The sequence below is a fragment of the Petromyzon marinus genome, unplaced genomic scaffold (assembly GCF_048934315.1).
Source record: "Petromyzon marinus isolate PM22_M1 ecotype Great Lakes invasive population unplaced genomic scaffold, UKy_Petmar_22M1.pri1.0 PM_G_Scaffold_49, whole genome shotgun sequence".
Lineage (NCBI taxonomy): Eukaryota > Metazoa > Chordata > Hyperoartia > Petromyzontiformes > Petromyzontidae > Petromyzon > Petromyzon marinus.
In genome coordinates, this window is record NW_027423001.1 from 973828 (window position 1) to 1045516 (window position 71689).

The 71689-nt window shown below is 46.7% G+C and overlaps 4 protein-coding genes and 2 long non-coding RNA genes across 7 annotated transcripts; all 6 read right to left on the reverse strand.

The window, feature by feature from the left end:
* Nucleotides 1-51: 51 nt before the first annotated feature.
* On the reverse strand, nt 52-1181 carry LOC142917398 (uncharacterized). Its single transcript, XR_012936976.1, has 3 exons — nt 1039-1181; nt 614-812; nt 52-224 (listed from the first exon to the last, which is right to left on the reverse strand). It is a non-coding gene; the product is annotated as an uncharacterized LOC142917398 (long non-coding RNA).
* Nucleotides 1182-15084: 13903 nt separating this feature from the next.
* On the reverse strand, nt 15085-23158 carry LOC142917399 (uncharacterized). Of its 2 annotated transcripts, XM_076062050.1 has the most exons (4): nt 23093-23158; nt 22723-22791; nt 20656-20746; nt 15085-16026 (listed from the first exon to the last, which is right to left on the reverse strand). In XM_076062050.1, the coding sequence occupies exons 3-4, from the start codon at nt 20676-20678 to the stop codon at nt 15300-15302; spliced, it is 750 nt and encodes a 249-aa protein (XP_075918165.1). In that variant the 5' UTR covers nt 20679-20746; nt 22723-22791; nt 23093-23158; the 3' UTR covers nt 15085-15299. The 2 variants fall into 2 exon arrangements, 1 of the variants encoding a protein (XP_075918165.1); XR_012936977.1 differs by lacking the exon at nt 20656-20746.
* Nucleotides 23159-24939: 1781 nt separating this feature from the next.
* Nucleotides 24940-28311, reverse strand: LOC142917418 (uncharacterized). The gene has a single exon (XM_076062082.1). It carries the CDS (start codon nt 28287-28289, stop codon nt 26430-26432), a length of 1860 nt encoding a protein of 619 aa, XP_075918197.1. The 5' UTR covers nt 28290-28311; the 3' UTR covers nt 24940-26429.
* A 1928-nt stretch (nt 28312-30239) lies between these two features.
* On the reverse strand, nt 30240-34408 carry LOC142917419 (uncharacterized). Its single transcript, XM_076062083.1, has 2 exons — nt 33261-34408; nt 30240-32039 (listed from the first exon to the last, which is right to left on the reverse strand). Exons 1-2 carry the CDS (start codon nt 34387-34389, stop codon nt 31900-31902), a joined length of 1269 nt encoding a protein of 422 aa, XP_075918198.1. The 5' UTR covers nt 34390-34408; the 3' UTR covers nt 30240-31899.
* Nucleotides 34409-42941: 8533 nt separating this feature from the next.
* On the reverse strand, nt 42942-44202 carry LOC142917400 (uncharacterized). The gene is made up of 2 exons (XR_012936978.1): nt 44101-44202; nt 42942-43088 (listed from the first exon to the last, which is right to left on the reverse strand). It is a non-coding gene; the product is annotated as an uncharacterized LOC142917400 (long non-coding RNA).
* Nucleotides 44203-61735: 17533 nt separating this feature from the next.
* On the reverse strand, nt 61736-65330 carry LOC142917401 (uncharacterized). The gene is made up of 2 exons (XM_076062051.1): nt 64652-65330; nt 61736-64495 (listed from the first exon to the last, which is right to left on the reverse strand). The coding sequence occupies exons 1-2, from the start codon at nt 65087-65089 to the stop codon at nt 63281-63283; spliced, it is 1653 nt and encodes a 550-aa protein (XP_075918166.1). The 5' UTR covers nt 65090-65330; the 3' UTR covers nt 61736-63280.
* Between the last annotated feature and the right edge of the window lie 6359 nt (nt 65331-71689).

Genomic DNA, 71689 nt, shown 5'->3' on the forward strand with positions numbered 1-71689 from the left:
ACACACACAGAGACACAGGCATATGTACAATCTCGTGCCACTCACTTTCCATCAAGGGCAGGACCACAACCGCGACCCAACGTGAGGATCGCGACGGCGAGGATGAGAAGGAGAATCTCACACGGAGGAGGTAGCGGTCACAGGGATCGTCCAGCGCCAAGGAGACGTCGCACCGTGTCTCCGTTGTGGAAGCGCAGACGGTCTGCCAGCGGGCTCGTCTGAAGCTGCGCAGACAGAGACACAGGGAGGAGTGGTGAGGGTGGTGAGGAGCGAGTGGGTGAGAGAGACGTGTGTGTGTGAATGAGTTGGTTGGTGGATGAGTGGGTTGGTGAGTGAGTGGGTGAGTGGGTGAGTGAGTGGGTGAGTGAGTGGGTTGGTGAGTGGGTGAGTGAGTGGGTTGGTGAGTGGGTGTGTGAGTGGGTTGGTGAGTGGGTTGGTGAGTGGGTGTGTGAGTGGGTTGGTGAGTGGGTTGGTGAGTGAGTGGGTGAGTGAGTGGGTGAGTGGGTTGGTGAGTGAGTGGCTAAGTGAGTGGGTGAGTGAGTGGGTGAGTGAGTAGGTTGGTGAGTGAGTGGGTTGGTGAGTGAGTGGCTGAGTGAGTGAGTGAGCATCTCACAGTTTGCTCTGAACTGTGTATGTAACATTCAAGAACGTTGAGTTGGTCGTGGTCGTGGTGGTCGAGTTGATGGTGAAAGGATCAACAAGTGGGGGTCTATCCCCTCCATCCCCACTGGGAGCCGCTTCAACGGGGTCCCAGCAAAGGGTCGCCAGGAGGTCTCGAGACTCCAAACGAACATTCAGTGGGAACAGCGGAGCTGGGCAGATGGGGAAAAAACACTCAAGAGTGCGCTAACCACTGCACCACCACTCCCCCCACACACACACAGTGCGCTAACCACTGCACCACCACTCCCCACTCACACACACACAGTGCGCTAACCCACCACCACTCCCCACAGTGCGCTAACCACTGCACCACCACTCCCCCCACAATCACACAACCTGGCACCCGATTTATCGACCACCTCGGGCTCTGCTCACCGTGGCTGCTGCACGTGACGAGGTGGTGGAGGAGGAGGAGAGGCAGGATGAAGGGGAAGAGTAGGCCAAGTTTGTAGAGTTTCGACATCGCCATTAACTCCACACGCAGCCACGTGGCCGCCTCACCCAAGTCACGTACTGAGGAAATCGATTCAATGTTAAATTAAAAACTCGGATCGATTCCTGTGGGGATAACAAATGCGAATCGATAGTGGTCAAAAATGTTGCCGATGGCATCGATCCACATTGGGACTGCATTGGAATTGACGTTGGTCGTGAGTGTAAAATGGAATCGAATACATTTTCGATAACATGGGAATTGATTATGGCGATTTGTTCTAATAACATAGGAATCGATCTAGCCAGGGATTTAAAGCGCATAGAATCGAATCCCATTGGGATACCTACCATGAGAATCGATTGTGTTAGAAAAAGAGAGCGTTTAGAATCGATTCCTATTGAGAATGAATCAGAATCAGAAAGGGTATTCGCCATGAAAGTTCACACCGACACGGAAGTTACTTTGGCAGGATGGTGCATACATTCAACATATAGGAATCTAAAATCCTAAATAAGTTTTAAACAAGTCTTACTATTATAATAAGGGTTAAAAGTCTAACTAACACCAAGGGGCTGAAGTATATAAAATTGAATAAATATCGAATATAAAATAGCTTTAAGATATAATTTAAAAATAAAAAATACAAATAGGTTAACATAGTTAATATCGGCAAGGTTTCATTATGTAGATAAAATGTTAACAGGCCAGCAGCAGATGGGAAGAAACTGTTTTTATGGCGTGAGGTTTGGGTCCTGATCGACCGAAGCCTTCTGCCGGAGGGGAGTAGCTGAAACAGAGTGTCCAGGGTGGGAGAAATCGGCCATAATCTTCCTCGCTCGCCTCATGGTCCTTGTCGTGTGCAGGTCCTCGAGGGTTGGAAGATTGCAGGCAATTACCTTCTCAGCAGTGTGGATGATACGCTGCAGTCTGCTCTTGTCCTTGGCAGTGGCAGCAGCGTACCAGACGGTTATGGAGGATGTGAGGATGGATTCAATGATCGCTGTATAGAATTGCACCATCAGTCTTTGGCAGGTTGAATTTCTTCAGCTGCCGTAGAAAGTACATCCTCTGTGCAGTCTGCTTAACAGCGGATGTCAAACAAACCACTGTGTCACTCACAACGCACATTGCATGTTGGTGTCACGGTCAAAATTGTGGCAATTCCAGTAACACTATCCAGAAACTCCACAAGGGAGATGACGCGTCAATGATCGCCCCCTACCGACAGACTCATGTCCACGTGCAGGCCGGTGCAGGGCCACCTTGTGCCACACAGGGGCAGCTGCCACTAGGGGGCGCCCTTCCATTGTTTGAGATGAGGTTCGATACGAAACACCGAGTTGCTGAGGCAATTAGGCAAGCGACTTATGAGTGCAAATGTTGTTTATAACGTAGTGAATGCTTGGGAGCTTAATTGTCTCTCGCTCCTGCTCACAGATTTACCCAGCCCACAGCTCCACAGATACCAGCCGCTCCTCCTAGGCAGGTTCGGTTACGTACGGTGCGAAATAAGTTCCAGATACACACAGAGAGACTTACACAGATACACACACAGATACACAGAGATACACACACAGAGACACACAGATACACACACAGAGACTCACACAGAGACTCACACAGATACACACACACAGACTCACACAGATACACACACAGAGGCTCACACAGATACACACACAGAGACTCACACAGATACACACACAGAGACTCACACAGAGACCCATAGATTAACAAGGTTGGATAGTTATGGTGCGAAAGAAGTTATATACACACACAGAGACCCATAGATTATCACGGTTGGCTACGTCCGGTGCGAAAGTTACAGATAAACAAGTTTGAGTCGCGGGCCGTGGAAGTTGACCGGGCACGTGTTGCTACTGACAGTCGTTGAATACGGTTGGATAGACGCTGATAGAGAGACACACATAGACAAGACAGGTGGACACAGACAAGAGGAACACAGAGACGACAGAGATACACAGGCAGAGAGAAACACAGAGGCAAACAGATGAGACAGACGGACAGGGACAGAGAGATGTTGAATCGAATACACTGAACTCGCTCCATTGAAAGAGATTCCTCGATCTTCGCAATGCCCGGAAGTCGTTCTTATTCTTATTGATTTAATTGCGTGTGGTGTGTACGTGCAAGCAATGTGGGATATCGATGTACACAGATATGAACAAGATCAGCAGACAAGACGTCTTTAATTTAATCGGTCTCTCCACGAAACAAAGGAATGTTGAACACGAAATATAAATCCCACGGCCTTCGTGCGAGTCCATAATTACTGCAGCATTGATTCAGTGCAAGCCAACTGTGGACCGGTTTTGGTGGACACTGTGTGTGTACACTATGTGTGTGTGTACACTGTGTGTGTACACTGTGTGTGTGTACTGTGTGTACACTGTGTGTGTGTGTACACTGTGTGTGTGTACACTGTGTGTGCAAGCCAACTGTGGACCGGTTTTGGTGGACAATGTCTCAACAGCAGTGGGGCTTGCTTCAAGCCATGGTTGTGAACATCCAGATGTTAATCAGCAAGGAGCATTTCTAGTCCAAGTTCGACAAAATCTACGTCAACACGTAAGACAAAATTATAATTCGTGTTGCAGAGAATGTATCTCCTCTACGTGTAGCTTTAAGGTGGTATGCCTTGTAACTGATGAATGATCAGAGTGTGCTTCCTATTTCAAAGACAATGAGTTGCTCCAGATGCTTCATGAAACACAAAAATACCGTTTGACCTGTATCACAAAAAACAACGGGTCTCACTTGAGTTATCTGTACAGGTTACTTCCAAAACACACACACACTTTGTCCTAACATCACATATTCAATGTTTGACCCTTATAAATGAAATGATGCATGTACACACAAAATCAGACAAGCGTTCATTCTGAATTATTGACAGGCATTTTAACAAAATTTCATTACTGCAGTGAAATGTACTGCAACAGATAACATCTGATTAAGAAGCTATTTGAAAAAAAATACGCACGGTCTGCTTAACAGTGGATGTAAAACATACTATTGTGTCATTCAAAACGAGGCCACTGCATGCTGGCGAATTCTAGACATTAGCGACAAATTACACAACTGAAATGAAACATCAATCATCGCCCCCTACTGACAGCCTCATGTTCACATACTCTTTGGTTCTTTCAGTAAAGTCAGGTAGGTAGAAAAAATAATAATAGATCACGAAGTTGCGATCGTAACACAAGCGGTCGTCCTCAGGCAGAAAAAAATAATAAATGCAGGCCGGTGCAGGGCCACCACCCTGTGCCACACAGGGGCTGCTGCTACTTGGGGATGCTCTTCGAGTGTTTCAGACGAGATACAAAACTCCGAGTTGCTGAGGCGGTTAAGCAAGCACCGAGTAAATGCAATTATTATAACATAGTGAATGCTTTGGGGCTTATTGTCTCTCGCTCCTGGTCAGAGATCTCCCCAACCCACAGGTCCACAAAGACTGGCCGCTCGCTCTTACTTTGCAGGTTGAACCTAGGAGCTGAGTGTTCAACTTCACATTCTTGTCATTAAAGGCCTGTGACAAAGGTGCATCTATTGTAGCGACATTGTCTCAAGCTTACACATCTACCGGGTCTCCACTTGACTTTGTATTGTCTAGGAGGAAGTCCACCCACACTTCCACAAACTGCTGGGAGTTGCCTCACTCTGCCTCAGTCAGAATTCTCCTTCTGCTTCACGATGTGAACGTCCGATTTTGGAGTTTAATCTTAATCTTCACATTTTACCTTCACGTCTTTGCTCTTCACCATCACCTCTTCACATTTCACCATCACCTGTTCATATTTTACCTCAGTTCCTTTTCAGTGTCAAAGCTGGGATTTTCCTCCGGTTCTTGTTTCATGAGGGATGGGCTCATTGTGGAACTTTGACTTTCACAAGCTGATTTCAGACTCCACTCCTTGCAGATCTTCTGATGCTTCTGTGTTCTCTGGTGTACTTGAAGATTTGATGAAACTGCAAATGCCTTCCCGCACACACTGCACTTGAAGGGTTTCTCTCCCGTGTGTGTTCTCTGGTGTCTTTGAAGATGTGACACATGTACAAACGCTATCCTGCACAGAATGCACCTGAAGGGTTTCTCTCCTGTGTGTTCTCTGGTGTACTTTAAGATTTGATGACTGTGCAAACGCCATCCCGCACACACTGCACTTGAAGGGTTTCTCTCCTGTGTGTGTTCTCTGGTGTACTTTAAGATTACATGACTGTGCAAATGCCATCCTGCACACAGTGCACTTGAAAGGTTTCTCTCCCGTGTGTGTTCTCTGATGTGTTTTAAGAGCAAATGAATCTGAAAATGTCTTCCCACACACACTGCACTTGAAGGGTTTCTCTCCCGTGTGTGTTCTCTGGTGTCTTTTAAGAGCAGATGACCGTGAAAATGCCTTCCCACACACAGTGCACTTGAAGGGTTTCTCTCCTGTGTGAGTTCTCTGGTGCTGTGTCAAATTTCCAGTCCGATCCGTGCTGTATGCACGCTGGTCGCAATGTTGACTTGTCGTACCGTGCTGCTGTGCTGACTGCCTTTGCTCCATCAGACCAGTGTCAGCTGCAGACAGAAAAAAAATAATATCCACACCATCGACACATCAGTATCGATGCACAGAGGAATGCATATATACACAGTAACACGTGACTTACACGTCTATACTCATTCATATATTCATGATGTAGTGAAAAAGTGTCCCAAATTCATCACACGGGCTGTGATGGCACACAATGAGAGGGCAAATGGTTATAAACATGCCTGGAAGCCCTCGTATCTTCAAAATGAATGTTAACCCAAAACTCTAAGCACACAATTTCGGCTCTCTGGCTAGAAAAGGAATATTAATAAGAGCTAAATTCAGCTGACATAGCAAAGGGTGTTGAAAACAATACTATTTGTGTTATGCAGAAATGCATGAATTAATGTTCAATCGCAACTCAGATGTCCTTGAATGCTGGGATGAACAGTTCCGACTTCAGCTGCATGTGTGTGCTGTGTTCACATCCTGTTTCCATTCTTAGTAAGAGTTCCAGAGGAAAACTAAAATAAACTATTGTTTTGATATAACCTCCGTGTTCAATAGAGTTGATAGACTTCACTGCAAATACAAACTTGACACTGTCACACACTGGCGGTGGCGTGTCTAGAATCATGCCTGACCACCTTCATCTGCTCAGCATTAATGCTTCCTCACTCCACCAAGTAATTAATCGAGGATCAACGAACACAGCCGAGGCTAACTGGAGTTTGCGTGTCTCTCTCCGTGGTGAGATGTTAACTACCTCACCTGATCTACAGGAAGTCGTGGGTTCGATCCCGACCCTGACGCCTGCTGTATATTTGGAGTTTGCGCGTCACTCCGTTTAGCGTCTTTGACCGATAGACATTGACACACGTATTCTTGTTTCTTTCAGTAAAGTAACGTAGATAGAAAATAACAATAACAGATAATACAATTACATTAAATAAAGACCACTTGTGTTGCGATCAAAACGACGTGAGTTTTTTTGCTTTATTTACATTTTTTTTGTTATTTTCATTTAATTTTCTATCTACGTGACTTTACCGAAAGAACCAAGAATATTAATTCCTGCAGTCACGAAAGTTTTAAGTCAAAACATTCACACACGTTGACAAAGCCTCACCTTGTGTTGTTGTGGGCAGGTCGCTTCTGATAACAAGAGCGGTATAGCAGCTCAAGCGGGCTTGGCCTGGCAACAAAAGAAAATAAAAACTGCGTGAATATTTACAATAAAACAAAGTTACAAAGTAGCGAGCCGGGTGAAGACAAATTAAACTTAAGCGAGATAATTAAAGTGAATGCAATCAGGCGAGGGCAGGAGGCAAGGCCCTGCGTGGCTAGGCCCCGCGTTGTAAAGTTCCAACCTGGACATCGATTCCCATGCTCACTGCTACTCAACTGACATCCCTACGAGAGAGCGAGGCTCTACCTCGGTAAACAACAACAACCACCACAACCACCACCACAACAACCACAATCGCAATGAGAATTTCTCACCTCAGATTTCAGTGCAGGAAGCGATCGCTTCCTGTTACCTCGTGACGTTACACAGCAGCAGGTGACGTGACGTCACATCCGGGGTACCAGACACGCTCCTCCCACAATGAGCGGCTCTGTAACTGAATGAATTAGAGAATAAATAAATTATGTTAATGTACCTCGTCCCATATGTCGTGGGCAATGAACTCGTCGCAATACACTCGCGACGGCTTTAACGAACACATTATGTTAATGAGTTGCCGTCACTGGGCGTAGCTTTGGCCAAATAAGGATTGGCACTGGACCGCAATCGGCAGTGACCCAAGCGGAGGTGACGTCACGCTCAAGAGCGCGGTGGACGGGGGAATACCTTGGTGACATGACGTCACTGCTGAGGTACACCTCCCCCTGGCGTTTCACGCCGATGAGGTAATGCAGAGTGGTGACGTCACAGAGCGGGATTGGAGTTTAAGTTGATTTAGATTCATTTTCCATTGCTCCCTCCCTTGGGTGCGTGAGCTCAGCAACAACAACTAGTCCTGAATACCTCCAAAACCAAGGTGCTATGCTTCTCTCCGGGACTAAAGCAGGAAGTTATTTTTCCCCAATTACATTCCTTGAATAATTATCAAATAGAGCAAGTCAAGATCTATAAGTATCTTGGGGTCATCCTGGATTCAAAACTTAGTTTTGAAGATCACATTGATTATATTAGTAAAAAGACAAAAATAAAAATTGGTTTTCTGTATTGATACAAGCATTGCTTCCCCCCAATGTTCCGTTTGGAATTGATAAAAGCTACCATACTGCCTCTACTTGACTACTGTAACATCGTGTATAAATCAGCCCCAAGTACTGTACTGAAGAAGCTTGATTCCATCTATCACTCGGCCTTAAGATTTGCATTGAACTGCCTATATAGGACTCACCACTGTGATCTCTACATTGGGTCAAACTTAACATCTCTTAATGTTCGACGGCTTGTGCACCAGATCTTATTTATTCACGATGTACTTACAAAAAATTCCGCAGACTACCTACTGGATCTCCTCTCTGTTTCAAATAATAAATTTGACCTCAGGTCTTCGCTCATTTACCAGCTTCACATTCCCTATTGCCGTACAAAAACTGGAGGAAGGGCCTTTGCTATTGATGTCCCCAGGGTCTGGAATGCTATTGCCAATAAACTGCAACTTGAATCACTACCTATGAGATCTTCACTCAAAACTGCTCTGGAGGAGTTGTACACCCCTAGCTGCCACTGCTATTCAGTGACCTAAAATATGGCTCTCGGGTTTGATGTTACATATTAATGTAGTTTATTGTTAAAAATTCGGTCACAGTCCCTATGATCACTGTTACATTGCATTTATGGCTTTTATTTTGGTGATTTCGAAAAGTTTTTTTGGTTTGGCCAAGTTTTTGTTTATTGTAGTACGGAGTTAGACTGATGGCCTTAATCTTAGTTGTCTTGTGGTTGTTGTTGTTGTTGTTTGACTTGCATCCCACTGGGATTTTTGCACACAGCGTTGGTGTACGGTGCTATTTCAGGAATATTTTGATGTTTTTTTTCCTGGATTTTCTGTTTGCACAGTGACATAATCACTTTAAGATGTTTTCTTGTTCATGCTTTTGTTTTTTGTTTGTTGCGGTTGCACCCGATTCAAGAGCCGAATGGCTCACAGGGCTATACCAAATGGAACTAAAAAATGGAACCCCTTACGCCTTACCCTACAGCGATTTGATGAAGCTAGAGAGGCGTCTGGGGGAACTCGGCCTTGCGACAGGCAGCCAACGAATGGCTCGTCAAGCCTCGCCAGTCCATTACCCTATGGACGCCAGGGGACAAGGCGTGGCTCCACTACCCCCACGTCCCGTTGGGTACCTCCCCGAATTACATGGCAGGGCCGGTCAAAGTGGTGGAGGTGTGGATTCCGCAGTGCGTGCGGATTCAGTGTGGTCGCCGCCACTGGTTTGTGTACCTGTCGCGGCTAAAACTTTTTTTCCGCCTGATGTTAGTCTTTTATCACCACTTCCTGAGGGCCGGGTGTCTGGTCAGGCCGATGAGCTGGGGCGCACGTCGGCTGACGTCCTCCCTCAGGACAGTTTTATTGTTCCGCCCGCAGGGTCCAAGCGCCTAAAGGGGCCGACGTCACCGGTCAGACCGGCCCGGGGGGAACGGGGAAATCCGGAGCCACCATCGCCCAACCTCCTACCACATGAGGGTTCTTCGGCTCAGGTGCTGGGCTCGTTGAGCCTTCTTCTGGCTGCTTCCAAAGCCTTCGGTGGACCCGCACCCTCCTCGCTTGACGGGCCGGCATCAAGGACTCAGGCAAAGACGGTTCGATTTAAATGACCATCCTCCGGCGTCGATGTGCACCTACACCCGTGGTCCGCGACCGCGACTCGAGCCAGATGGGTCAATGGCTGACTCGGGCTCGTCTTGTGCTCGAGTGCGGTGTTGTATGTGCGGGGTGTAGTTGTGGCCTGTCCGGGGGGTGGCTCGTCCATTGTCAATAATTGCATCCAAGTTGTTTTTCTCTCTTCCTCCATCCCTTCTTCTCTCCCTGGTTCAAATTATTGGTTCTTCCTCGGTCGGGATTATTTAGTGTTGTTTTTTTTATTTAAAGCTTTCGTGACTGCAGGGATTCATATTCTTGGTTCTTTCGGTAAAGTCACGTAGAAGGGAAACAATAAAATAATAAAAATATATTTTTGTCATATTTTTGTTTCCCTTCTACGTGACTTTACTGAAAGAACCAAGAATATGTTGTTGTATTGTTCCCTTGTTGCATTCTAGGTTGGAGGCCCACACATTACATTGGTTTTATGTCAGTCAGCCAAGACGGCTGAGTTTCATAAGGGGGGGGGGGGTGATATAGAGACATAAATGGCGTCTCTACGGCGTATATGCCGACTGCAACTACAAATGGTAATGGTGTGTGCACGTACCTCTCGAGGGAGCCGACGAAGATGTGGCGGAGAAGCAGGCCCCTACGGAGCAGGGTTCCGTCGCAGAGAGGGAGAGGGCATGTGCCAACTCAGGGGAGTAAAGGGGGCCCGGAAACGGGGGCCCCGGAGGACATGTGATGCTGGCTCTGGTTCCGTCTCGAGAGACCGAAGTGGGGGCGTGGCCGGAGGTGGAGCGAGGCCACGTCTCTAGGACTGTATGTGCTTCATAGCACATAGGATGTCCTTATGCACTGTGCTAGTTGCGCACCACTGCCAACGAACGCTGTATCGCCAAATTATGACGCGAGTTACTTATTTGCCAGTCATAAAAAAAACATTGGATGACAGCGAGACATGACAATTATTCAAAAAGCCATCAACGACCACATGGGGACCCACCTTGCGGGGTGAGCCGTATTGCAGCTCAGTGGGGTTCGTTCCCGGTACGCAAGTTGTGCCGGATGGCTTTGCAGCCATTGCCATCATCATCATTGGATTAACCTATCAACCATGGACAGGAAGGTTTTATCCTAGCCAGGCGTGGTGGCCCATGCAAGCCTTTCAATTACATATACGACAATACGGCATGTAAACAAGTAATTTGGCGATACTGCTTCTACGTTGGCAGCGGTGCACAAGGACAACAGAAACTAAAACTCAATGCATTCATCAATATCACTGCAGCCTTAACAGAAAAAATATATGCCAGGCGACGTTTCGGGCAACGGCCCATATTCATATCACATCAAATGTGTTGATGGTTTAATTAAAAGTGGTTCGTCCGCAAGCAGGCGCACGCATCACTCGCCTGATGAACTTGGAAAGTTCCGCACGCGCAGCAGCAGCGTAACACTTGAAAGTCGACCATGCTGGTATCAATAACGAGCATGAACTTGTCAAGACACCAAACCGCGACAAGAGGCGATGTGGTGTAATTATAACGCTGATAACGACGCCGACGACGTTAACGCCCTGCCCGACGAAACTTTCCCGCCTTTGCTAAAGGGCCCAATGATGACGTCACGAAACGCGAGCGAGCAAAGACGTAATTTCGCCCGAAGGGAAATGACATCACGCGTGAGCTGTTGAGTGGAAGTAAGTCCAGGTGTAGAATTTTGACTTCATCATGACCGCGGTAAAATGCACCGATTGTACACTGATGTGATGATTCTTTTGCGTAGTGTATTATACAGGGTGTTTCAAAACGATGGACCCAATTTCAAAGCAGTATATTTCACGATGGCAACATTGTAATTGTAACATGTTGCCATCATGAAATATACTCCTTTGAAATTACAAACGGTTTAATGAGTTATCAAGTTTTACTAACCATTTTATAAATGCTCTATGTGCCCTCCACCTGCTGTAGGGACAACATCGAGACGATAGTTGAATTCGTCCCAAATGCCTCTCAAAGTGTCTTCTTCCACTGAAGTCACCGCTGCCGTGATTCTGTTAAGGGTCATCCATATTAGTCGCTAATGGTGGCACAAAAAGACGGTCTTTGACGTATCCCCACAAGAAAAAGTCGCAGGGTGTGATGTCTGGGGATCTTTGGGGCCAAGAGTGTAGCGCCAAGTCTTGGGGTCCCGTGCGACCTATCCAACACTGGAGGCAGTGTGTCTTGCAAATGACTGAGGCTAGGGGCTGTTTGTGCACTCGGAGAAGCGTCTAGCGGTAATCATTTGAACCTTTATGCCCCGCCCTTTCAAGCGGTAAGATTTTCTTTCATGGGGCCAGTTTCGTGGTTGCAGAGATATAGCAATTTCAAATCAGGAGAATTTTTTTTTCGCACCCTGTATACTCTTTTTTTCGTCGACCAAGGAACCCATGTCTAAGAGAAAGTCCTAGACTCTAAACATCTGATAGTTGACCCTCTTTGGTTCCAACAAGGCTGATTCTGGCTGATGCGAGACTCAATGTCGAAACCGACCCAGAGTTTGCCTGGGTTTGAGCCAAATGCCCTCTGTATGACCGATGGGATGTTTAAATAAATACTTTCTTTTTTTATCTGGAGATGTTCTTCGAATAAAATTTTGATTTAAAGCTTTCGTGACTGCAGTAATTCATATTCTTAGTTCTTTCGGTAAAGTCACGTTAAAGGGAAACAACAAAATAATAAATTATATATAAAACAATAAAACAAATTCTCACGACGTTTCGACCATAACACAAACGGTCGTCTTCAGGTCTGTTGGTTTGCATAAATTTATTTTTTAACGGTGCATTTATTTATAATAAAAAACGTTAGCGCCACGCGCAGCGATTTGGCAGTTTATTTAGGACTAGTCCATCTATATTCTGAAAAGAGGAGGGGGGAGACGATTTTTTTTGTTTTATATATATTTTATTATTTTGTTGTTTCCCTTTAACGTGACTTTACCGAAAGAACTAAGAATATGTTCTTCGAATGTTTCAGTTGAAATTTGACCCATGGCACTTTGATTTTCTGAGGCATTAAGTTGCACTTAAATGAAAGATTACTGTCATTTAACTGAACATATTTTTACGGTATTTTACTTGTTATTAAATTTTGTACTTTTTGATTGTTGAAAGGTTTTCTGTTTCCCAATAGCACCGATTTGCTAACTATTCATATACCAATTAAAAACTGGTCATCAGAAAACATTAAAAAATATAATTCTAATCAAGGCCCCATCATGTAGAATGCGGTATTCAACTTGTATTATCCCCTCTGTGACCCATGCTCTTTGAATAAAGGCCATTGCTTGAAATGTCGCATGTTACATTTTTTATTTTAAGACCACTTTTTGACGAATTCTTTTTTTATAATTGCTAACCATCGTATTTAGACACTTCTAGAGTGAGTGATAAGACACTTCTAGAGTGAGTGATAAGACACTTCTAGAGTGAGTGATAAGACACTTCTAAAGTGAGTGCTAAGACACTTCTAGAGTGAGTGATAAGACACTTCTAGAGTGATAAGACACTTCTAGAGTGAGTGATAAGACACTTCTAGAGTGAGTGATAAGACACTTCTAGAGTGAGTGATAAGACACTTCTAGAGTGAGTGATAAGACACTTCTAGAGTGAGTGATAAGACACTTCTAGAGTGAGTGATAAGACACTTCTAAAGTGAGTGATAAGACACTTCTAGAGTGAGTGATAAGACACTTCTAGAGTGAGTGATAAGACACTTCTAGAGTGAGTGATAAGACACTTCTAGAGTGAGTGATAAGACACTTCTAGAGTGAGTGATAAGACACTTCTAGAGTGAGTGATAAGACACTTCTAGAGTGAGTGATAAGACACTTCTAGAGTGAGTGATAAGACACTTCGAGAGTGAGTGATAAGACACTTCTAGAGTGAGTGATAAGACACTTCTAGAGTGAGTGATAAGACACTTCTAGAGTGAGTGATAAGACACTTCTAGAGTGAGTGATAAGACACTTCTAGAGTGAGTGATAAGACACTTCTAGAGTGAGTGATAAGACACTTCTAGAGTGAGTGATAAGACACTTCTAGAGTGAGTGATAAGACACTTCTAGAGTTAGTGATAAGACACTTCTAGAGTGAGTGATAAGACACTTCTAGAGTGAGTGATAAGACACTTCTAGAGTGAGTGATAAGACACTTCTAGAGTGAGTGATAAGACACTTCTAGAGTGAGTGATAAGACACTTCTAAAGTGAGTGCTAACACACTTCTAGAGTGAGTGATAAGGCACTTCTAGAGTGAGTGATAAGACACTTCTAGAGTGAGTGATAAGACACTTCTAGAGTTAGTGATAAGACACTTCTAAAGTGAGTGATAAGACACTTCTAGAGTGAGTGATAAGACACTTCTAGAGTGAGTGATAAGACACTTCTAGAGTGAGTGATAAGACACTTCTAGAGTGAGTGATAAGACACTTCTAGAGTGAGTGATAAGACACTTCTAGAGTGAGTGATAAGACACTTCTAGAGTGAGTGATAAGACACTTCTAGAGTGAGTGATAAGACACTTCTAGAGTGAGTGATAAGACACTTCTAGAGTGAGTGATAAGACACTTCTAAAGTGAGTGCTATGACACTTCTAGAGTGAGTGATAAGACACTTCTAGAGTGAGTGATAAGACACTTCTAGAGTGAGTGATAAGTCACTTCTAGAGTGAGTGATAAGACACTTCTAGAGTGAGTGATAAGACACTTCTAGAGTGAGTGATAAGACACTTCTAGAGTGAGTGATAAGACACTTCTAGAGTGAGTGATAAGACACTTCGAGAGTGAGTGATAAGACACTTCTAGAGTGAGTGATAAGACACTTCTAGAGTGAGTGATAAGACACTTCTAGAGTGAGTGATAAGACACTTCTAGAGTGAGTGATAAGACACTTCGAGAGTGAGTGATAAGACACTTCTAGAGTGATAAGACACTTCTAGAGTGAGTGATAAGACACTTCTAGAGTTAGTGATAAGACACTTCTAGAGTGAGTGATAAGACACTTCTAGAGTGAGTGATAAGACACTTCTAGAGTGAGTGATAAGACACTTCTAGAGTGAGTGATAAGACACTTCTAGGGTGAGTGATAAGACACTTCTAGAGTGAGAGATAAGACACTTCTAGAGTGAGAGATAAGACACTTCTAGAGTGAGTGATAAGACACTTCTAGAGTGATAAGACACTTCTAGAGTGAGTGATAAGACACTTCTAGAGTGAGTGATAAGACACTTCTAGAGTGAGTGATAAGACACTTCTAGAGTGAGTGATAAGACACTTCTAGAGTCAGTGATAAGACACTTCTAGAGTGAGTGATAAGACACTTCTAGAGTGAGTGATAAGACACTTCTAGAGTGAGTGATAAAACACTTCTAGAGTGAGTGATAAGACACTTCTAGAGTGAGTGATAAGACACTTCTAGAGTGAGTGATAAGACACTTCTAGAGTGAGTGATAAGACACTTCTAGAGTGAGTGATAAGACACTTCTAGAGTGAGTGATAAGACACTTCTAGAGTGAGTGATAAGACACTTCTAGAGTGAGTGATAAGACACTTCTAGAGTGAGTGATAAGACACTTCTAGAGTGAGTGATAAGACACTTCTAGAGTGAGTGATAAGACACTTCTAGAGTGATAAGACACTTCTAGAGTGATACGACACTTCTAGAGTGAGTAATAAGACACTTAGAGTGAGCGATCAGACACTTCTAGAGCGAGTGATAAGACACTTCTAGAGCGAGTGATAAGACACAAAGGTGCATCTATTGTAGCGACATCGTCTCTGGTTTACACATCTACCGGGTATCCACTTGACTCTGTATTGTCTCGGAGTAAGTCCACCAACATTTCCACCAACTGCTGGGAGTTGCCTCGCTCTGCCTCACAGTTAGAATTCTCCTCCTGCTTCATGTTGCCTCCATCGATGTGAAGGTTCCATTTTGGAGTTGAATCTTCATCTTCACATTTTACCTTCACTTCTTCGCTCTTCACCATCACTCCTTCACATTTCACCTCAATACCTTTAATAGTGTCCAAGCTGGGATTTTCTTCCGGTTCTTGTTTCATGAGGGATGGGCTCATGGCGGCACTTTGACTTTCACAAGCCGATTTCAGACTCCACTCCTTGTGGATCTTCTGATACTTGTGTGTTTTCTGGTGTACTTTAAGATGTGGTGACTGTGCAAACGCCTTCCTGCACAGAGTGCACCTGAAGGGTTTATCTCCCGTGTGTGTTCTCTGGTGTATTACAAGAGCAGATGACTGTAAAAATGCTTTCCCACAAACACTGCACTTGAAGGGTTTCTCTCCCGTGTGTGTTCTCTGGTGTGTTACAAGGGCAGATGAATGTGCAAACGCCTTCCCACACACATTGCACTTGAAGGGTTTCTCTCCTGTGTGAGTTCTCTTGTGCCGTGTCAAATTTCCAGTACGATCCGTGCTGTATGCACACCGGTCGCAATGTTGCCTTGTAGTACTGAGCTGCGCCGAGCGCCTTTGCTTCATCAGACCAATTCTGCAGAGGAAGCGTCAGAGGAAGCATCAGCTGCAGACAGAAAAAAATAATATCCACACCATCTACACGTCAGTATCGATGCACAGAGGAAAGCATATATACACAGTAACCGGTGACTTACACGTCTATACTTATTAATATATTCATGATATAGTGGAAAAGTGTCCCAAATTCATCACACGGGCTGTTATGGCACAGTTTAACACGTAGGTTTTCGCGACCAATATTCATAATAAAGGTTTTCGGGTTAGATCGCGTTATTTATAAATGTGTCATAACCCTCCACCACCCGACATGGCCAATCAGCAAAAAGTGTCACGTTGACAAAAGACAAATAATTCACTACTTTAGCCCACCAGTGTGTTGAAGAGTGAATCCACAACATTTACAGTTTGAGTACGACGTTTTGCTGGTAAATACATCCAGCATCGGGCAATTCGCCAGAATGGTAAAGCCCTCGCTTGCTCCCGGTTTTATATAGAGCAGCAGGGTGACGTCATCATTTAACTCATATCAGGTGCAGTGATTAGAGGCGGAGGGGGGGGTATTGTAATTATATAATCGATTAGTAATCAGTCAATGGTTATGATTAGTAATGAGTTGTAGATTAGTAATTAGTTGTAATGTGTGTTAGTGATTATATGCTATGTTAGTAATCCGTAAATTAGTATGTGTTTCCCCTATAAGGAATTGTAATGTGCATTCAAATTCTTAGCTCCCTCGGCAAAGCCACGCCGAAGGGAAACAACAAAACAACAAACATATATTCTGTTATTTTATTGCTTCCCCCCAACGCGACTCCACTGAAAGAGCCAAGAACATGAATGCCCCCCCACCCCCACTAGCTCCACCACTGTCACACACTGGCATGGTTCACAGGTGGTGGTGTGTCCACACCCACGCCTGGCCACCTTCACCTGCTCAGTATTAATGCTTACTCACTCCACCAAGTAGTTAATTGAGGATCAATCAACACAGTCGAGGCTGCATGTCTCTCTCTCTCCTCGTGTGGATTTCCTTCCCGATCCCCCGGTTTCCCCTCTACATGTAGAGAATGAACACCGCCACACGTCTAGAGTGAACACCGCCACACGTCTAGAGTGAACACCGCCACACGTCTAGAGTGAACACCGCCACACGTCGAGTGAACACCGCCATGCGTCTAGAGTGAACACCGCCACGTGTCTAGAGTGAACACTGCCACGCGTCTAGAGTGAACACCGCCACGCGTCTAGAGTGAACACCGCCACGCGTCTAGAGTGAACACCGCCACGCGTCTAGAGTGAACACCACCACGCTGTTGACAAGCCTCACCTTCTTCTTGGTTCTTTCGGTAAAGTCACATATAATGGAAACAAAGTAATAAAAATAAAACATAATCAAATAAAATAAAATTCTCATGAGGTTTCGGCCACAACACAAGTAGCCTTCTTCACGTGAAGGAACAGAACTGTCGGGACAACAGCGCTTCAATGAACGCTGCTAAGATTCGGTGCGTCTTTTAAGCTAGGTGAGAGAAGTGAAGCACCTTGAAATAGCTGAGGGATTAGCTTGTGACTGGTCACAGAAACAGCTATGTTAAAGTCAAAGTTTACATATCAACAGAGGCATGAAGTATATGGATGCTAAAGGGCTGCAACTACCCAACTATCATACAGGAAACCAATATGAAAAAAACTAAGTCTAAATTACATCAATATAATAAATGTACTCAATATATTCTTCAATAAGCTGAGCTATTAACACAAAGCAACTGGGTATACACTACACTATATAATGAATACTATATAGTAAACCAATAAAAAACTAAAATATAAACTACCTCAATGTTATCAATAAACTCTATATACTCTCCAATCAGCTCAGCCACCAACAATAAGTCGTTATATATCACAATGCCATATGGCGAAAAATTGGGTGGCGGTTTCTTCCCCTTAACGTCAGCACCACGGACAGCGACGAGCCCCGTTTAGACGGACGGGTCCATCCATGCTCGGAACGGAGGAGGGGGGAGAGAAACAGCCACGATGCGCTGTTATACTCCATGTTATAAACCATACCATTAACCGTGGTGTGCCAGCGAAAGAGCTGCGGTCTGAAGGTCACCGTAAAATACAATTAATTAAGAGCCTAAATGGTTTAAAACATCTTTCCAATGGTTACTAAGCCAGAATCCATCTTCTCGGTTGAAATTGTCTCTTTCCTTGTATATGTGGATGGCCTCATGAACGAGTCTCTCATGGTAGCCGGTTGGCTTGCAAAGAACCTCCGTCTTGGAGAAGTCAATGTCATGTGAGCCCACTGAATTATAACAGTGATTTGCCAGGGCAGAGGAGTTCGTCCTACCGTGTTTCAAGTCTGCTTTATGTTCGCGGATGCGGTCCGAGATATGTCGTTTGGTTTCTCCAATGTAGCTGCTACCACAGAGGCACTTTAGTTTGTAAACACCCGGGTACTGTATGTCTGGAACAGCATCTTTTACAGATGGAACCAGATCACGGATTTTATGTACTGTGTTGAATCGGACCTGGATCTTGTGTTTATTCAGGATTTTGGAGATCTTTTTAGTGACCCCTGCAATGTAGGGTAAGGTGAAGGTTTTGAGTGGCTCCTCAAGAGGATCCTTCTTCATGACTGGAGTGACGGCTTTGCTGATTGTGTAGTCGGAGTAACCATTAGCCCTGAGAGCCTGGTGTACGTGCTTGAGTTCACTGGCAATGTGTTTCTGGTAGGAAATGCATTGGGCTCTATGGTTTAGAGTCTTGATGAGGGAGTTCTTCTGGGATGGGTGGTGGTGGGAATCCGGTTTCAAGTAAGCATCTGTATGGGTAGCTTTCCTGTAGACAGAGTGGCTCATTGAACCATCAGGTCTCCTTTTAATTAAGACATCCAAAAAGGGTAGCTTGCCATCTTTTTCGACCTCCATGGTAAATCTGATGGCTGGGTGTATGGAATTGATGTGGTCGAGGAATTGGTCTAGAGCAGGCTGGTCATGTGGCCAGATGACAAAAGTCCGTCATTTGTTGTGTGTAGGGAGAGGGAGATGGGTCACTGTGTGTGTGCAATATAAACGGAGTTAATCCTTTTGTTGCGTAGACTTTAACATAGCTATTTCTGTGACCAGTCACAAGCTAATCCCTCAGCTTTTTCAATGCTAAATTCTCCTGTTTGATTTGTACTAGGTGCCTCTGTGGATGTGTAGGCTTTGACTTTAACATAGCTATTTCTTTGACCAGTCACAAGCTAATCCCTCAGCTGTTTCAATGATAAATTCTCCTGTTTGATATGTAAACCCCTTGGTCAAGGTGCCTCACTTATCTCAACCAGCTTAAAAAGACGCTACGAATCTTAGCAGCGTTCAATGAAGCTCTGTCGTCCCGACAGTTTTGTTCCTTCACCTGAAGAAGGCTACTTGTATTGTGGCCGAAACGTCGTGAGAATTTTATTGTCTTATTTTATTTTATTATTTTATTCTCATTCTACGTGACTTTACCGAAAGAACCAAAGAAGATAAATCCTTGCAGTCACGAAAGCTTTAAATCGAAATTTAACCGCCTCTACGGGGAGGGATTCCACACAACCTTAAGATCATTCAACAAACTCCAGGACAACAAAGCTCAACTAATCGAGTCTCTCACCTTTCTGAAGAGATGCCGCGACTCTAACCGCATTTACACTAACCTCTGCTGCTGCAACTTCTGTCAATGCAAAACGAATTCCAGCTAGAACTAGCTTCGCTCTTATCTCAGAAAAAATCAGACTTACACGCACCGAACTTGATCAGTTAGACAAGACACTCAACAAATCACACTTAACATTGACAGCAACAATGTCTACATCGGATTGGGAACATGTAGACAATATGACTGCCTCTTCAGCTGCCACTGTCGACAAAATATAGGGAAAATTTGATTTCCAAATTCAATCACCTCTCCAACAAAAAATCGGATCCACACACCGAAAAGATAGACGTTAACAAAGTCATATTAATCGCAGTAACAGTTCCATTTCTGATGGCCTGAAATCCGTTTTAGCTAAAGGTCTAAACTTTGCTGTCACACCGAGACACATCCCAGTTAATGATATCATTGCCCATGTCGACGTTGCACTCAAGGGCTTGAGTCACATCTCTGCAGACGTAGCAAGATCTGAAATCGCTGCAACCCTCAAAAACGCTAAGATGCCACCAAGCAACATCAGCAAAGATGAACGCTTTGAATAATCTCAATTAAAAAAGAGAGATGATATTGTCATCCTCTCAGCCGACAAGGGCAATGTCACTGTCATCATGGACAAAACAGAATATAACAACAAAATTCAAGAACTACTCAACGATGGCAGCTATACAAAAATAAAAAGAGATCCCACCAACAGCCTGGTTACCAAAACGAACAAAATCATCTCTGATTCAACAGCATTAATTGATCAGACCAAACAGTTCTCGTTGAAACCCTCTGCTGCCAGACCACCAAGATTATATGGCCTTCCAAAGATACACAAAGTAGATACACCCTTCGTCCCATCGTCTCTACTATCAACTCCCCCACCTATAAACTGGCACGTTTTCTTGCTGATATACTGCGACCTTTCAATGGAAAAACCACCTCTGCGGTACTAAATTCTACTCACCTGGTATCGACAATCAAAGGCATTTCCCTGTCCCCAGACGACCTGCTTGTCAGTTTTGATGTGGTGTCCTTGTTCACCAAAGTTCCGGTACCTGACACCATCGCAATCATTGAAGACTTGGTTCATCAAGGACTGCATACTGATGTACCCCCCTGGTGAGACATTGCTTAACCAACACATACTTCACCTGGAATGGAACTTTCTACAAACAGACTGAGGGCACCCCAATGGGCTCCCCCCTGTCTCCGGTTGTAGCCAACGTATTCATGGAAAAATGTGAAGCTGGCGCCATCCAGACTGCCACTCTACGCCCGACCTTATGGAAGAGGTACGTGGATGACACTTTTGTCATCTGGCCACATGGCCAGCCTGCTCTAGACCAATTCCGCGACCACATCAATTCCATACACCCAGCCATCAGATTTACCATGGAGGTCGAAAAAGATGGCAAGCTACCATTTTGGATGTCTTAATTAAAAGGAGACCTGATGGTTCAATGAGCCACTCTGTCTACAGGAAAGCTACCCATACAGATGCTTACTTGAAACCGGATTCCCACCACCATCCATCCCAGAAGAACTCCCTCATCAAGACTCTAAACCATAGAGCCCAATGCATTTCCAACCAGGAGCACATTGCCAGTAAACTCAAGCACGTACACCAGGCTCTCAGGGCTAATGGTTACTCCGACTACACAATCCGCAAAGCCATCACTCCAGTCATGAAGAAGGATCCTCTTGAGGAGCCACTCAAAACCATCACCTTACCCTACATTGCAGATTACTAAAAAGATCTCCAAAATCCTGAATAAACACAAGATCCAGGTTCGATTCAACACAGTACATAAAATCCGTGATCTGGTTCCATCTGTAAAAGATGCTGTTCCAGACATACAGTACCCGGGTGTTTACAAACTAAAGTGCCTCTGTGGTAGCAGCTACATTGGAGAAACCAAACGACATATCTCGGACCGCATCCGCGAACATAAAGCAGACTTCAAACACGGTAGGACGAACTCCTCTACCGTGGCAGATCACTGTAATAATTCAGTGGGCTCACATGACATTGACTTCTCCAAGACAGAGGTTCTTTGCAAGCCAACCAGCTACCATGAGAGATTCGTTCATGAGGCCATCCACATACACAAGCACAGAGATAATTTCAACAGAGAAGATGGATTCTGGCTTAGTAACCATTGGAAAGATGTTTTAAACCATTTCGGTTCTTAATTGTATTTTACGGTGACCTTCAGACCACAGCTCTTTCGCTGGCACACCACGGTTAATGGTTTGGTTTATAACATGGAGTATAACAGCGCATCGTGGCTGTTTCTCTCCCCCCTCCTCCGTTCAGAGCATGGATGGACTCGTCCGTCTGAACGGGGCTCGTAGCTATCCGTGGTGCTAAAGTTGAGGGTAAGATTCCACCCATTTTTTCGCCATATGGCATTGTGATATATAACAACTTATTGTTGGTGGCTGAGCTGATTGGAGAGTATATAGAGTTTATTGATAACATTGAGGTAGTTTATATTTTAGTTTTTTATTGGTTTACTATATAGTATTCATTATATAGTGTAGTGTATACCCAGTTGCTCTGTGTTAATAGCTCAGCTTATTAAAGAATATATTGAGTACATTTATTATGATAGTTGGGTAGTTGCAGCCCTTTGGCGTCCATATACTAAATGCCTCTGTTGATATGCAAACTTTGACTTTAACATAGCTATTTCTGTGACCAGTCACAAGCTAATCCCTCAGCTATTTCAATGCTAAATTACCCTGTTTGATATGCAAACTCCTTTGTCAAGGCGCTTCACTTCTCCCACCTAGCTTAAAAGACGCTATGAATCTTAGCAGCGTTCATTGAAGCGCTGTCGTCCCAACAGTTCTGTTCCTTCACCTGACGAAGGCTACTTGTGTTGTGGCCGAAACGTCATGAGAATTTATTTTATTACGTTTCATTTTTATTTGCATTACTTTGTTTCCATTCTACGTGGTGACTTTACCGAAAGAACCATGAAGATGAATCCCTGCAGTCACGAAAGCTTTAAATCGAAAGCCTCACCTTGTGTTGTTGTTGTGGGCAGGTCGTTTCTGAAAACTAGAGCGGTATAGCAGCTCAAGCGGGCTTGGCCTGGTAACAAAAGAAAATTAAAACTGCGTGAATATTTACAATAAAACAAAGTTAGAAAGTGGCTAGCCGGGTGAAGACAAATTAAACTTAAGCGAGATAATTAAAGTGAATGCAATCAGGTGAGGGGAGGCAAGGCCCCACGTGGCTAGGCCCCGCGTTGTAAAGTTCCAACCTGGACATCGATTCCCATGCTCGCTGCTACTCAACTGACATCCCTGAGAGAGAGAGGGAGGCTCTACGTTGGTAAACAACAACCACAACCACCACCACAACAACCACAATCGCAATGAGAATTTTTCACCTCGGATTTCAGTGCAGGAAGCGATAGCTTCCTGTTACCTCGTGACGTCACGCGGCAGCAGGTGACATGACGTCACATCCGGGGTACGAGACACGCTCCTCCCACAATGAGCTGCTCCGTAAATAAAAAAATTAGAGTATGATTAAATTATGTTAATGTGACATGCGATATATAGTAGGTGCTGAACCCATCGCAATAAACCCGCGACGGCTTTAACGGACACATTATGTTAATGAGCCGCCAGTCACTGGGCGTAGCTTTGCCCAAATAAGGATTGCCACTGGAACGATATCGGCAGTGACCCATGCGGAGTGGACGTCACGCTCAAGAGCGCGGTGGACAGGGGAGGGGTGAATACCTTGGTGACATGACGTCACTAACGAGGTACACCTCACCCTGGCGTTTCATGCCGATGAGGTAATTAAGAGTGGTGACGTCACAGAGTTGGAGTTTAAGTTGATTTAGATTCATTTTCCATTGCTCCCTCCCTTGAGTATGTGAGCTCAGCAACAACGTGGACATTATTGTGTATACACTGTGTGTGTGTGTACACTGTGTGTGTGTACACTGTGTGTATACACTGTGTGCGTGTGTACACTGTGTGTACACCGTGTGTGTGTACACTGTGTGCGTGTATACTGTGTGTGTACACTGTGTATACACTGTATGTATGTGTACACTTTGTGTGTGTACACTATGTGTATACACTGTGTGTGTCACTGTGTGTCACTGTGTGTGTGTACACTGTGTGTGTACACTGCGTGTATGCACACTGTGTGTGTCACTGTGTGTGTGTACACTGTGTGTGTGTACACTATGTGTATACACTGTGTGTGTGTACACTGTGTGTGTACCCTGTGTGTGTACAGTGTGTACACTGTGTATACAGTGTGTGTGTGTACACTGTATGTGTGTTCACTGTGTGTGTACAGTGTATACACTGTGTGTGTACACTGTGTGTGTACACTGTGTGTGTGTGTACACTATGTGTATACACTGTGTGTGTCACTGTGTGTCACTGTGTGTGTGTCACTGTGTCACTGTGTGTGTGTACACTGTGTATACCCTGTGTGTGTGTACACTGTGTGTGTACACTGTGTGTGTACACTGTGTGTGTGTACACTATGTGTATACACTGTGTGTGTCACTGTGTGTCACTGTGTGTGTGCCACTGTGTCACTGTGTGTGTGTGTCACTGTGTCACTGTGTGTACACTGCGTGTGTACACTGTGTCACTGTGTGTCGCTGTGTGTGTCACTGTGTGTGTGTCACTGTGCCTGGCATAAGCGTCGTGGTGACGTCACCGCCACTTAGTGGCGAATGGCGATTGTTGTTATGTCACTGTGTCACTGTGTGTGTGTCACTGTGTCACTGTGTGTGTGTACACTGTGTGTCACTGTGTCACTGTGTGTGTGTACACTGTGTGTGTACACTGTGTACCGTGTGTGTACACTATGTGTGTACACTGTACGTGTGTACACTGTGTGTACAGTGTGTGTACACTGTGTGTGTAGTGTGTGTATACACTCTATTTGTACCCTGTGTATACTGTGTGTACACTGTGTATACACTGTGTGTGTACACTATGTGTATACAGTGTGTGTGTACACTGTGTGTGTACACTCTGTGTACACTGTCTGTGTACACTGTGTGTACATTGTGTGTGTACACTGTATGTGTTCAGTGTGTGTACACTGTGTATACACTGTGTGTGTGTACATAGTGTGTACACTGTGTGTGTGTACACTGTTTGTGTCCGCATTGAACCGAACCCTCGGCAAGGCCATCTACTTAATGACGAGAGAAAATTCACACGAAATGTCCTTTTCAATGAAGTCTTCCAGATGTAAATTGATACAAGCTTTTAATGAAGAAATAAAATAATCTAAGTCAAAACACAACACAATTCAAAGATGTTTCATTTTAAAACAACAAAACGGAGCATGGGGTACTTGCGTGAATGCGTCCTTCGTGTGCGGTAAATGTTGTGACTTTCCTGGCCTGAAGGCCGTCAATGTGTTGGACCCTTATTGGTGCACAGCGTCTCAACAACAGCAGTGGGGTTTGCTTCAACCGATAGGTACGAACATCCAGACGTGAATCAGCAAGGTGCATTTCTAGTCCCAGTTAGACAAAATCTACGTCAACACGTAAGACAAAACTACAATTCGTGTTGTAGAGAATGTACCACCTCCTATACGTGTAACTTTCAAGTGGTATGCCTTGTAACTGATGAATGATCCGAGCGTGCTCCCTATTTCAAAGACAATTGAGTTGTTCCAGATGCTTCCTGAAACACAAAAGTACCCTTTGACCTGTATCACAAGAACAACGGGTCTCACCTGAGTTCTCTGTACAGGTTGCTTTCAAAACACACACACACTTTGTCCTAACATCACTTATTCAATGTTTGCCCCTCAGACAAAATGATACATGTACAAGCACAGTCAGACAAGTATTCATTCTAAATCATTGACGGGCATATTAACATCGAATTACTGCAGCGAAATTGACTGCATCACGTTACATCGTATTAACAAGAAGTTATTTTACAAACACGCACCGTCTGCTTAACAGTGTATGTACAACGTACTATTGTTGCGTCATTCAAAACGAGTAGGCCGTTGAATGCTGGCGTCTGGGTCAAAATGTAGCAAATTCTAAACATTACGCTACAAATAATAGATGAGGGCGTTTCGATGGCAACACAAGCAATCGTCATCATGTGGGACAAGCACAGCAGCAATAAGAAACTGCTGGAGAAGGCGCCTACTACTTCAGCAGTTTCTCTTGCTGTGGTTGTCCCACCTGATGACGATTGCTTGTGTTGTGATTTAAACGCCGTGATCTGTTATGTTTCTACCCACGTGGTGACTTTACCGAAATAACCCAAGAGTGTGGATTCCTGCAGTCACGAAAGCTTCAAATCAAGATTGCCTACAAACTACACAACTGAGATGACGCATCAATCGTTGCCCCCTACTGACAGGCTCTTGTCCACATGCAGGCCGGTGCAGGGCCACCACCTTGTGCCACACAGGGGCAGCTGCTACTTGGGGATGCTCTTCGAGTGTTTCAGACGAGGTACAGCACAAAACTCCGAGTTGCTGAGGCGATTAAGCAAGCACCGTGTAAATGCAAATATTATAACATAGTGAATGCTTGGGGGCTTATTGTCTCTCGCTCCTGGTTAAAGATCTACCCAACCCACAGGTCAACAAAGACTGGGCGCTCTTACTCTGCAGGTTGAACCTAGCAACTGAGTGTCCAACTTCACGTTCTTGTCATTAAAGGCCTGTGACAAAGGTGCATCTATTGGAGCGACATCATCTCAAGCTTACACATCTACCGGGTCTCCACTTGACTTTGTATTGTCTGGGAGGAAGTCCACCCACACCTCCACTTCCACAAACTGCTGGGAGTTGCCTCGCTCTGCCTCACAGTCAGAATTCTCCTCCTGCTTTACGTTGCCTCCATCGATGTGAAGGTCCGATTTTGGATTTGAATCTTTATCTTCACATTTTACCTTCACTTCTTCGCTCTTCACCATCACTTCTTCCCTCTTCACCATCACTTCTTCACATTTCACCATCACCTCTTCACATTTCACCTCGATACCTTTAAAAGTGTCCAAGCTGGGATTTTCTTCTGGTTCGTGTTTCATGAGGGATGGGCTCATTGCGGAACTTTGACTTTCACAAGCTGATTTCAGACTGCACTCCTTGTGGATCTTCTGATGCTTCTGTGTTCTCTGGTGTACTTGAAGATTTGATGAATGTGCAAATGCCTTCCCGCACACACTGCACTTAAAGGGTTTCTCTCCCGTGTGTGTACTCTGGTGTGTTTTAAGAGCAGATGAATCTGAAAATGTCTTCCCACACACAGTGCACCTGCAGGGTTTCTCTCCCGTGCGTGTTCTCTGGTGTGTTTTAAGAGCAGATGACTGTGAAAATGCCTTCCCACACACGATGCACTTGAAGGGTTTCTCTCCCGTGTGTGTTTTCTGGTGTCCTTGAAGATTATATGAATCTGAAAATGCCTTCCCACACACACTGCACTTGAAAGGTTTCTCTCCCGTGTGTGTTCTCTGGTGTCTTTGAAGATTAGATACATTTGGAAATCCCTTCCCACACACACTGCACTTGAAGGGTTTCTCTCCCGTGTGTGTACTCTGGTGTCTTTGAAGATTAGATAAATTTGGAAATCCCTTCCCACACACACTGCACTTGAAGGGTTTCTCTCCCGTGTGTGTTCTCTGGTGGTTTTGAAGAGCAGATGAACGTGCAAACGCCTTCCCACACACACTGCACTTGAAGGGTTTTTCTCCTGTGTGTGTTCTCTGGTGTTTTTTAAGAGTAGATAAATCTGAAAATGCCTTCCCACACACACTGCACTTGAAGGGTTTCTCTCCCGTGTGTGTTCTCTGGTGTGTTAGAAGATTACATGACTGTGTAAACGCCATCCTGCACATCGTGCACCTGAAGGGTTTCTCTCCCGTGTGTGTTCTCTGGTGTTTTACAAGATCAGATGACTGTGCAAATGCCTTCACGCACACACTGCACTTGAAGGGTTTCTCTCCTGTGTGTGTTCTCTGGTGTGTTACAAGACTACATGACTGTGTAAACGCCATCCCGCACATCGTGCACCTGAAGGGTTTCTCTCCCGTGTGTGTTCTCTGGTGTGTTACAAGACTACATGACTGTGTAAACGCCATTCCGCACATCGTGCACCTGAAGGGTTTCTCTCCCGTGTGTGTTCTCTGGTGTTTTACAAGATCAGATGACTGTGCAAATGCCTTCACGCACACACTGCACTTGAAGGGTTTCTCTCCTGTGTGTGTTCTCTGGTGTTTTTTAAGAGTAGATAAATCTGAAAATGCCTTCCCACACACACTGCACTTGAAGGGTTTCTCTCCCGTGTGTGTTCTCTGGTGTATTACGAGATGATATGACTGTGTAAACGCCATCCCGCACATCGTGCACCTGAAGGGTTTCTTTCCCGTGTGTGTTCTCTGGTGTTTTTTAAGAGCAGATGACCATGAAAATGCCTTCCCACACACAGTACATTTGAAGGGTTTCTCTCCTGTGTGACTTCTCTGGTGCCGTGTCAAATTTCCAGTCCGGTCCGTGCTGTATGCACGCTGGTCGCATTGTTGACTTGTCGTACCGAGCTGCTGTGCTGACTGCCTTTGCTCCATCAGACCAATTCTGCAGAGGAAGCGTCAGCTGCAGACAGAAAAAAATAATATCCACACCATCTACACGTCAGGCACAGAGGAATGCACACGTGACTTACACGTCTATATTTATTAATATATTCATGATGTAATGAAAAGTTTCTCAAATTCATCAGATTTGATGAACGTGCAAATGCCTTCACGCACAGAGTGCACCTGAAGGGTTTCTCTCCACGGGCTGTGATGGCACACAGTGAGAGGGCAAATGTCATTAATATGCCTGGAAGCCTTCATATCTTCAAGATGAATGTTAACCCAAAACTCTAAGCACACAATTTCGGCTGTCTGACTACAAAAGGAATATTTATGAGAGCTAAATTCAGCTGACATAGCAATACTATTTGTGTTATGCATAAATTAATGTTCAATCGCAACTTAGAGGTGTGAATCCAGGCTCAGATGTCCTTGAATGCTGGGATGAAGAGTTCTGACTTCAGCTGCATGTGTGTGCTGTGTTCACCTCCTGTTTCCATTCTTACAAAGCGTTCCAGAGGAAAACAAAAATAAACTATTGTTTTGATATAACCTCCGTGTGCAATAGAGTTAATAGACTTTACTGCAAACACAAACTTGACACTGTCACACACTGCCATGAGTAAACAGGTGGTGGTGTGACCAGAACCATGCCTGGCCACCTTCATCTGCTCAGCATTAATTCTTCCTCACTCCACCAAGTAATGAATCGAGGATCATCAACATAGCCGAGGCTATCCGTGTCTCTGTCTCTCTCTCCCCGTGGTGAAGGTGTTCCCCTCCACACATTCAGAGTCAACAGCGGCACGCGCTTAGCGTCTTTGACCGATAGACATTGACACACGTATTGTTGGTTCTTTCGGTAAAGTCACTTAGATAGAAAATAAAAATAACAGATTAAATTCAATAAGATAAAGACTACTTGCGTTGCGGTCGAAACGTCGTGGGTTTTTTGCTTTATTTTTTATTTAATTTATAATTTTATTTTTATTTTATTTTCTATCTACGTGACTTTACCGAAAGAACCAAGAATATTAATTCCTGCAGTCACCAAAGTTTTAAGTCAAAACATTCACACACGTTCACAAAGCCTCACCTTGTGTTGTTGTGGGCAGGTCGCTTCTGATAACAAGAGCTGTATAGCAGCTCAAGCGGGCTTGGCCTGGTGAAAAAAATAAAACTGCGTGAATATTTACAATAAAACAAAGTTACAAAGTGGCGAGCCGGGTGAAGACAAATTAAACTTAAGCGAGATAATTAAAGTGAATGCAATCAGGCGAGGGCAGGAGGCAAGGCCCCGCGTGGCTAGGCCCCGCGTTGTAAAGTTCCAACCTGGACATCGATTCCCATGCTCGCTGCTACTCAACTGACATCCCTACGAGAGAGAGAGGCTCTACCTTGGTAAACAACAACAACCACCACCATGAGAATTTCTCACCTCGAATTTCAGTGCAAGCGCGGATCAGCAGCCTCCTGTTACCTCGCGACGTCACGCGGGTAAGCAGGTAACATGACGTCACTTCTGGGGTAAGAGATACGCCCCTCCCACAAAGAGCGGCTCTGTAACTGAATAAATTATGTTAATGAGCCCAGGCCATACCTCGAGGGATGGGGCGTGGCTGCAGAACCCGTCGCAATAAACTCTCGACGGCCTCAACGAAAACATTATGTTAATGAACCGCCAGTCACTGGGCATAGCTTTGCCCAAATAAGGATTGGCACTGGATTGATATCGGCAGTGACCCAAGCGGAGGTGACGTCACGCTCAAGAGCGCTGTGGACGGGGTTGGGGGAGTGTGAATACCTTGGTGACATGACGTCACTAGCTAGGTACACCTCCCGCTGGCACTTCATGCCGTTGAGGTCATGCTGAGTGGTGACGTCACAGAGCGGGGATGGAGTTTAAGTTGATTTAGATTCATTTTCCATTGCCCCCTCCCTTGGGTGCGTGAACTCAGCAACAACGTGGACATTATTGTGTGTACGTACACACTATGTGTGTACGGGCGGTGCATTGGCCAGTCATCTCAGTCAGTCGACCCATGGCATCTTATCATCAATTTATTTTAAAATTTTTATTATTTTTATTTGTATTTTTAAAACATTTTCTTTTGTTTATTTTTTTTTCTATCTACGTGACTAGAACCAGGAATATGGTAGCGCATTCTCTATTTGTTGCAGAGGTTCAAAGTTCAAATCCGACAGGCACACCTGGCTACTCCAGTAACGTTCACCACATTATGCACTGTTCTGCTTCACGGCGGATGTCAAACAGAGTATTGTGTCACTTACAACGCACAGGTCATTGCATGTTGGTGTCACGGTCAAAATTGTGGTAATTCCAAACATTATCCGAAACTCTACAACGGAAATGTTTGGCTACGTACGGTTTGAAAGAAGTGTTAGTCAAACAGAATGTGTATTTGCGTGCGCGTGTTTAAACGTATCTTTGTACGAGCGGTAGGGCAGCAGTTAACGCTACGCTGCGCTACGAACCCGGAGACCCAGGATCGTTTCCCGCTCACAGCCAATACCGCCAGTGACGATTATCTGAACCGGTCGTGGGCCATCCCTAGGTCGACTCAGCCTACAACTGAGTACCCAGTGTGATGTGTGAGCATCGCCACTCGGGAGACAAAGGTGGCCGGGCGCGGTGCTGGCTACCCACCCCCCTCGTATGCCGTGCCAGCCTTCATAGGTGCTCGCTAACAGCACTTGCCCCTAGAGTCTGTTAATGCTCTACCGGGGATCTTTGTTCTTGTTGTTGTGTACGAGTGGGGAGCGGTAATTTAGTGGCTATCGCACTGCACTCTGTAACCCGGTGACCCAAATTGGATTCCTGCTCATGACACACAACAGTGGCAGATATTTAAACCAGTCCTGGGTTTTCCTTACATCGATGTAGTCTTGAATGACTTCCTAGTGTGGTGTAAATATCAGGGGAGACAAAGGCGGCCCGGTGCGGTGTTGGCCACCCTCCCCCTCGAGTGCTGTGTGTGCCGGCGTTTATAGCTCACCAACAGCACTTGCCCCAGCAGTCTGTTGAAGGCTGTACGGGGGATCTTTGTGTGTGTGTGTGTGCAATAAGATCAGGAAATATGACTGGCAGAGAAAATTGCTTGAGATTATTTTAAAAGCATGGGTTTAGAAAAGTGAACAAAGCATGTCTCTATTATGTGCATTACCATTGAAGGGTGCTTTGGGTTCAAAGCCATCCGCATAGCCTCAAATCTGCATTAATGCCAATTTGTCCTATCTGGGAAGATCATAGTATTACAGGAGGTCCTCTCACGCGCTAACCCAGACTGATGTGAGTGCACGATCTCTGTATTAGTTGTTTTTTATTGTCCTTAACTGCATCGCGTTTCAAGGTGAATAACCGTTGCCTGGAACATGTATGCTTAGTGGAAAAGATTTGTACATATTGGGCCAAATTTGCATTGTCTTAGAAATTACATGCAAATCAATCAATATGCAGTTCAGGTCAAATAAGACATTCCTTTTTAACGCTTTCCAACCAAGGTTGAGATGTTAATGCATTAGCTCTGTTCGTTCATATCTGCCCATGTGTCTGTAGCATGGCATTTCGATAACCCTCTTAAAGATGTATGGACTGATGCTGTACAGAAGGATGTGCAGCTGAGTGGACTTGCCGATGACCGGTACCAGCGGTGTCAAGATCGGCCTCTGTGGAGGAGGCTCGTGAAGCACGCTGCTGGGCAGTTGGAGGCAGTCGCCCTACAGTAACAACGGAGGGCGGATGAGCGACGCTCACGACAACGAGCGGAGCGTCGGCCAAACCAAGTCGGTGCAGTGGTGCCTGTCAGTCATCTCATTGAGCACACAGCACTTGGGTCTGTCCTGTGAGCTGTTAGAGAGCCTTAGACACATCACGTGGCATCAACACGTAAGACAAAACTACAATTCGTGTTGTAGAGAATGTACCTCCTCCTATACGTGTAACTTTTAAGTGGTATGCCTTGTAACTGATGAATGATCCGAGTGTGCTACCTATTTAAAAAGACAATGAGTTGCTCCAGATGCTTCGTGGAACACAAAAACACCATGTGAACTGTATCACAAGAACAACGGGTCTCACCTGAGTTCTCTGTACAGGTTACTTTCAAACACACACACACACACTTTGTCCTAACATCACTTATTCATTGTTTGACCCTTATAGATCAAATGTTGCAAGTATGCACAAAACCAGACAAGTATACACTCTAAATTAATGACAGGCATATTAACAAAATTGGATTACTGCAGTGAAATATACTGCATCACGTTACATCGTATTAACAAGAAGCTTTTTTAAAAAGTTGCACAGTCTGCTTCAGTGTATGTAAAACATACTATTGTGTCATTCAAAACGAGTAGGCCATTGCATGCTGGCGTCTGAGTGAAAATGTAGCAAATTCTAAACATTACCTACAAACTACACAACTGAGATAACGCATCAATCATCGCCCCCTTCTGACAGGCTCTTCTCCACATGCAGGCCGGTGCAGGGCCACCACCTTGTGCCACACAGGGGCAGCTGCTACTTGGGGATGCTCTTCGAGTGTTTCAGGCGAGGTACGACACAAAACTCCGAGTTGCTGAGGCGATTAATCAAGCACCGTGTAAAAGCAATTATTATAACATAGTGAATGCTTGGGAGTTTATTCGCTCTTGCTCCTGGTTAGAGGTCTACCCAACCCACGGGCCCACAAAGACTGGCCGGCCTTACTCTGCAGGTTGAACCTAGGAATTGAGTGTCCAAATTCACGTTCTTGTCATTAAAGGCCTGTGACAAAGGTGCATATATTGTAGCGACATCGTCTCTGGCTTACACATCTACCGGGTCTCCACTTGACTTTGTATTGTCTAGGAGCAAGTCCACCCACACCTCCACTTCCACAAACTGCTGGGAGTTGCCTCACTCTGATTCACAGTCAGAATTCTCCTCCTGCTTACCGATGTGAAGGTCCCATTTTGGAGTTGAATCTTCATCTTCACTTTTTATCTTCACTTCTTCGCTCATCACTTCTTCACATTTCACCATCACTTCTTCACATTTCGCCATCACCTCTTCATATTTCACCTTTATACCTTTAAAAGTGTCCAAGCTGAGATTTTCGTCCGGTTCTTGTTTCATGAGGGATGGGATCATTGCGGCACTTTGACTTTCACAAGCTGATTTCAGACTCCGACTCCGCTCCTTGTGGATGTTCCGATGCTTTTGTGTTCTCTGGTGTCTTCGAAGATTTGATGAATCTGCAAACGGCTTCCCGCACAGAGTGCACCTGAAGGGTTTCTCTCCCGTGTGTGTTCTCTGGTGTTTTACAAGATCAGATGACTGTGCAAATACCTTCACGCACACACTGCACTTGAAGGGTTTCTCTCCCGTGTGTGTTCTCTGGTGTTTTTTAATAGCAGATGACTGTGAAAATGCCTTCCCACAAACACTGCACTTGAAGGGTTTCTCTCCCGTGTGTGTTCTCTGGTGTAATAGGAGATCAGATGACCGTGAAAATGCCTTCACGCACACACTGCACTTGAAGGGTTTCTCTCCCGTGTGTGTTCTCTGGTGTGTTACAAGATTACTTGACTGTGTAAACGCCATCCTGCACATCGTGCACCTGAAGGGTTTCTCTCCCGTGTGTGTTCTCTGGTGTTTTACAAGATCAGATGAATCTGAAAATGCCTTCCCACACACCCTGCACTTGAAGGGTTTCTCTCCCGTGTGTGCTCTCTGGTGTGTTTTAAGAGCAAATGAATCTGAAAATGTCTTCCCACACACACTGCACTTGAAAGGTTTCTCTCCCGTGTGTGTTCTCTGGTGTTTTTTAAGAGCAGATGACTGTGAAAGTGCCTTCCCACACACCGTGCACTTGAAGGGTTTCTCTCCTGTGTGTGTTCTCTGGTGGGTCTCAAGAACTGATGGCCATGCAAATGCCTTGTCACACACAGTGCACTTGAAGGGTTTCTCTCCTGTGCGAGTTCTCTGGTGCCGTGTCAAATTTCCAGTCCGGTCCGTGCTGTATGCATGCTGGTCGCATTGTTGACTTGTCATACCGAGCTGCGCTGAGTGCCTTTGCTCCATCAGACCAAATCTGCAGAGGAAGCGTCAGCTGCAGACAGAAAAAAATAATATCCAAACCATCTACACGTCAGGCACAGAGGAATGCACACGTGACTTACACGTCTATACTTATTAATATATTCATGATGTAGTGAAAAAAATTCACAAATTAATCAGATTTGATGAACATGAAAACGCCTTCACGTACAGAGTGCACCTGAAGGGTTTCTCTCCACGGGCTGTTATGGCACGCATTGAGAGGGAAAATGTCATTAATATGCCTGGAAGCCTTCATATATTCAAGATGAATGTTAACTCAAAACTCTAAGCACACAATTTCGGCTGTCTGACTACAAAAGGAATATTTATGAAAGCTAAATTCAGCTGACATAGCAAAGGGTGTTGAAAACAATACTATTTGTGTTATGCAGAAATGCATAAATTAATGTTCAATCACAACTTAGAGGTGTGAATCCAGGCTCAGATGTCCTTGAATGCTGGGATGAACAGTTCCGACTTCAGCTGAATGTGTGTGCTGTGTTAACTTCCTGTTTCCATTCGTATAAAGAGTTCCAGAGGAAAACTAAAATAAACTATTGTTTTTATATATCCTCGTGTTCAACAGAGTTAATAGACTTTACTGCAAACACAAACTTGACACTGTCACACACTGCCATGAGTAAACAGGTGGTGGTGTGACCAGAACCATGCCTGGCCACCTTCATCTGCTCAGAATTAATTCTACCTCACTCCACCAAGTAATGAATCGAGGATCAATCAACATAGCCGAGGCTATCCGTGTCTCTGTCTCTCTCTCCCCGTGGTGAAGGTGTTCCCCTCCACACATTCAGAGTCAACAGTGGCACGCGCTTAGCGTCTTTGACCGATAGATACATTGACACACGTATTGTTGGTTCTTTCAGTAAAGTCACGTAGATAGAAAATAAAAATAACAGATTAAATTGAATAAGATAAAGACCACTTGTGTTGCGATCAAAACGTCGTGGGTTTTTTGCTTCATTTTCAGTTTTTTTATTTTTCATTTAATTTATAATGTTATTTTTATTTTATTTTCTATCTACGTGACTTTACCGAAAGAACCAAGAATATTAATTCCTGCAGTCACCAAAGTTTTAAGTCAAAACATTCACACACGTTGACAAAGCCTTACCTTGTGTTGTTGTTGGCAGGTCGCTTCTGATAACAAGAGCGGTATAGCAGCTCAAGCGGGCTTGGCCTGCTAACAAAAGAAAATAAAAACTGCGTGAATATTTACAATAAAACAAAGTTACAAAGTGGCGAGCCGGGTGAAGACAAATTAAACTTAAAGCGAGATAATTAAAGTGAACGCAATCAGGCGAGGGCAGAAGGCAAGGCCCCGCGTGGCTAGGCCCCGCGTTGTAAAGTTCCAACCTGGACATCGATTCCCATGCTCGCTGCTACTCAACTGACATCCCTACGAGAGAGAGAGAGGCTCTATCTTGGTAAACAACAACCACAACCACCATGAGAATTTGTCACCTCGGATTTCAGTGCAGCCTCGGATCGGCAGCCTCCTGTTACCTCGCAACGTCACGCGGGTAAGCAGGTAACATGACGTCACTTCCGGGGTAAGAGACACGAAGCCTCCCATAAGGAGCGGCTCTGTAACTGAAGACATTATGTTAATGTTAACTGGCCACATGTCGAGGGATGGGGCGTGGCTGCTGAACCCGACGGCTTCAACGGAAACATTATGTTAATGAACCGCAGTCACTGGGCGTAGCTTTGCCCAAATAAGGATTGCCACTGGATTGATATCGGCAGTGACCCAAGCGGAGGTGACGTCACGCTCAAGAGTGCCGTGGACGGGATTGGGGGAGTGTGAATACCTTGGTGACATGACGTCACTAGCGAGGTACACCTCCCGCTGGCACTTCATGCCGATGAGGTCATGCTGAGTGGTGACGTCACAGAGCGGGGATGGAGTCGAAGTTGATTTAGATTCATTTTCCATTGCCCCCTCCCTTGGGTGCGTGAACTCAGCAACAACAACGTGGATATTATTGTGTATACACTGTGTGTGTACACACTGTGTGTGTACGTACACACACGCACTTGCCCCAACAGTCTGTTAAAGGTTACCACGGGGGGGATCTGCGTCTTTTGTTGACCGTGCTAATGCTACGTTAATTCCTGATGCTTCAGAGACATTGCACACGAGGTTTCTTTGCTAGTGGGAGTCATCAAGTGAGTACCTCTCAGTCAAGCGTTTCAGCCGTGCCGCTGCAAACTGCAAGGGAGGTCTCCCCCCCCCCCCCCCACAAGACTTGTAGGGTTCGTGTCGCTGTGTTGAAGGCCAGGAGCGTAGACGTGGGTTCAGTTAAGTTCAGTTTATTTTGGTATAGCCCTGTGAGCCATCCGACTCTTGAATCGGGTGCAACCACAACAAACAACAAAAATAAGAACAAAAAAACCCATCTTATTACAATGGGGGAATTGTAATAAAAAATAATTGACATTTATAATGCGCAATTCGTCCAGGGATCACGCTACAACAATGGATTCTACGACATGTAATTGCTCGTTATTTGGTGACGCTGCATCGGCAGTGTGGCAGTGACACAATCGTGTGACGTGTTGCTTTCTTGTTAATGGCTCGACACGGGGCTGCAACGTGACTGTGGTGGGACGTGTCACGTGACGGCAACACAATCGTGTATCCGCGACGGCCCGTGTGTTCCAATGACACGCGGGCCTTGTTAGACTGATGGCCTTAATCTGAGTTTTCTTGTTGTTGTTGTTTGACTTGCATCCCACTGAGATTTTTGCACACAGCGTTGGTGGTGTACGGTGCTATCTCAGAAATATTTTTATGTTTTTTTTCCTGGACTTTCTGTTTGCACAGTCACACAAAGTCACTTCAAGATGTTTTCTTGTTCATGTTTTTGTTTTTTTTGTTTGTTGCGGTTGCACCCGATTCAAGAGCCGAATGACTCACAGGGCTATAACCAAAATAAATGAAACTAAAACTAAAACAAACCAGGAGAGAATGTCACGTGATTATGTCTTTGACGACCCAACGGGGGCGGTGACGCGACCACTTGCACCCTGTCATCCCCCACAGCCACCCCACCCTCCCGTCGTACTACACAATCTGCCCGTCCTGACAGGGCCTCCAGCCAATTCCTTCTCGACCTTTAAGCTCGGCGGGTGGCGATCGTGGCAGGGGCGGAGCCAGGATTTTTAGCCCGGGGTGACATTCAACAAATGTTAATTTCAAGAATGATTTAGAGAGAGTCAGGCTGTTGAGCTAGACACCATCGGTTGGCGACACGCTCTGACATTGCAGTTGCACAGAGTTTGCCAGACCGAGTGTCGTGCACTTACACGCAGAATGTCACCCCTGTCACCCCCCCCGGCTCCGCCTCTGGATCGTGGTATATGCAAATCTTGGCCATGCGCACAAGACACCGGGGTCAGCCCTTACCACAGCCACCGCGTCTCCCCCGCCTGCAGGCCCCAGACTTGATTGGCCGGTGGGACGTGCTGCTGGGTGGGCGGCGAATCTCAAGGCCCACGCGGCACACGGAAGGGTGGCGTGGCCAACTCCATTCCCGGTTGCCGCCTTTGTCTCCCCATGCCGAGTAGATCCAGGGGAGACCCAGGACCAGGACGAACAGAATCCCTCACTCGTGTTAGCCGTGGTCGGGAATGGAACTGGGGTCGCTGGGGTACAGCGTGATGTTGTCTCGCTACTGCACCCACTACTCCCCCCATAATAGATACACACAAGTATCCCTTGTACAGCATTGATACACTTTAGGGGGAAGTGCCGTTATCGAGTGGCGCCGATGAAGGCCGGCACATCACACGAGGGGGTGGGTGGCCAGCACCACGCCCGGCCACCTTTGTCTCCCGAGTGGTAATACACCCCTGCATACACACACACACAACAACAACCTCGTTGGACATGTGTGTTTTTGTTGTAGTACTGATGGCCTTAATCTAAGTTCTCGTGGTCGTTGTTGTTGTTTGACTTACATCCCACTGGGAGTTTTTGCACACAGCGTTGGTGGTGTACGGTGATTTTTTTTCAGGAATATTTTTGCTGTTTTTTTTTCCTATGGATTTTCTGTTTTGCACAGTCAACACAAAGTAGTCACTGTAAGATGTTTTTCTTGTTCGTGTTTTAGTTTTTGTGTTTGTTGTGGTTGCACTCCGATTCAAGAGCCGGATGGCTCACAGGGCTATACTCTTTGGTTCTATTCGGTAAAGTCATCACGTAGGTAAAAAATAAAACAACAAAAATCACGACGTTTCGGCCACAACACAAGCGGCCTTCATCAGGTGTGGCCGAAACGTCGTGATTTTTGTTGTTTTATTTTTTACCTACGTGACTTTGCCGAATAGAACCAAAGAGTATGGATCCTTGCAGTTACGAAAGCTTCAAATCTAGAATTCACAGGGCTATACCAAAATAAACTGAAACTGAATAAAACTGAACTGATGACGACCGTTTGTGTTATGGTCGAAACGTCGTGAGAATTTTTATTGGTTTTTATATATTTTATTATTTTATTGTTTCCCTTCAACGTGGTGACTTTACCGAAAGAGCTAAGAATATGAACCGAACCTACTATTGAAGGCACCGCTTTGTCTGATTCCCAATTCGTTTTCGCCCCCTGGCGGACTGAATGTGAAACCACTGGCAGGCAGTCGGCGCACCCTCTCACACCTAAGTGGAAATTCCACACTCGCGCGGCAGGGACGAGTGTTTCAAAAAGGACAAACGCCGTTGACCTCTCACCAAGTCGTTGTTTTTTGTATCGACGCCGCGCCAAGGCGATGGCTGCCCGCGACGATTGAACCGTCCACGTGACGATTGCGACGCAGTCCCCGTGTCAGTCGCTGATGGATCAATTCGGGTGCACATCGGCCTGGTGGTGTTCTGATGCGGTTGTCGATGAAACAGGTGTCTTCCGAGGAACGCCAAAGCCAGGGAGGTTGCCGTGTTTTGGGGTTTTTGAACGAGTTTTTTTTATTCTGGACGTCCGCGCTAATAATGGTTGTGATGGGTTTTTTTTTCCTGCATGCCGCTCGTCCGGCCCGCGTGAAGCCTAGAAGAGTTTCGATTTTAAAGCTTTCGTGACCTCAAGCATTCATCTTCTTTGGTTCTTTCGGTAAAGTCACCATGTAGAATGAGAATAAAATAATAAAATAAAACAATAAAATAACACAATGTTCATTGAAGCTCTGTCGTGCCGACAGGTTTGTTCCTTTCACCTGAAGAAGGCCACTTGTGTTGTGGCCGAAACGTCGTGAGAATTTTATTGTGTTATTTTATTCTCATCCTACGTGGTGACTTTACCGAAAGAACCAAAGAAGATGAATCCTTGCAGTCACGAAAGCTTCAAATCGAAAAATCGAGCTCAGTTAATTTCGTCGCACCGCAAATCGACGGTGTGCTGTAGTGTCTCCATCGTTACAATTCGCCGTGCGCCTGCGACTGTAATGATTTGCTATTATGGACCCGTATCCCATGGGTGGGTGAATTAATCGCATCCTTTCAAATACTCTCCCCTTAGTTGAATTCTGTTATGGAATGTTGGTCGATGGTTGGTTGAGGATAGTGATGGAATGACAGCCAAGGAATGGAATGCGGCCAATAGGATGCCCATCGAGATGACGGGATGATATCAGCTGATGAGTATCACCTGCAGGTACTGGGTGGATTAATACTTTTCGGGATCTCGGGAGATGGTGAGAGCTTTTTGAGAACCTCATCCAGCAGTGGATTGACCATGGATTCTGATGGTGATGGCACTGGACCACTCAGCAACTGTCGGTACAAGGTACAATCAATGTTGAAGGCCTCTTTTTATCTGTTTCACAAAGCCAAGATAATATAACACGTCTGTTCCATTTTTTGATTTAAAGCTTTCGTGACTGCAGGGATTCATATTCTTGGTTCTTTCGGTAAAGTCACCACCACGTAGAAGGGAAACAATAAAATAAAATAAATAATAAACAATAAAATTCTCACGACGTTTCGACTGCAACACAAGCAATCATCATCAGGTGTGAAAACCACAGCAAGAAAATATGAAAAAAATTATTGCTGTGGTTTTCACACCTGATGATGATTGCTTCTTGTGTTGCAGTCGAAACGTCGTGAGAATTTTATTGTTTTATATTTCTATTATTTTATTGTTTCCCTTCTACGAGGTGACTTTACCGAAAAAAACAAGAATACTCATCTGTTCCAGTTATCGACGTCACTGATGATTTGAGATTAGAATGTATATGCTCTGAACCCTCAGCCCTGTTCACAAAAATGTAATGCTGCTTTGGTTAATTCATGAGAACCAGACAGGAGTTAATTAAGGGTAGACACTTGGATAGTAATACAAAAATGGTTATGACAAGAATGTTTATTAACTCAATTATAATTGCCCAAACGTCGAAGCAGTGAAATGGTTGTGGTGGCTTTTGAATAGTGAAAAACTCCTTTTAAAAACGGTTTTATTTTAAAGTGCACTAAAAAGTAAAGAACTCGATTGGATAACGGGAAGTGGACGACATCTTGAGTACAAGATTTGACCACGACATCAAACAGAGGAATGAAGTTTAATAACTTTTTGTCACAACTTCGTCCAACTGACCGTCGAGAAGTAGGTCAATGATGCGGCGCCTGCTCACACATCAACGCTTACTTGAATTAATTGGTTATTTTATAAATCAATCTTCAATGTACAAATTTTGTTTGTGTGGAGTGAGGGTGCCCGTAACTCGTTCACACGGAGCAGGCGAGGCAATTCCACAGTTTAGGGACCGCGGCGTTTTTGACCTACACACAAATATATATGAATAATAAGGCGTCCATACAAAATGTTAATAGTTTTAAGGGAGCCAATTAATTGATGCCGATTTTGATATAGGCATGCATTTTCACCGGATCTGAGTACCGTGTGCAAAATGTGGAATTGATTGGATGACGGGAAGTGGACGAAATTTTTATCACATTTGACCACGACAAACAGAGGAATCAAGTTAAGTAAAAACATTTTGAACGCGAATGAGAAATCCCCCCCCACCCTCCACCGATGACGCGCGAGCGTTGCTAGGGGCAACCCCCGGGCAGCTTTAGCGGAGCAAGGAAATACTTAAATAATGCGAAATAGCACTAAATTGTTAATTTAACAACTTTTAAAGTTTACGGATGGGAAAACGGAATGGTGCTGGCTCACCACGGGGCTTACGGCGTGGTACCCGGCTACTTTTTTTAAAAGTAAACTCCACGATTCGCGAGCAAGTGTGCGTCCACACAGAGACAGACGGACACACAGAAAAAAATGCCTTTTATAGGTAAGAAAAGAAAAAACGATGACGAGACTCAGTGTGTGAAGAACACGGGATTTATTCGGTTCACAAGTCAACGGATATAACTTCAAAACACTTTTATCCGTCATCTTTTACTCGAGACAGCGTTCCCGTGGGATTATTTCCAAGTCGACAGACGACACCTTTTTTTTACTCATCCTGGCAGACACACACACAGACACACGCCTCTGTCTGTGTGTGTCTGTCTCTGTGTGTGACTGTGTCTGTGAGTATGTCTGTGTGTGTCTGTTTGTGTATTTCTATGTGTGTGTCTATGTATCTCTGCGTGTGCCTATGTGTCTCTGTGTGTCTATGTGTCTGCGTGTGTCTATGTGTCTGTGTGTGTGTGTCTGTGTCTATGTGTGTGTCTACAGTGACACGCGGTGGCGGTAGTGATGGCGGTAGTGGTGGCGGCCGTGTGGTGCGTGTCGAACTTCTTTCACGCCGTGCGTATCGTAAACATCGCCACAGGGGAGATTAAGGTGGCTGCGGGTGCTGGCGATGATTACTGGGCGCCCCCCTGCCCGCCTAAGCCGCTAAACGTCGCTCGCCAGTCTGTTCCAAGCTATGGGGTAGGGGGAGCGAGATAGAGAGGAGGGGGGGGTGGTGGTGGTAGACCTTTGTCTTGCGGCGTGTAAATATTGTTGCGTGCGTGCGGGGTTTGTCCATGTGGTGGCGGTAATAGCGGTGAGTCGAGCAAAAGCGGTGAAAGTTTGTGGGGTCGCTCCGAGCTCACCCTGTCACCCATCGCTCTCGAGCTCCCTCCTAGGGGAGGATGACCAGGTTGACGAGGTTGATGATCCTCATCGTTTGTGAATGCAGAAATAAACATCAGAATCTGGTGGTTTCATTCTGACCTCCGATCTTGGTCAGCAATTGAACGTCGGGAAACCCTCGCGCCGAGGGGCCCCACCAGTGGGCGTGGCCGTGCCCCACCAGTGGGCGTGGCCGTGCCCCACCAGTGGGCGTGGCCGTGCCCCACCAGTGGGCGTGGCCGTGCCCAAACTAGTGGGCGTGGCCGTGCCCCACCAGTGGGCGTGGCCGTGCCCCACCAGTGGGCGTGGCCGTGCCTCACCAGTGGGCGTGCCCCACCAGTGGGCGTGGCCGTGCCCCACCAGTGGGCGTGGCCGTGCCCCCATCACGTGGCGTGTGTAGTGACGGCAGCTACGCTCGGAGTGGCTGGATAATAAAGCTTGAAACGCACAGCAAACCACGTGGCCTCTGCTTTATTGGGTGACACGCGATGCGAGGAGGACAGGCAGCCTATACAAAGACAAAGGCACCCCCCAGTAGCCTCAGCACACTTTTGGGGCAAGTTCTGTTGGGAGTAGCAATTAAGGGCAGCACTGTAGGGCAATCTGGGGGGGGGGGGATAGGGGGGTGGACAGCATCACAGTCTATCAGCCAGCTGCAGAAACATTCCCCTCCTCCACTCATCTCACTCACCCAGTCACCCCACTCACCCCTCCACTCACCCCTCCACTCATCTCACTCACCCCTCCATTCATCTCACTCACCCCTCCACTCATCTCACTCACCCAGTCACCCACTCACCCCTCCACTCACCCCTCCACTCACCCCACTCACCCATCCACTCATCTCACTCACCCAGTCACCCACTCACCCCTCTACTCACCCCACTCACCCCTTCACTCATCTCACTGACCCCTCCACTCACCCCTCTCATCCCTCCACTCATCTCACTCACCCAGTCACCCACTCACCCACTCACCCCTCCACTCATCTCACTCACCCAATCACCCACTCACCCCACCACTCACCCCTCCACTCACCCCTCCACTCACCCCACTCACCCCTCCACTCATCTCACTCACCCCTCCACTCATCTCACTCACCCAGTCACCCACTCACCCCACTCACCCCTCCACTCATCTCACTCACCCCTCCACTCATCTCACTCACCCCTCCACTCATCTCACTCACCCCTCCACTCATCTCACCCAGTCACCCACTCACCCCTCCACTCATCTCACTCACCCCTCCACTCATCTCACCCAGTCACCCACTCACCTCTCCACTCATCTCACTCACCCCTCCACTCACCCCTCCGCTCACCCCTCCACTCACCCCTCCACTCATCTCACTCACCCCTCCACTCACCCCTCCGCTCACCCCTCCACTCACCCCTCCACTCATCTCACTCACCCCTCCACTCACCCCTCCACTCATCTCACTCACCCCTCCACTCACCCCTCCGCTCACCCCTCCACTCACCCCTCCACTCATCTCACTCACCCCTCCACTCACCCCTCCGCTCACCCCTCCACTCATCTCACTCACCCCTCCGCTCATCCCTCCGCTCACCCCTCCACTCACCCCTCCGCTCACCCCTCCACTCATCTCACTCACCCCTCCGCTCACCGCCCGGCCCCCCAGTAGCCCGAACTGCTGCTGCTGGGGGGCGTCGTCCCCCAGCGCCGCGTTGGCCCTCAGCAGGAACCTCGTGCGGTGACGCCGCCACTCCCCCCCCCCCCCCTCCCCTGCCAGCAGCGCCCTCCTGCACCACCACCTCGTCCGCCTCCTCCTCGTAGGCCGCTGCCAGCAGCAGCTCCGCAATGCCTCCCACCGTGTCGCCGTCCCTCAGGGCCCTCCCCGGGGGGGTCGCCCCCCCACCGCCCCCCCCGCCGCGTGGATCCGCGCCGAGCAGCGCACCGGCGTCACGAGCCGCGGCCGCGAGGGGGGGGCCGCCGGCGCTGCGGTGGAAGGGGGGGCCGTGATGTTAGGGGGGGCAGCCGGGGTGGTGGTGGTGCAGGAGGTGTGGGCGGCTGGGGTGGTGGTGGTGGTGCAGGAGGTGCGGGCGGCTGGGGTGGTGGTGGTGCAGGAGGTGTGGGCGGCTGGGGTGGTGGTGGTGGTGCAGGAGGTGTGGGCGGCTGCAGTCACGAAAGCTTTAAATAAAAAATGTTCGACTTTAAATTTACATTTTTTTCGACTGAATGAAATTAAAAACTTAAAACATTTTTCGACTCAATTAAATTAAAACAAATTAAAAAAATTCGACTAAATGAAATTAAAAACTTAAAACATTTTTCGACTTAAATAAATTAAAACAAATTACAAAAATTGTCGCGCTCAAAAGCAGTCGAACCTTGGGCAGCTGAGGCGCGCGAGTTCTCTTTGTCCATCGTAGACATCGCCGGAGAAGTTGTTGTTGTGCTGTTGTTTAGTCGTCGTTGTATAGCTGTTGTATAGTCGTTGTTGTGCTGTTGTTTAGTCGTCGTTGTATTGCTGTTGTATAGTCGTTGTTGTGCTGTTGTTTAGTCGTTGTTGTATAGCTGTTGTATAGTCGTTGTTGTGCTGTTGTTTAGTCGTCGTTGTATAGCTGTTGTATAGTCGTTGTTGTGCTGTTGTTTAGTCGTCGTTGTGTAGCTGTTGTATAGTCGTCGTTGTATAGCTGTTGTATAGTCGTTGTTGTATAGCTGTTGTATAGTCGTTGTTGTGCTGTTGTTCAGTCGTCGTTGTATAGCTGTTGTATAGTCGTTGTTGTGCTGTTGTATAGTCGTTGTTGTATAGCTGTTGTATAGTCGTTGTTGTGCTGTTGTATAGTCGTTGTTGTGCTGTTGTTTAGTCGTCGTTGTATAGCTGTTGTATAGTCGTTGTTGTGCTGTTGTTTAGTCGTCGTTGTATAGCTGTTGTATAGTCGTTGTATAGCTGTTGTATAGTCGTTGTTGTGCTGTTGTATAGTCGTTGTTGTGCTGTTGTATAGTCGTTGTTGTATAGCTGTTGTATAGTCGTTGTTGTGCTGTTGTTTAGTCGTCGCTGTATAGCTGTTGTATAGTCGTTGTTTATTTGTACTTTAATGTTTAAAGTCGTAAAGTTAAATGGTTAAAGTCGCAGCCTAAGTGGAGGCCTTCGAGGCGGCCATCGACAAATTCTGAAATTTCGCGACCCTTGCCCCCTGAACTCGCCTCCGATGGCTGCGGGAGGGGTGATGCTCGCCTCTGATTGGCTGTAGGCCCAAGGGAGGTGAGGGGAAGGGTGATGATGCTCGCCTTTGATTGGCTGTGGGCCGAGGAGGGAGGGGGAGTGAGGGGAAGGGGGTAATGCTCGCCTTTGATTGGTTGTGGGCCGAGAGGGGTGGTCAGGGGGAGGGGTGATGCTCGCATCTGATTGGCTGTGGGCCGAAGAGGGAGGGGAGTATTCTTATCTCTGATTGGCTGCATCTAAGCGACACAAAACTCGCCGCTGATTGGGTCTCGGGGCAGTTTGTGTTCCCGTGCTTCATTGAAACTTTCATGGACGATTCGATTCGTAGTCACGAATAAACGTTTTTCGATTCCAACACCCATCCCGCCTGCACATTGCCTCTGAATCGATTCGATTCCAACATTCACCCTCCTGCACATTGCCTCTGAATCGATTCGATTCAAACACCCACCTGCCGACACGTTGCCTCTGAATCGATACGATTCCAACACCCACTCGGCACGTTGCCTTTGAATCGATTCGATTCCAACAACAGACCCAGCAGGTGCCATGAGTTGACTGCTGTGCCAGGCTAGGTGCAGGTCACGGGACAGACCCAGCAGGTGCCATGGGTTGACTGCTGTGCCAGGCTAGGTGCAGGTCACGGGACAGACCCAGCAGGTGCCATGGGTTGACTGCTGTGCCAGGCTAGGTACAGGTCACGGGACAGACCCAGCAAGTGCCATGGGTTGACTGCTGTGCCAGGCTAGGTACAGGTCACGGGACAGACCCAGCAGGTGCCATGGGTTGACTGCTGTGCCAGGCTAGGTACAGGCCACGGGACAGACCCAGCAGGTGCCATGGGTTGCCTGCTGTGCCAGGCTAGGTGCAGGTCACGGGACAGACCCAGCAGGTGCCATGGGTTGCCTGCTGTGCCAGGCTAGGTACAGGTCACGGGACAGAACCTGCAGGTGCCATGGGTTGCCTGCTGTGCCAGGCTAGGTGCAGGTCACGGGACAGACCCAGCAGGTGCCATGGGTTGACTGCTGTGCCAGGCTAGGTACAGGTCACGGGACAGAACCAGCAGGTGCCATGGGTTGCCTGCTGTGCCAGGCTAGGTGCAGGTCACAGGACAGACCCAGCAGGTGCCATGGGTTGACTGCTGTGCCAGGCTAGGTACAGGTCACGGGACAGACCCAGCAGGTGCCATGGGTTGCCTGCTGTGCCAGGCTAGGTGCAGGTCACGGGACAGACCCAGCAGGTGCCATGGGTTGACTGCTGTGCCAGGCTAGGTACAGGTCACGGGACAGAACCAGCAGGTGCCATGGGTTGCCTGCTGTGCCAGGCTAGGTGCAGGTCACAGGACAGACCCAGCAGGTGCCATGGGTTGACTGCTGTGCCAGGCTAGGTACAGGTCACGGGACAGACCCAGCAGGTGCCATGGGTTGCCTGCTGTGCCAGGCTAGGTGCAGGTCACGGGACAGACCCAGCAGGTGCCATGGGTTGCCTGCTGTGCCAGGCTAGGTGCAGGTCACGGGACAGACCCAGCAGGTGCCATGGGTTGACTGCTGTGCCAGGCTAGGTGCAGGTCACGGGACAGACCCAGCAGGTGCCATAGGTTGACTGCTGTGCCAGGCTAGGTGCAGGTCACGGGACAGACCCAGCAGGTGCCATGGGTTGACTGCTGTGCCAGGCTAGGTACAGGTCATGGGACAGACCCAGCAGGTGCCATGGGTTGACTGCTGTGCCAGGCTAGGTACAGGTCACGGGACAGACCCAGCAGGTGCCATGGGTTGCCTGCTGTGCCAGGCTAGGTGCAGGTCACGGGACAGACCCAGCAGGTGCCATGGGTTGCCTGCTGTGCCAGGCTAGGTGCAGGTCACGAGACAGACCCAGCAGGTGCCATGGGTTGACTGCTGTGCCAGGCAAGGTACAGGTCACGGGACAGACCCAGCAGGTGCCATGGGTTGACTGCTGTGCCAGGCTAGGTACAGGTGACGGGACAGACCCAGCAGGTGCCATGGGTTGCCTGCTGTGCCAGGCTAGGTGCAGGTCACGGGACAGACCCAGCAGGTGCCAGGGGTTGACTGCTGTGCCAGGCTAGGTGCAGGTCACGGGACAGACCCAGCAGGTGCCATGGGTTGACTGCTGTGCCAGGCTAGGTACAGGTCACGGGACAGACCCAGCTAGTGCCATGGGTTGACTGCTGTGCCAGGCTAGGTACAGTTCACGGGACAGACCCAGCAAGTGCCATGGGTTGACTGCTGTGCCAGGCTAGGTACAGGTCACGGGACAGACCCAGCAGGTGCCATGGGTTGACTGCTGTGCCAGGCTAGGTACAGAGGCAGCGCGCCAAGAAATATGGCGGTCTGCTTCTTGCTGTGCGGCCGAGTTGAATGCATTGGTACATATTTGTTGTCTAAAGCACAAATATTGGAATACGTACCTGTACGATGGTGCAAATCTTTAATCGATGTATTTGTTAACAACGCGCTTGCGTAATGGATTAATATTTTGTTGGGTTTGTTTTGTCCTCCCTCCTTTACCAGCCCAGCCAACTCACTCTTTCTCTCTTCCCTGATGTGGCAACTTCTCATTCATACAATTATACTTCCAAATGTGCATTTATTGTCTCCCGCTTTTTATTTTCATTTGTTCCAAATAAAGACCAATTACAGTTGAAAAAAAAGGAGCGAATGAAGGTGGCGAGGGAATGATGAGTAGAATGAAGAGTCTTGTGATGAGTAGTGGTGGTGGTGGTAGTGTGAGTAGTGGTGGTGGTAGTAGTGTGAGTAGTGGTGGTGGTGTGAGTAGTGGTGGTGGTGTGAGTAGCAGTGGTAGTGTGAGTAGTGGTGGTGGTAGTGTGATGAGTAGTAGTGGTGGTGGTAGTGTGATTAGTGGTGGTGGTAGTGTGAGTAGTGGTGGTGGTAGTGTGATTAGTAGTGGTGGTGGTAGTGTGATTAGTGGTGGTAGTGTGAGTAGTAGTGTGAGTAGTAGTAGTATTAGTAGTGTGAGTAGTGGTAGTGTGATTAATAGTGGTGGTGGTGTGAGTAGCAGTGGTGGTGTGAGTAGTAGTAGTGTGAGTAGTGGTGGTAGTGTGATTAGTAGTGGTGGTGGTGTGAGTAGTAGTGGTGGTGTGATTAGTAGTAGTGGTGGTGTGATTAGTAGTAGTGGAAGTGTGAGTAGTGGTGGTGTGATTAGTAGTAGTGGTGATGGTGTGAGTAGTAGTGGTGGTGGTGTGATTAGTAGTGGTGGTGGTGTGAGTAGTAGTGGTGGTGGTGTGATTAGTAGTGGTGTGAGTAGTAGTGGTGGTAGTGTGAGTAGTAGTGGTGTGATTAGTAGTAGTGATGGTGGTGGTGGTGTGAGTAGCAGTGGTGATAGTGTGAGTAGTGGTGGTGGTGGTAGTGTGAGTAGTAGTGTGAGTAGTAGTGGTAGTAGTGGTAGTAGTAGTGTGAGTAGTGGTAGTGGTGGTAGTGTGAGTAGCAGTGGTGGTGGTAGTGTGAGTAGTAGTAGTAGTGGTGGTAGTAGTGTGAGTAGTAGTAGTGGTGGTAGTAGTGGTGGTACAAGTGGTAGTAGTAGTGGTGGTAGTAGTAGTGGTACTAGTGGTAGTAGTGGTGGTGGTAGTAGTGGTGATACTAGTGGTAGTAGTGGTGGTAGTGGTGGTGGTACTAGTAGTAGTAGTGGTACTAGTGGTAGTAGTGGTGGTAGTAGTGGTGGTAGTGGTGTGAGTAGTGGTGTGAGGCGGTCTGCGGTGATAGTCCACGGACTAAGAGATGGACCTGGCAACTACCAGACCCTGGCACGGAGGGTGAGGGAGGTGAGTGGTGGTGGTGAGTGTGGTGAGTGTGGGGTGAGGGTGGTGAGTGTGTGGTGAGTGGTGTGTGTGCTGTGTTTGGTGAGTGTGTGGTGTGTGCTGGGTTTATGGGTCTCTGTGTGATGAGTCTATGGGTCTCTGTGTGATGAGTCTATGGGTCTCTGTGTGATGAGTCTATGGGTCTCTGTGTGATGAGTCTATGGGTCTTCGTGTGACGATTCTATGGGTCTCTGTGTGATTATTCTATGGATCTTTGTGTGATGAATCTATGGCCTCTCAAGCTAATTAACATTGGGACTCACCCCTTACCAATATGGCCTCTCCAAGCTAATTAACATTGGGACTCACCCCTTACCAAGATGGCCTCTCCAAGCTAATTAACATTGGGACTCACCACTTACCAAGATGGCCTCTACAAACTCATTACATTGGGACTCACCCCTTACTAAGATGTCCTCTCCAAGCTAATTAACATTGGGACTCACTCAAATACCAAGATGGCCTCTACAAGCTAATTAACATTGGGAATCACCCCTTACCAAGATGGTCTCTACAAGCTAATTAACATTGGGACTCACCCCTTACTAAGATGGCCTCTCCAAGCTAATTAACATTTTGATTCACCAGGATGGCCTCTGCAAGGTAATTAACATTGGGACTCACCACTTACCAAGATGGCCTCTACAAACTCATTAACATTGGGACTCACCCCTTACCAAGATGGCCTCTCCAAACTAATTAACATTGTGATTCACCAGGATGGCCTCTGCAAGGTAAATAACATTGGGACTCACCACTTACCAAGATGGCCTCTACAAACTCATTAACATTGGGACTCACCCCTTACCAAGATGGCCTCTCCAAGCTAATTAACATTGTGATTCACCAGGATGGCCTCTGCAAGGTAAATAACATTGGGACTCACCACTTACCAAGATAGCCTCTACAAACTAATTAACATTGGGACTCACCCCTTACCAAGATGGCCTCTCCAAGCTAATTAACATTGGGACTCACCACTTACCAAGATGGCCTCTACAAACTCATTACATTGGGACTCACCCCTTACTAAGATGTCCTCTCCAAGCTAATTAACATTGGGAATCACTCAAATACCAAGATGGCCTCTACAAGCTAATTAACATTGGGAATCACCCCTTACCAAGATGGTCTCTACAAGCTAATTAACATTGGGACTCACCCCTTACTAAGATGGCCTCTCCAAGCTAATTAACATTTTGATTCACCAGGATGGCCTCTGCAAGGTAATTAACATTGGGACTCACCACTTACCAAGATGGCCTCTACAAACTAATTAACATTGGGACTCACCCCTTACCAAGATGGCCTCTCCAACCTAATTCACATTGTGATTCACCAGGATGGCCTCTGCAAGGTAATTAACATTGGGACTCACCACTTACCAAGATGGCTTCGTGACGTTACACAGCCAGCAGCGGCACCTCCCCTACTACCTAGAATGACGCCACGGCCGTCCACACATTGAGTCGGGCTTAATGACGTCACGACTCTCCGAGCATTGAAACCTCCCCTACTAAACATGACGTCATGACCCCTGTCAATAAACATTGAGACTCCCTCTACTAAAGGCGACGTCATGACGCCCGTACATAAACATTGACCCCAACCCTTCCGAGCGCGGATTAATGACGTTATGCAATTACTATCGACACCCCACCCTCCGGCTCGAGTGATAATGACGTCATACAATGAACATCGACAGCCCCGCTCGAGTGTTAATGACGTCATGCAATTACTATCGACACCCCCCACTCGAGTGTTAATGACGTCATACAATGAACATCGACAGCCCCGCCCCCGCTCGAGTGTTAATGACGTCATACAATGAACATCGACAGCCCCGCCCCACCTGGAGTCGACTTCCGCAGTTTGTTCTTTGACAGCGGCCGCCTCGCTCCGCCTGGATAATTTATCTTTCATTCTTAGCGAGTCGACGAGGGAACGAAAGCAGGAGGGAAGGAGGGACAGGGGAAGGAGGAAGGGAGGGAACGAAAGAAGGAGGAACGAGGGAACGGAGGGGGAAGGAAGGAGGGAGGGGGAAGGAAACAAGGAGGAACATGGGAAGGAATGAAATGAGAGAACGTCAGGGGCCAGTGTGGTGGTGGTGGTGGCTGCGTTGTTGTTGTTGTTGCTTCCGTTCGTTCCTTCGCTCGCAGCGGTGGCGAGGGAAGGAGGAGGAGCGAATGAAGGAGGTGGTGAGGGAATGATGAGTAGAATGAAGAGTCTTGTGATGAGTAGTGGTGGTGGTGGTGTGAGTAGTGGTGGTAGTAGTGGTAGTAGTAGTGGTGGTACTAGTGGTAGTGGTGGTAGTAGTGGTGTGAGTAGTGGTGTGAGGCGGCCTGTGGTGATAGTCCACGGACTGAGAGATGGACCTGGCAACTACCAGACCCTGGCACGGAGGGTGAGGGAGGTGAGTGGTGGTGGTGAGTGTGTGCTGTGTGTGGTGTGTGTGGTGACTGTGGTGAGTGAGTGGTGTGTGTGTGCTGGGTTTATGGGTCTCTGTGATGAGTCTATGGGTCTCTGTGTGGTGAGTTTATGGGTCTCTGTGATGAGTCTATGGGTCTCTGCGTGATGAGTCTATGGGTCTCTGCGTGATGAGTCTATGGGTCTCTGTGTGATGAGTCTATGGGTCTCTGTGTGATGAGTCTGTGGGTCTCTGTGTGATGAGTCTGTGGGTCTCTGTGTGACGAGTCTGTGGGTCTCTGTGTGATGAGTCTATGGGTCTCTGTGTGACGAGTCTGTGGGTCTCTGTGTGATGAGTCTATGGGTCTCTGTGTGGTGAGACTATGGGTCTCTATGTGGTGAGTCTATGTGTCTCTGTGTGTGGTGAGTCTATGGGTCTCTGTGTGGTGAGTCTATGGGTCTCTGTGTGATGAGTCTATGGGTCTTTGTGTGGTGAGTCTATGTGTCTCTGTGTGGTGAGTCTGTGGGTCTCTATGTGGTGAGTCTATGTGTCTCTGTGTGTGGTGAGTCTATGGGTCTCTGTGTGGTGGGTTTATGGGTCTCTGTGATGAGTCTATGGGTCTCTGTGTGATGAGTCTATGGGTCTCTGTGTGGTGAGTCTATGGGTCTCTGTGTGGTGAGTCTATGGGTCTCTGTGTGGTGAGTCTGTGTGACGAGTCTGTGGTAGCAGCATCATCATCAGTCATAGTAGTATCCACACTCTTCTTTCGGTCAAGTAATCACGTGGTAGGCAGAAACATAACAGATCACGTGACTTTTCGATCGCAACACAACAAACAATCGTCATCAGGTGGGACAGCCACAGCGAGACACACCAGCCGAGGGCTCCTACTCTAGAACTTGGTCCCACGGCAGATCTCTCGCCCACTACTTCAGCACTTTGTTTCTCGCTGTCGTTGTCCCACCTGATGACGATTGCTTGTTGTGTTGCGATCGAAACGTCACGTGATCTGTTATGTTTCTACCTACCACGTGACGACTTTACCGACAGAACCAAAGAGTGTGGATTCCTGTAGTCACGAAAGCTTGAAATTAAAATAGTAGCATAATCAGTAGTAGTATCATCATCATCAGTAGTATCATCATCAGTAGTAGTATCATCATTATCAGTAGTAGCATAATCAGTAGTAGTATCATCATTACCAGTAGTATCATCATTAGTAGTAGTATCATCATTATCAGTAGTAGCATAATCAGTAGTAGTATCATCATTATCAGTAGTATCATCATTAGGGGAGGTCCCTAGCACATCCACAGGCTACCCTAGCCTGGTGCCAATTTCCCCCTACCCTGGGTCCCATCGCTCCCCCAGGGGAAGGGTACTGGGGAGGTCCTAAGCACACCCACAGGCTACCCTAGCCTCGTGCTAATGTCCCCCTACCTTGGGTCCCAACTTCCAACTTCACACGTTCCTGGCTCCCTACAACGACCTCGGACACGTCATGGGTCCCAACCTAAATATCCCAGGGGGACATGTTACCGTCCCGCCCCCTGTCCATGACGTCACCATACGTGACGTCATCGTACCGGGGGGCGAGCGTGACATGACATCACTAACTACTACTCTACATCACACCCCCCCGTGAAAAAAAATCAGCCGATCCGGCTGCAACCATTACGAAAATGGAGCCCCGGCAACCCGGATAGATGGACATTAACGTGACAACAATGGTAACCGACACGCAAGAACGGGCAGACACGCATCAATCAGAAAACCGCGGAGTCTTAGAGCGTGTCCGTGTGGCCGGTCCATCTGCATGGCTCAAGTCCAACTTCGGAGAACAACAGGTAGAGCAGGAGTGACGAACAGGCGCTCCACTCCCCCTTCAAGTCCACATCCGGTCAGCACGACCGGTGACTCCAAGCGTGGCAGGCGCCGGAAATCTGTGACGAAAAGGAGAACCCAACCTCCTGAGGCACAGCACCATAAAACACGCCTCAGCATGTCGGACACGACAGCCACCCGGCCCCAGGTTAGTGGAGATGATTGTATACCGCCCGGCGGGAGAAAAGAAAACAAAAATATACAGATTCCGACGCGTTGGATGCACAACCAACACCGGCAATCGAACCAAAATCACACAATCACCCCTTGGACGGCAGGGTCCCACACCACCCTGCCACCGTCCCATCCGTCAGGTGGTGAGAAGGCGAAGACCAACATGTCTAGCACCCATCTAGACACACCAATTAATATTCCGGACGTCTGTTTACGTCCTGGGTCGAGAAGTCGTACTTCAGGGTCGACCCATGTACCGGGCAAAGAAGTCGCACTTCAGGGTTGCTCCAGTAGCTACATTTTAAAAAATATATATATAAAATCGACATGACACAAAAAAAATATGCTTGCTCTTGCCCAGAAATGGCAGCTGCACGCGCGAACCGCATCTCCAAGGCTACCCGTGCTCGTTAAAAATGGCGGCCGCACACGCGAACTGCCTTTCCGTGGTTTCCCGCGCTTGCGTCCCAGCAGCCCTCACTGAGGACCACCACAGACATTACATGTCACCTGTTAGCACCCCTTGCCTTTCCGACGTGGCGTCTCCATCCTAAAACCGCGCGCGTCGGCCATATCGGAGGGAATACCACGTCACCACCCCACCACCTTTCCGACGCGGTGTTACATTGGAACAGTTTCACGCGTCGGCCGTATCGGGGGGAATTTTAAAGCGCGTCTCTCACCAAGCTCGCATTTCAGCGTTCGGCTGTACAAAATCGAGACAGAGAGGACACATCGATCACTCTCTACAAGACTCGCATTGCAGCATTCGGCTGTACACTATTGAGCGAAGAGAGCAATACCATCTGGAGGCAATCCACAGCCCAACGCACCCCTGATCCACACAGAACCCAAGGGGCACCCTCAAACCCACCAGCGAGTTCGAACCACACCGGTCATGTCATTCAAAAATCCCACACAACCGCAACCATGGGCTTTCCACGAGGCTTCGGCACCCAACTCAAGAACTACGCAACACTCAGTCATTCCACCCACAATCGCAATTTCACAACATCTCAACGCATACAATTTTTTTTTAGGATCCCCCCATGAATCGATCCAATGCTGAATGGTCCAAATAATCGACGATGTGGTGCAATGCGGTACATGCAGTATATGCAGTATACGCAGTCCGTACATTGTCAATCATTTGGAGCAATGCTCCATCCAGTCTGCACATAGCAACACACACAAGCAATACTCCAGACAATCCGTACATAGTATATAATCACAAGCAAGTATCCAACAGTCCATACACTGTTAACACTCTTGAGCAAGGATCCATACAGTCTACACATTGACAACAATCACGAACAAAGCTCCATACGGTCTGTACCTTGGCAACAATGACGATCAAAGTTTCTCACAGCCACACATGAACAATCAGTCATCTCAGTAGACCCATGGCATCTTATCATCAATTTATTTTAAAAAATGCATTTTTATTTATTTGTATTTTTTAAAATCTTTTATTTTGTTTATTTTTTGTTTTCTATCTACGTGACTTTACCGAAAGAACCAGGAATATGGTAGCGCATTCTCTATTTGTTGCAGAGATTCAAAGTTCAAATCCGACAGGCACACCTGGCCACCCCAGTAACATTCGCCACAATATGCGCTTGTTCTGTTTCACGGCTGATGTAAAACAGAGTACTGTGTCACTCACAACGCACAGGTCATTGCATACTGGTGTCACGGTCAAAATTGTGGTAATTCCAGACATTATCCAGAAACTCTACAACGGAAATGTTTGGCCACGTACGGTTTGAAAGAAGTGTTAGTCAAACAGAATGTGTATTTGCGTGCGCGTGTTTAAACGTATCTTTGTACGAGCGGTAGGGCAGCGGTTAGCGCTACGCTACGAACCCGGAGACCCGGGACCGTTTCCCGCTCACGGCCAACACCGCCAGTGACGATTATCTGAACCGGTCCTGGGCCTTCCCTAGGTCGACTCAGCCTAAAAATGAGTACCCAGTGTGATGCGAGCATCGCCACTCGGGATACAAAGGCGGCCGGGCGCGGTGCTGGCTACCCACCCCCCTCATGTGCCGTGCCAGCCTTCATAGGTGCTCGCTAACAGCACTTGCCCCTAGAGTCTGTTAATGCTCTACCGGGGATCTTTGTTCTTGTCGTTGTGTACGAGTGGGGAGCGGTAATTTAGTGGCTATCGCACTGCACTCCGTAACCCGGTGACCCAAATTGGATTCCTGCTCATGACACACAACAGTGGCAGATATTTAAACCAGTCCTGGGTTTTCCCTACATCGATGTAGTCGTGAATGACTTCCTAGTGTGGTGTGTAAATATCAGGGGAGACAAAGGCGGCCCGGTGAGGTGTTGGCCACCCTCCCCCTCGAGTGCCGTGCGTGCCGGCGTTTATAGGAGCTCACCAACAGCACTTGCCCCAGCAGTCTGTTGAAGGCTGTACGGGGGATCTTTGTGTGTGTGTGTGCTATAAGATCAGGCAATATGACTGGCAGAGAAAATTGCTTGAGATTATTTTAAAAGCATGGGTTTAGAAAAGTGAACAAAGCATGTCTCTATTGTGCATTACCATTGAAGGGTGCATTGGGTTCAAAGCCATCCGCATAGCCTCAAATCTGCATTCATGCCAATGTCTCTTTATCTGGTAAGATCAAAGTATTACAGGTCCTCTCACACGCTAACCCTGATGTCAGTGCACGATCTCTGTATGTTTTTTTATTGTCCTTAACTCAAATCAAACAATATGCAGTTAAGGTCAAATAAGACATTCCTTTTTAACGCTTTCCAACCAAGGTTGAGATGTTAATGCATTAGCTCTGTTCGTTCATATCTGCCCATCTGTCTGTAGCATGGCATTTCGATAACCCTCTTAAAGATGTATGGACTGATGCTGTACAGAAGGATGTGGAGCTGAGTGGACTTGCCGATGACCGGTACCAGCTGTGTCAAGATCGGCCTCTGTGGAGGAGGCTCGTGAAGCACGCTGCTGGGCAGTTGGAGGCAGTCGCCCTCCAGTAACAACGGAGGGCGGATGAGCGACGCTCACGACAACGAGCGGAGCGTCTACCACACCAAGTCGGTGCAGTGGTGCCTCTGTCAGTCATCTTATTGAGCACATGGCAACTTGGATCTGTCCTGTGAGCTAGCAGAGAGCCTTCGACACATCACGTGGCCTCAACACGTAAGACAAAACTACAATTCGTGTTGTAGAGAATGTACCTGTTCCTATACGTGTAACTTTTAAGTGGTATGCCTTGTAACTGATGGATGATCTGAGTGTGCTACCTATTTCAAAGACAATGAGTTGCTCCAGAGGCTTCGTGGAACACAAAAACACCGTTTGACCTGTATCACAAGAACAACGGGTCTCACCTGAGTTCTCTGTACAGGTTACTTTCAAACACACACACACTTTGTCCTAACATCACTTATTCAATGTTTGACCCTTACAGATCAAATGTTACAAGTATGCACAAAACCAGACAAGTATTCATTCTAAATTATTGACAGGCATATTAACAAAATTGGATTACTGCAGTGAAATATACTGCATCACGTTACATCGTATTAACAAGAAGCTTTTAAAAAAGTTGCAGTCTGCTTCACAGTGTCATTCAAAACGAGTAGGCCATTGCATGCTGGCATCTGAGTGAAAATGTAGCAAATTCTAAACATTACCTACAAACTACACAACTGAGATGACACGTCAATCATCGCCCCCTACTGACAGCCTCTTGTCCACATGCAGGCCGGTGCAGGGCCACCACCTTGTGCCACACAGGGGCAGCTGCTACTTGGGGATGCTCTTCGAGCGTTTGAGATGAGATACAAAACTCCGAGTTGCTGATGCGATTAAACAAGCACCATGTAAAAGCAATTATTATAACAGTGAATGCTTGGGAGCTTATTCGCTCTTGCTCCTGGTTAGAGATCTACCCAATCCACGGGCCCACAAAGACTGGCCGCTCTTACTCTGCAGGATGAACCTAGAAACTGATGTTCAACTTCACGTTCTTGTCATTAAAGGCCTGTGACAAAGGTGTATCTATTGTAGCGACATCGTCTCTCTCCTACACATCTACCGGGTCTCCACTTGACTTTGCATTGTCTAGGAGCAAGTCCACCCACACCTCCACTTCCACAAACTGCTGGGAGTTGCCTCACTCTGACTCAGTCAGAATTCTCCTCCTGCTTCACGATGTGAAGGTCCCATTTTGGAGTTGAATCTTCATCTTCACATTTTACCTTCACTTCGTCGCTCATCACTTCTTCACATTTCACCTTCACCTCTTCATATTTCACCTCGATACCTTTAAAAGTGTCCAAGCTGGGATTTTCTTCCGGTTCTTGTTTCATGAGGGATGGGCTCATTGCGGCACTTTGACTTTCACAAGCTGATTTCAGACTCCGACTCCGCTCCTTGTGGATCTTCCGATGCTTTTGTGTTCTCTGGTGTTTTCGAAGATTTGATGAATCTGCAAACGGCTTCCTGCACAGAGTGCACCTGAAGGGTTTCTCTCCTGTGTGTGTTCTCTGGTGTTTTACAAGATCAGATGAATGTGCAAACGCCTTCACGCACACACTGCACTTGAAGGGTTTCTCTCCCGTGTGTGTTCTCTGGTGTGTTACAAGATTACATGACTGTGTAAACGCCATCCCGCACATCGTGCACCTGAAGGGTTTCTCTCCCGTGTGTGTTCTCTGGTGTGTTACAAGATTACATGAATATGAAAATGTCTTCCCACATACACTGCACTTGAAGGGTTTCTCTCCCGTGTGTGTTCTCTGGTGTACTTTAAGATGTGGTGACTGTGCAAACGCCTTCCCGCACACAGTGCACTTGAAGGGTTTCTCTCCCGTGTGCGATCTCTGGTGTGTTTTAAGAGTAGATGAATCTGAAAATGTCTTCCCACACACACTGCACCTGAAGGGTTTCTCTCCTGTGTGTGTTCTCTGGTGTGTTTTAAGAGTAGATGACCATGAAATTGCCTTCCCACACACAGTGCACTTGAAGGGTTTCTCTCCTGTGTGTGTTCTCTGGTGGGTCTCAAGAACTGATGACCATGCAAATGTCTTCCCACACACAGTACATTTGAAGGGTTTCTCTCCTGTGTGAGTTCTCTGGTGCCGTGTTAAGTTTCCAGTCCGGTCCGTGCTGTATGCACGCTGGTCGCATTGTTGACTTGTCGTACCGAGCTGCTGCCTTTGCTCCATGAAAACAATTCTGCTTAGGAAGCGTCAGAGGAAGTGTCAGCTGCAGACAGAAAATAAGAATATCCACGCCGTTTACAAGTCAGTTTCGAGGCACAGAGGAATGCATATATACACAGTGACTTACACGTCTATACTTATTACTATATTCATGATGTAGTGAAAACGTTTCCCAAATTCATCACAATGAGCGGGGAAATGTCATAAATATGCCTGGAAGCCCTCATATCTGCAAAATGAATGTTAACCCAAAACTCCGAGCACACAATTTCGGCTGTCTGACTACAAAGGAATATTTATGAAAGCTAAATTCGGCTGACATAGCAAAGGGTGTTGAAAACAATACTATTTCTGTTGTGCAGAAATGCAATAATTAACGTTCAATTGCAACTCAGGTGTGAATTCAGGCTATGTCCTTGAATGCTGGGGATGAACAGTTCCGACTTCAGCTGCATGTGTGTGCTGTGTTCACCTCCTGTTTCCATTCTTATAAAGAGTTCCAGAGGAAAACAAAAATAAACGATTGTTTTGATATAACCTCCGTGTTCAATAGAGTTAATAGACGTTACTGCAAACACAAACTTGACACTGTCACACTGCCATGAGTAAACAGGTGGCGGTGTGACCAGCACCATGCCTGGCCACCTTCATCTGCTCAGCATTAATTCTTCCTCACTCCACCAAGTAATGAATCGAGGATCAATCAACATAGCCGAGGCTATCCGTGTCTCTGTCTCTCTCTCTCCCCGTGGTGAAGGTGTTCCCCTCCACACATTCAGAGTCAACAGCGGCACGCGCTTAGCGTCTTTGACCGATAGACATTGACGCACGTATTGTTGGTTCTTACAGTGAAGTCACGTAGATAGAAAATAAAAATAACAGATTAAATTTAATAAGATAAAGACCATTTGTGTTGCGATCGAAACGTCGTGGGTTTATTACTTTATTTTCAATTTTTTCTTTTTCATTTAATTTTATTATTTTTATTTTATTTTCTATCTACGTGACTTTACCGAAAGAACCAAGAATATTAATTCCTGCAGTCACCAAAGTTTTAAGTCAAAACATTCACACACGTTGACAAAGCCTCACCTTGTGTTGTTGTGGGCAGGTCGCTTCTGATAACAAGAGCGGTATAGCAGCTCAAGCGGGCTTGGCCTGGTAACAAAAGAAAATAAAAACTGCGTGAATATTTACAATAAAACAAAGTTACAAAGTGGCGTTCCGGGTGAAGACAAATTAAACTTAAGAGAGATAATTAAAGTGAATGCAATCAGGCGAGGGCAGGAGGCAAGGCCACGCGTGGCTAGGCCCCGCGCTGTAAAGTTCCAACCTGGACATCGATTCCCATGCTCGCTGCTACTCAACTGACATCCCTACGAGAGAGAGCGAGGCTCTACCTTGGTAAACAACAACAACAACAACGACCACCACCACAACGATGATAATTTCTCACCTCGGATTTCAGTGCAAGCGCGCATACGGCAGCTTCCTGTTGCCTCGCGACAGAAGGAAGTAGTATTACGTCACTTCCCTCCCACGAGAGGCTCTGTAACTGAATAAATTATGTGAATGAGGCCGGCCCATATGTCGAGCGATGGGGGCGTGGGTGCTGAACCCGTCGCAATAAACTCGCGACGGCTTTAACAGAAACATTATGTTAATGAGCTACCAGTCACTGGGCGTAGCTTTGCCCAAATAAGGATTGCCACTGAAACGATATCGGCAGTGACGCAAACGGAGGTGACGTCACGCTCAAGAGCGCCGTGGACGGGGGAGGGATGAATACCTTGGTGACATGACGTCACTATCGAGGTACACCTCCCCCTGGCGTTTCACGCCGATGAGGTAATGCAGAGTGGTGACGTCACAGAGTTGGAGTTTAAGTTGATTTAGATTCATTTTCCATTGCTCCCTCCCTTGGGTGTGTGAGCTCAGCAACAACAACGTGGACATTATTGTGTATACAGTGTGTATACTATGTGTGTACACTGTGTGTATACTATGTGTGTACACTGTGTGTATACACTGTGTGTGTCACTGTGTGTCACTGTGTGTACACTGTGTGTGTACCCTGCGTGTGCACACTGTGTGTGTCACTGTGTGTGTGTACACTGTGTGTATATATACACTGTGTGTGTACCCTGTGTGTGTACACTGTGTATATACTGTATGTACACTGTGTGTACACTGTGTGTGTACTGTTTGTGTACACTGTATACACTGTGTGTGTACACTGTGTGTATAAACTGTGTGTGTACACTGTGTACATTGTGTGTGTACACTGTGTGTACATTGTGTGTATACACTGTGTGTGTACAGTGTGTGTGTACACTGTGTGTGTACACTGTGTGTACATTGTGTTTGTGTACACTGTGTGTGTGTACACTGTGTGTATACACTGTGTGTGTGTACACTGTGTGTGTCCGCATTGAACCGAACCCCCGGCAAGGCCATCTACTTAATGACGAGAGAAAATTCACACGAAATGTCCTTTTCAATGAAGTATTCCAGATGTAAATGGAAACAAGCTTTTAATGAAGAAATAAAATCATCTAAATCAAAACACAACACAATTCAAAGATGTTTCATTTTAAAACTTCAAAACGGAGCATGGGGTACTTGCGTGAATGCGTCCTTCGTGTGCAAATGTTGTGACTTTCCTGGCCTGAAGGCCGTCAATGTGTTGGACCATTAAATGGTGCACAGCGTCTCAACAACAGCAGTGGGGTTTGCTTCAACCGATAGGTAACGAACATCCAGACGTGAATCAGCAAGGACCATTTCTAGCCCTAGTTAGACAAAATCTACGTCAACACGCAAGACAAAACTACAATTCGTGTTGTAGAGAATGTACCTCCTCCTATACGTGTAACTTGTAAGTGGTATGCCTTGTAACTGATTAATGATCCGAGCGTGCTTCCTATTTCAAAGACGATGAGTTGCTCCAGAGGCAGACGCTTCGTGAAACACACAAGTACCCTTTGACCTGTATCACAAGAACAACGGGTCTCACCTGAGTTCTCTGTACAGGTTACTTCCAAACACACACACACTTTGTCCTAACATCACTTATTCAATGTTTGACCCTCAGACAAAATGTTACATGTACGCGCACAATCAGACACGGTATTCATTCTAAATCATTGACAGGCATATTAACAAAATAGAATTTCTGCAGCGAAATTGACTGCATCACGTTACATCGTATTAACAAGAAGTTATTTTACAAATACGCACCGTCTGCTTAACCGTGCATGTACAACGTACTATTGTTGCGTCATTCAAAACGAGCAGGCCGTTGCATGCTGGCGCCTGGGTCAAAATGTAGCAAATTCAAACCATTACGCTACAAATAGATCACGGCACTTCGATGGCAACACAAGCAATCGTCATCAGGTGGGACAAGCACAGCAGCAAGAAGAAGAAACTGCTGGAGTAGGCGCCTACTACTTTAGCAGTTTCTCTTGCTGTGGTTGTCCCACCTGATGACGATTGCTTGTGTTGTGATCTAAACGCCGTGATCTGTTATGTTTCTACTACGTGGTGACTTTAGTGAAAGAATTCAAGAGTGTGGATTCCTGCTGTCACGAAAGTTTCGAATCAAGATTGCCTACAAACTACACAACTGAGATGACGCATCAATCATCGCCCCCTACTGACAGGCTCTTGTCCACATGCAGGCTGGTGCAGGGCCACCACCTTGTGCCACACAGGGGCAGCTGCTACTTGGGGATGCTCTTCGAGTGTTTCAGACGAGGTACGACACAAAACTCCGAGTTGCCGAGGCGATTAAACAAGCACCGTGTAAAAGCAATTATTATAACATAGTGAATGCTTGGGCGCTTATTGGCTCTTGCTCCTGGTTAGAGATCTACCCAACCCACGGGCCCACAAAGACTGGCCACTCTTTACTCTGCAGGTTGAACTAGGAACTGATGTTCAACTTCACATTCTTGTCATTAAAGGCCTGTGACAAAGGTGCATCTATTGGAGCGACATCATCTCAAGCTTACACATCTACCGGGTCTCCACTTGACTTTGTATTGTCTTGGAGTAAGTCCACCCACACCTCCACTTCCACAAACTGCTGGGAGTTGCCTCACTCTGACTCAGTCAGAATTCTCCTCCTGCTTTACGATGTGAAGGTCCCATTTTGGAGTTGAATCTTCATCTTCACATTTCACTTTCACTTCTTCGCTCGTCACCATCACCTCTTCACATTTCACCATCACCTCTTCATATTTCACCTCGATACCTTTAAAAGTGTCCAAGCTGGGATTTTCGTCCGGTTCGTGTTTCATGAGGGATGGGCTCATTGCGGCACTTTGACTTTCACAAGCAGATTTCAGACTCCACTCCTTGTGGATCTTCTGATGCTTGTGCGTTCTCTGGTGTACTTGAAGATTTAATGAATGTGCAAATGCCTTCCCGCACACACTGCACTTGAAGGGTTTCTCTCCCATATGTGTTCTCTGGTGTTTTTTAAGAGCAGATGACCGTGAAAATGCCTTCCCACACACACTGCACTTGAAGGGTTTCTCTCCCGTGTGTGTCCTCTGGTGTGTTTTAAGAGTAGATGAATCTGAAAATGCCTTCCCACACACACTGCACCTGAAGGGTTTCTCTCCCGTGTGTGTTCTCTGGTGTTTTTTAAGAGTAGATGAATCTGAAAATGTCTTCCCACACACAGTGCACTTGAAGGGTTTTTCTCCTGTGTGAGTTCTCTGGTGTGTTTTAAGAGCAAATGAATCTGAAAATGTCTTCCCACACACACTGCACTTGAAGGGTTTCTCTCCCGTGTGTGTTCTCTGGTGTCTTTGAAGATGAGATGAATCTGAAAATGCCTTCCCACACAGAGTGCACCTGAAGGGTTTCTCTCCCATGTGTGTTCTCTGGTGTGTTTTAAGAGCAGATGACTGTGAAAATGCCTTCCCACACACACTGCACTTGAAGGGTTTCTCTCCCGTGTGTGTTCTCTGGTGTCTTTGAAGATTAGATGAATCTGAAAATGTCTTCCCACACACAGTGCACTTGAAAGGTTTCTCTCTCGTGTGTGTTCTCTGGTGTGCTTTAAGAGCTGATGACCATGAAAATGCCATCCCACACACACTGCACTTGAAGGGTTTCTCTCCCGTGTGTGTTCTCTGGTGTGTTTTAAGAGCAAATGAATCTGAAAATGTCTTCCCACACACACTGCACTTGAAGGGTTTCTCTCCCGTGTGTGTTCTCTGGTGTCTTTGAAGATGAGATGAATCTGAAAATGCCTTCCCACACACACTGCACTTGAAGGGTTTCTCTCCCGTGTGTGTTCTCTGGTGTGTTTTAAGATCAAATGAACCTGAAAATGTCTTCCGACACACACTGCACCTGAAGGGTTTCTCTCCCGTGTGTGTTCTCTGGGGTTTTTTAAGAGTAGATGAATCTGAAAATGTCTTCCCACACACAGTGCACTTGAAGGGTTTCTCTCCCGTGTGTGTTCTCTGATGTCTTTTAAGAGTAGATGAATCTGAAAATGTCTTCCCACACACACTGCACTTGAAGGGTTTCTCTCCCGTGTGTGTTCTCTGGTGTGTTTTAAGAGCGGATGACCATGAAAATGTCTTCCCACACACACTGCACCTGAAGGGTTTCTCTCCCGTGTGTGTTCTCTGGTGTGTTTTAAGAGCAAATGAATCTGAAAATTTCTTCCCACACACAGTGCACTTGAAGGGTTTCTCTCCCGTGTGTGTTCTCTGGTGATTTTTAAGAGTCGATGAATCTGAAAATGGCTTCCCACACACAGTGCACTTGAAGGGTTTCTCTCCTGTGTGAGTTCTCTGGTGCTGTGTCAAATTTCCAGTCCGATCCGTGCCGTATGCACGCTGGTCGCATTGTTGACTTGTCGTACCGAGCTTCTGTGCTGACTGCCTTTGCTCCATCAGACCAGCGTCAGCTGCACACAGAAAATAAGAATATCCACACCATCTACACGTCAGTATCGAACCATGGAAGAATGAATATATACAGTCACACGTGACTTACACGTCTATATTCATTCATGTATTCATGACTAGCAGTACTACCCGGCTTCGCCCGGGACTTGGATCCACCACGTCCGGCCGCCTTTGTCTCCCCAGTGGCGATGTTCACACCACAGCAGTTACTCGTTTGAGGATGAGTCGACCTAGGGGAGGCCCAGAAGCGGTTCAAATAATCGTCGCCGGTGGTGGCCGTGAGCGGCAATCGAACTCAGGTCACCGGGTTCGTAGTGCGGCGTAGCGCTAACCGCTACACTGCAATGCGTTACACTTCCACATGCACACAGACACACACAGACACACACAGATACACACACACAGACAACGCTAACCGCTACACTACAATGCATTACGCTTCCACACACACACAGACACAAACACAGACACACACAGACACACACACACACACACAGACAACGCTAACCGCTACACTACAATGCGTTACTCTTCCACACACAGACACACAAAGAGACAAAGATCCCCCGTATAGCCTTAACAGACTGTAGGGGCAAGTGCGGTTAGCGAGCACCTATGAAGGCCGGAACGGTACACGAGGGGGTGGGTGGCCAGCACCACGCCCGACCGCCTTTGTCTCCCTAGTGACGATGTTTACACACCGCACCAGGTACTCATTTGAGGCTGAGTCGACCTAGGGGAGGCCCGGGACCGGTTCAGATAATCGTCACTGGTGTTGGCCGTGAGCGGGAATCGAACCCGGGTCGCCAGGTTCATAGCGCAGCGCGCTAACCGCTACGCTATCGCTCCCCACACACACACAGACACACACACACAGACACACACACACAGGCACACACACACAGATACACAGACACACACAGACACACACACACAGACACACACAGACACACACACAGACACACACAGATACACACAGACACACACACAGACACACACAGATACACACAGACACACACACAGACAACGCTAACCGCTACACTACAATGCGTTACTCTTCCACATGCGAGGGTCGCGTGACAGATTTGACGTCACAGCTCACTTGCCGTGCAAAAAATCTATACATTATTGAGCTCCCCTCCCCCCCCAATAAAACACAAAAGTGTATTTGTATATTGCTTGCACGGTGTACAGTCTGGAAAGTACCCACATGGCAAATTTCCAGTTTGTTGCATGTCGGGAAGTACGCTAAACATTTTGAACAGAAACACACACAATCACAACTTTGCCTTTTATATATATTTGGAGATGCAGTGAAAAACTTTCCCAAATTCATCACGCGGTTTCAGTTTATAGATTTTCAGTTTGATTTATTTTGGTTATAGTCCCGTGAGCCATTCGGCTCTTGAATCGGGTGCAACCACAACAAGCAACAAAACAAAAACACGACCAAGAGAAACATCTTACAGTGACTATGTGTGACTGTGCAAACAGCACTGTCATGGCACGCAATGAGAGGGCAAATGTCATAAATATTCCTGTAAGCATCTTCAACATTAATGTTGCCATAGAAACGTTGTGGGGTTTTTTGCTTCATTGTAAAAAAGAAAAATTATTATCTGTTATTTTATTTTCTATCTACTTGACTTTACCGAAAGAACCAAGAATATTAATTCCTGCAGTCACCAAAGTTTAAAGTCAAAACATTCACACACGTTGACAAAGCCCCACCTTGTGTTGTTGTGGGCAGGTCGCTTCTGATAACAAGAGCGGTATAGCAGCTCAAGCGGGCTTGGCCTGCTAACAAAAGAACGAAAATAAAAACTGCGTGAATATTGACAATAAAACAAAGTTACAAAGTGGCGAGCCGGGTGAAGACAAATTAAACTTAAGCGAGATAATTAAAGTAAACGCAATCAGGCGAGGGCAGGAGGCAAGGCCCCGCGTGGCTAGGCCCCGCGTTGTAAAGTTCCAACCTGGACATCGATTCCCATGCTCGCTGCTACTCAACTGACATCCCTACGAGAGAGAGCGAGGCTCTACCTTGGTAAACAACAACAACCACCACGACAACCACAATCGCAATGAGAATTTCTCACCTCGGATTTCAGTGCAGGAAGCGATAGCTTCCTGTTACCTCGTGACGTCACGCAGCAGCAGGTGACATGACGTCACATCCGAGATACGAGACACGCTCCTCCCACAATGAGCGTCTCTGTAACTAAATAAATTAGAGAATGAATAAATTATGTTAATATTCCACCAATATGTCGTGAGTGCTGAACCCGTCGCAACAAACTCGCGACGGCTTTAACGAATGCATTATGTTAATGAGCCGCCAGTCACTGGGCGTGGCTTTGCCCAAATAAGGATTGGCACTGGAACGATATCGGCAATGACCCCAGCGTACGTGACGTCACGTTCAAGAGCGCGGTGGAATAACTTGGTGACATGACGTCACTAGCGAGGTACACCTCCCCCTGGCGTTTCACACCGATGAAGTAATGCTGAGTGGTGACGTCACAGAGCGGGGTTGGAGTTTAAGTTGATTTAGATTAATTTTCCATTGCTCCCTCCCTTGGGTGCGTGGGCTCAGCTACAACAACGTGGACATTATTGTGTATACACTGTGTGTGTACACTGTGTGTGTACACTGTGTGTGTACACTGTGTATACTGTGTGTGTGTACACTGTGTGTGTGTACACTGTGTGTGTACACTGTGTATACATTGTGTGTGTGTACACTGTGTATACACTGTGTGTACACTGTGTGTGTGTACAGTGTGTGTGTACACAGTGTGTGTCCGCATCCAACCGAACCCCCGGCAAGGCCATCTACTTAAAGACGAGAGAAAATTCACACTAAATGTCCTTTTCAATGAAGTCTTCCAGATGTAAATTGATACAAGCTTTTAATGAAGAAATAAAATCATCTAATTCAAAACACAACACAATTCAAAGATGTTTCATTTTAAAACTTCAAAACGGAGCATGGGGTGCTTGCGTGAATGCGTCATTCGTGTGCAAATGTTGTGACTTTCCTGGCCTGAAGGCCGTCAATGTGTTGGACCCTCATTGGTGCACAGCGTCTCAACAACAGCAGTGGGGTTTGCTTCAACCGATAGGTAACGAACATCCAGACGTGAATCAGCAAGGAACAATTCTAGTCCCAGTTAGACAAAATCTACGTCAACAAGACAAAACTACAATTCGTGTTGTAGAGAATGTACCTCCTCCTATACATGTAACTTTCAAGTGGTATGCCTTGTAACTGATGAATGATCCGAGCATGCTACCTATTTCAAAGACAATGAGTTGCTCCAGAGGCAGATGCTTTGTGAAACACAAAAGTACCCTGTGACCTGTATCACAAGAACAACGGGTCTCACCTGAGTTCTCTGTACAGGTTACTTCCAAAAAACACACACACTTTGTCCTAACATCACTTATTCAATGTTTGACCCTCAGACAAAATGTTACATGCACGCGCACAATCAGACAAGTATTCATTCTAAATCATTGACGGGCATATTAACAACATTGAATTACTGCAGCAAAATTGACTGCATCACGTTACATCGTATTAACAAGAAGTAATTTTACAAATACGCACCGTCTGCTTAACAGTGAATGTACAACGTACTATTGTTGCGTCATTCAAAACGAGTAGGCCGTTGCATGCTGGCGCCTGGGTCAAAATGTAGCAAATTCTAAATACACTACAAATAATAGATCACGGCGTTTCGATGGCAACACAAGCAATCGTCATCAGGTGGGACAAGCACAGCAGCAATAAGAGGAAACTGCTGGAGTAGGCGCCTACTACTTCAGCAGTTTCTCTTGCTGTGGTTGTCCCACCTGATGACGATTGCTTGTGTTGTGATCTAAACGCCGTGATCTGTTGTTTCTACTACGTGGTGACTTTACCGAAAGAACTCAAGAGTGTGGATTCCTGCAGTCACGAAAGCTTCGAATCAAGATTGCCTACAAACTACACAACTGAGATGACGCATCAATCATCGCCCCCTACTGACAGGCTCTTTTCCACATGCAGGCCGGTGCAGGGCCACCACCTTGTGCCACACAGGGGCAGCTGCTACTTGGGGATGCTCTTCGAGTGTTTCAGACGAGGTACGACACACAACTCCGAGTTGCTGAGGCAGTTAAGCAAGCACTGTGTAAATGCAAATATTATAACATAGTGAATGGTTGGGAGCTTGTCTCTAGCATCTGGTTAGAGATCTACCCAACCCACAGGTCCACAAAGACTGGCCGCTCTTACTCTGCAGGTTGAACCTAGGAGTGTCCAACTTCACGTTACTGTCATTAAAGGCCTGTGACAAAGGTGCATCTATTGGAGCGACATCGTCTCAGGCTTACACATCTACCGGGTCTCCACTTGACTTTGTATTGTCTCGAAGGAAGTCCACCCACACCTCCACTTCCACAAACTGCTGGGAGTTGCCTCGCTCTGCCTCAGTCAGAATTCTCCTCCTGCTTCACGATGTGAAGATCCCATTTTGGAGTTGAATCTTCACCTTCACATTTTACCTTCACGTCTTCGCTCTTCACCATCACCTCTTCATATTTCACCTTCACCTCTTCATATTTCACCTCGATACCTTCAAAAGTGTCCAAGCTGGGATTTTCTTCCGGTTCGTGTTTCATGAGGGATGGGCTTATTGTGGCACTTTGACTTTCACAAGCTGATTTCAGACTCCACTCCTTGCGGATCTTCTGATGCTTCTGTGTTCTCTGGTGTACTTGAAGATTTGATGAATGTGCAAATGCCTTCCCACACACACTGCACTTGAAGGGTTTCTCACCCATGTGTGTTCTCTGGTGTACTTGAAGATTTGATGAATCTGCAAATGCCTTCCCACACACACTGCACTTGAAGGGTTTCTCTCCAGTGTGTTCTCTGGTGTCTTTGAAGATTAGATGAATATGGAAATGTCTTCCCACACACACTGCACCTGAAGGGTTTCTCTCCCGTGTGTGTTTTCTGGTGTTTTTTAAGAGTAGATGAATCTGAAAATGTCTTCCCACACACACTGCACCTGAATGGTTTCTCTCCCGTGTGTGTTCTCTGGTGTGTTTTAAGAGCACATGACCATGAAAATGCCTTCCCACAAACACTGCACTTGAAGGGTTTCTCTCCCGTGTGTGTTCTCTGGTGTCTTTGAAGATGAGATGAATCTGAAAATGCCTTCCCACACACACTGCATTTGAAGGGTTTCTCTCCCGTGTGTGTTCTCTGGTGTTTTTTAAGAGAAGATAAATCTGAAAATTTCTTCCCACACACAGTGCACTTGAAGGGTTTCTCTCCCGTGTGTGTTCTCTGGTGTATTTTAAGAGCAGATGACCACGAAAATGCCGTCCCACACACACTGCACTTGAAGGGTTTCTCTCCCGTGTGTGTTCTCTGGTGTTTTTTAATATTAGATGAATCTGGAAATGCCTTCCCACACACACTGCACTTGAAGGGTTTCTCTCCCGTGTGTGTTCTCTGGTGGGTTTTAAGAACAAATGAATCTGAAAATGTCTTCACACACACACTGCACTTGAAGGGTTTCTCTCCCGTGTGTGTTCTCTGGTGTTTTTTAAGAGCAAATGACTGTGCAAATGCCTTTCCACACACACTGCACCTGAAGGGTTTCTCTCCCGTGTGTGTTCTTTGGTGAATTTTAAGAGCAGATGAATCTGAAAATGCCTTGTCACACACAGTGCACTTGAAGGGTTTCTCTCCTGTGTGAGTTCTCTGGTGTCGTGTCAAATTTCCAGTACGATCCGTGCCGTATGCACGCTGGTCGCATTGTCGACTTGTTGTACCGAGCTGCTGTGCTGAGTGCCTTTGCTCCATCAGACCAGCCTCAGCTGCGGACAGAAAATAAAAATATCCACAACATCTACACGTCAGTATCGAGCCATGGAGGAATTAATATATACAGTCACACGTGACTTACACGTCTATATTCATTCATGTATTCACGACAAGCTGTACTACCCGGCTTTGCCCGGGACTTGGATCCACCACGTCCGGCCGCCTTTGTCTCCCCAGTGGCGATGTTCACACCACAGTAGTTACTCGTTTGAGGCTGAGTCGACCTAGGGGAGGCCCAGAAGCGGTTTAAATAATCGTCGCCGGTGGTGGCCGTGAGCGGGAATCGAACTCGGGTCGCCGGGTTTGTAGCGTAGCGTAGCGCTAACCGCTACACTACAATGCGTTACTCTTCCACACACACACAGACACACACACAGGCACACACACACACAGACACACACACACAAACACACAGACACAAACACACAGACACACACAGACACACGCACACAGACACACAGACACACACAGACACACACAGACACACACACAGACACAAACAGACACACACACACAGACGCACACACAGACACAAAGACAAAGATCCCCCGTATAGCCTTGACAGACTGTTGGGGCAAGTGCTGTTAGCGAGCACCTATGAAGGCCGGAACGGTACACGAGGGGGTGGGTGGCCAGCACCACGCCCGACCGCCTTTGTCTCCCTAGTGGCAATGTTTACACACCACACCAGGTACTCATTT

Coding starts and splice junctions, on each gene's coding strand:
- LOC142917399 (XM_076062050.1), bottom strand. CDS start 20,678: ATGCCTTTGATTGTCGATACCAG. Junction 16,027..20,655: donor CCTTTGATTGTCGATACCAG/GTGAGTAGAATT, acceptor CTTCCTCTGCAG/AATTGGTCTGATGAAGCAAA.
- LOC142917419 (XM_076062083.1), bottom strand. CDS start 34,389: ATGGAGCAAAGGCACTCAGCGCAGCTCGGTATGACAAGTCAACAATGC. Junction 32,040..33,260: donor AAAATGGGACCTTCACATCG/GTAAGCAGGAGG, acceptor TTGTTACTGTAG/GGCGACTGCCTCCAACTGCC.
- LOC142917418 (XM_076062082.1), bottom strand. CDS start 28,289: ATGGAGCAAAGGCAGTCAGCACAGCAGCTCGGTACGACAAGTCAACAA.
- LOC142917401 (XM_076062051.1), bottom strand. CDS start 65,089: ATGGAGCAAAGGCAGTCAGCACAGAAGCTCGGTACGACAAGTCAACAA. Junction 64,496..64,651: donor CTACTCTTAAAAGACATCAG/AGAACACACACG, acceptor TCATTTGATCTT/AAAACACACCAGAGAACACA.